Source organism: Leopardus geoffroyi, chromosome D3 (assembly GCF_018350155.1).
Source record: "Leopardus geoffroyi isolate Oge1 chromosome D3, O.geoffroyi_Oge1_pat1.0, whole genome shotgun sequence".
In the NCBI taxonomy this organism is placed as follows: Eukaryota; Metazoa; Chordata; class Mammalia; order Carnivora; family Felidae; genus Leopardus; species Leopardus geoffroyi.
Genome location: NC_059339.1, coordinates 27,059 through 97,842, shown reverse-complemented (window position 1 = coordinate 97,842; position 70,784 = coordinate 27,059).

Here is a 70,784-nt window from a genome sequence, read left to right as displayed (position 1 = left end):
ATGGCTTCCTATCTTACATTTAGGTGTTTCATCCATTTTGAGTTTATTTTTGTGTGAGAAAATGGTCCAGGCTCATTCTTCTGCATATCACTGTCTGGTGTTCCTAGCACACGTGCTGAGGAGACTGTCTTTATTCCATTGGATATTCTCTCCTTCTTTGTCAAAGGTTAGTTGGTGATACATCTGTGGATCCATTTCTGTGTTCCTATTCTGTTCCATTGATCTGAGTGTCTATTCTTGTGCCAGTACCATACTGTCTTGATGATTGCAGCTTTGTAATACAGCTTGAAGTCTGGGATTGTGATGCCTCTACTTTGGTTTTCTTTTTCAAGATATAGCTTTGGATATTCAGGGCCTTTTCTGGTTCCATATAAATGGTAGGATTGTTTGTTGTAGCTCTGTGAAGAATGCTGGTGTTATTTGGTAGGTATTGCATTCAATATGTAGACTGCTTTGGGTACAATTGACATTTTAACAATATTTGTTCTTCCTATCAGGAGCATGGAATATTTTTCTTTTTTGTGTGTTTGTCATCTTCAATTTCTTTCATAAGCTTTCTATAGTTTTCAGTGTATACACTTTTCACCTCTTTGGTTAGATTTATTCCTAGGTATTTTATGGTTTTTGGTGCAATTGTAAATGGGATCGATTCCATGATTTCTCTTTCTGTTGCTTCATTGTTGGTGTATAGGAATGCAACTTATTTCTGTGCATTGATTTTATATCCTGCCACTTTGCTGAATTCATGGATCATTTCTAGCAGTTTTTTGGTGGACTATTTTGGGTTTTCCACATAGAGTTTCATGCCATCTACAAAGAGTGAATGTTTGAGCTCCTCCTCTCTGATTTGGATGCCTTTTATGTCTTTGTGTTGTCTTATTGCTGAGGCTAAGACTTCCAAAATCATGTTGAATAACAGTGGCGAGAGTGGACGTCCTTGTCTTGTTCCTGACCTTAGGAGGAAAGCTCTCAGTTTTTCCCCATTGATGATGATATTAGCGTCAGGTCTTTCATATATGGCTTTTATGATCTCGTGGTATGATCCTTCTATCCCTACTTTCTTGAGGGTATTTATCAAGAAAGCATGCTGTATTTTGTCAAATGCTTTCTCTGCATCTGTTGAGAATATCATGTGGTTCTTGTCCTTTCTTTTATTGATGTGATGAATCACATTGATTGTTTTGCAGATATTGAACCAGCCTTGCATTCCAGGTATAAATCCCACTTGGTCATGGTGAATAAATGTATTGTTAGATCTGGTTGGCTAATATCTTGTGGAAGATTTTTGCGTCCATGTTCATCATGAAAATTGGTCTACACTTCTCCTTTTTAGTGGGATCTTTGTCTGGTTTTGGAATTAAGGTAATGCTGGCTTCATAGGAAGAGTTTGGAAGTTTTCCTTCCATTTCTATTTTTGGGACAGCTTCAAGAGAATAGGTGTTAACTCTTCCTTAAATGTTTGGTAGAATTCCCCTGGAAAGCCATCTGGCCCTGGGCTCTTGTTTTTTTGGGAGATTTTTGATTACTAATTCAATTTCTTTACTGGTTATGGGTCTGTTCAAATTTTCTATTTCTTCCTGTTTCAGTTTTGGTAGTTTATATATTTCTAGGAATTTGTCCATTTCTTCCATATTTCCCATTTTATTGGCATATATTTGCTGATAATATTCTCTTATTATTGTTTGTATTTCTGCTGTGTTGGTTGTGATCTCTCCTCTTCCATTCTTGATTTTATTTATTTGGGTCTTTTTCTTTTGATCCAACTGGCTAGTGGTTTATCAATTTTATTAATTATTTCAAAGAACCAGCTTCTGGTTTCATCGATCTGTTCTACTGTTTTTTGTTTTATGTAGGTTTTTTTGTTGTTTGTTTGTTTGTTTTTGTTTTCAGTTTCGATAGCATTGATTTTTGCTGTAATCTTTATCATTTCTTGTCTTCTGCTGGTTTTGGTTTTTATTTGTTGTTCTTTTTGTAGCTCTTCAAGGTATAAGGTTAGATTGTGTATCTGAGACCTTTCTTCCCTCTTTAGGAAAGCCTGGATTGCTATAAATTTCTTCCTATGACTATATTTGCTGCATCCCAGAGGTTTTGAGCTGTGGTTTATGATTTTCATTGGCTTCCATGTACTTTTTAATTTCCTCTTTAAATTCTTGGTTCACCCATTCATTCTTTTTTTTTAATTTAAAATTTTATTTTTTATTTTTTACAATTTACATCCAAATTAGTTAGCATAAAGTGCAACATTGATTTCAGGAGTAGATTACTTAGTGCCCCTTACCAATTTAGCCCATCCACCCTCCCACAACCCCTCGAGTAACCCTCCGTTTGTTCTCCATATTTATGAGTCTCTTCTGTTTTGTCCCCCTCCCTGTTTTTTATTATTTTTGTTTCTCTTCCCTTATGTTTATCTCTTTTGTCTCTTAAAGTCCTCATATGAGTGAAGTCATATGATTTTTGTCTTGCACTGACTGACTAATTTCACCTAGCATAATACCCTCCAGTTCCATCCACGTAGTTTCAAATGGCAAGATTTCATTCTTTTTGATTGCCAAGTAATACTCCATTGTGTGTGTGTATATGTATGTATGTGTGTATATATCGATTGTCATTTGGGCCCTTTCCATACTTTGGCTATTGTTGATAGTGCTGCTATAAACATGGGGGTGCATGTGTCCCTTCGAAACAGCACACCTGTATCCCTTGGATAAATGCCTAGTAGTGCAAGTACTGGGTCGTAGGATAGTTCTCTTTGTAGTTTTTTGAGGAACCTCCATACCGTTTTCCAGAGTGGCTGCAACAGCTTGCTTTCCACCACTCATTCTTTAGTAGGATGTTCTTTAGTCTCCAAGTATTTGTTATGTTTCCAAATTTTTTCTTGTGGTTGATTTCAAGTTTCATGGTGTTGTGGTCTGAAAATATGCACGGTATGATCTTGATCTTTTTGTACTTGGTGAAAGCTGATCTCTGTCCCAGTATGTCATCTATTCTGAAGAACGTTCCATGTGCCCTGAAGAAGAATGTATATTCTGCTGCTTTAGGATGAAATGTTCTGAATATATCTGTTAAGTCCATCTGGTCCAGTGTCTCACTCAAAGCCATTGTTTGTTGATTTTCTGTTTAGATGATCTTTCCATTGCTATAAGTGGGGTGTTGGAGTCCCATACTATTAGGGTATTATTATCAATGAGCTTCTTTATATTTGTGATTAATTCATTTATATATTTGGGTGCTTTCACATTTGGAGCATAAATGTTTACAATTGTTAAGTCTTCTTGGTGGATAGACTCCCTTAATTATGATACAACATCCTTATTCATCTCTTATTACAGTCTTTATTTTAAAGTCTAGATTGTCTGATATAAGTAAGGCTACTCTGGCTTTCTTTGGCCAGAAACCATTAGCATGATAGATGGTTCTCCATCCCCTTACTTTCAATCGGAAGGTGTCTTTAGGTCTAATGTGGGTCCCTTGTAAACAGCATATAGATGGATCTTGTTTTTTTTTTTTTCCCCACTCTGTTACCTGTGTCTTTTGATTGGAGCATTTAGTCCATTGACATTTAGAGTGAGTACTCAAAGATATGAGATTATTGCCATTATGTTTCTTGTAGAGTCGGAGTTTGTGGTGGTGTTTTCTTGTGCTTTCCAGTCTTTGGTGCTCTTGGCGTTTTTTTTTCATTTTTTCAACCCTCAGAGAATCCCCCTGAAATTTCTTGAGGGCTTGTTTAGTGGTCACGAATTCCTTTAAGTTTTGTTTGTCTGGGAAACTTTTAATCTGTTCCTTTATTTTGAATGACAGCCTTGCTGGATAAGGAATTCTTGGCTGCATATTTTTCTGATTCAGCACATTGAATATATCTTGCCACTCCTTTCTGGCCTGCCAAGTTTCTGTGGATAGGTCTGCTGCAAACCGGATCTGTCTTTTCTTGTAGGTTAAGGACTTTTTTTCCCTTGCTGCATTCATGATTCTTTCCTTGCCTGAGTATTTTGTGAATTTGAATATGATATGCATTTTGATGGTGGGTTTGTGTTGAATCTTATGGGAGTCCTCTGTGCTTCCTAGATTTTGATATATGTGCCTTTCCCCAGGTAAGGAAAATTATCCATTATGATTTGCTGACATAACTCTTCTACCCCTTTTTCTCTCTCTTCATCTTCTGGGACTCCTAAGATTCTGATGTTGTTCCTTTTTAATGAGTCACTGATTTCTCTAATTGTTAAATAGTGCTCCTTTGCCTTAGTGTCCCTCTTTTATTCTGTTTCAGTATTCTCCATGAGTTTGTCCTCTCTACCACTGACTTCCTGCTCTGCCTTATCCATCCTTGCCGTCGTGGCATTCATTCGAGATTGCAGCTCAGTTATACCATTTTTTATTTCATCCTGACTAGCTTTTACTTCTTTTATCTCCACAGAGAGGGATTCTAACCTATTTTTTACCCCAGCTAGTATTCTTATTATCGTGATGCTAAATTCTGGGTTAGACATCTTGCTTGTTCCTGTGTTGATTACGTCCCTGGCTGTCATTTGTTCCTGCTGTTTCTTTTGGGGTGAATTCCTGTTTCGTCATTTTGAAGAAGAAAAGGAATTAATAAGGTAATAAATTAAAATTAAAAAATTAAAAACCACACACACACACACACACACACAGAAATCAAATAAATGATGCTAGATCCTAGGTGTGTTTTTGTCTGGCTATTGAAAGGAGCTTGAGAGATTAGATTAAAAACAGGGGGGAAAAAGGAAAACGTTTGAAAATTTGAGAAAATGAATACAATGAAATAAAATAAAATGAAATGAGGGATGTAAAATAGAATTTGAAAAAAAAACTACAAAAAATTAAAAAATATAGCAGAAAAATACAGAAAAATATTTTTAATGAAAAGTGACAATAAAAATAAAATTTTTCTTTCTGTATTCAAGAAAAAGAAAAGAAATTAAAAAAAGAAAATTGAATAGATGGACCAGCGAACAGACTGAAATACGATTGAAATTACATTGCTTTCCCCTAGAAGCCAAATGATGAAGCACTTTGTAGTCCATAAACTAAGCAGGCGGAGAGATTTGTGGTGTTCCTGAAGAGTGAATTTGGCCCAGTTGGGTGGGGCTTAGTGTAACGGATCTGTTCTTTGCTAGATGGTGCTGCTTAGCTTACTGGGGTGGAATGTTGTAGCACTTGTTGGTGTGTATGCACATGCACAGGAATGGTGAAAATGGCATCACCCAGCTACCCAGTCTCTAGTATTGGAACTCTGTGCTTTCCCTGACCAGCAATTGCACACCCATCCTTTGTCTCTGGTTTATGTCTACTCCCCACTTTAACACTGTCCATCAACAAGCCTTCAGGTTTCCAGGTGGCACCTCCCTCCTGAGTTTTATCTCAGTGGTGGCTGTGTTTCCTGACCCCTCACTTCTGAGGCACTGAGGGTTTGACCTGCTCAGATCTTCTGGGCGAGGGTCTCACTGAGCAATGGCCGGGGTCCATCTACACCCAGGACCATGCTGCTGCCAATGCCCAGATCTGCGGCTGGGTGCCAGCCCGCCCCAGAAAATGTTCACCCGATCCTGTAGCAGTGGCGTTTCAGGGATTATGGCAAATCACAACACCATCTGGCACCAGACTTCACCCTCAATGACCTTTTTCCAGCACCAGCAAATGTGGTTGTTCTCTGGGGTCTGCTGGGACCAGGTGGCCACACAGCCTCTACCAAATGTACTTCCAGCAGTGGAACCGCTTCTCCATGGGTGGCCTGAGGACCTCCCGGACCCCACTCTGCTCTTGGGGATTCACCCTTCCCACCAGAACACTGCCAGGAATTGAGCTGTGGAGGTTCAGACTCTGTACTCCCCCTGTTTATAGAGTCTTAATGGAATTTAAGCCCCCTCCCTTTTCCCTTTATAGTTCAGTCCCTGTGATGGTTTCCACTTTTCCACTCTCTCTCTGGTTGCTTTGAAGGGGCTGCTTTTCCCATAATCTCCCCCCCCCATCTCTGTCCTCTCTCTGCAAGCAAAAACAGCTTCCAGCCCTCTGTGGCTTCTCTCTTCCCTGTTCACCTATCTGCACTGTGTACCTGCTGAGTTCTGTGGTTTAGGTTGTACAGATCATTGTGTTAATCTTCAAAGAAGTTTTCTAGGTGTGCAGGATGGCTCAGTGTTGATCTGGCTGTATTTCATGGATGTGAGACACAAAAAAACTTCCATGCTGTTTTGCCATCTTGGCTCCTCCCCTCCTTGGTTAGGCTTATAGAGAAAACTATATATTTTTTTGGTCATAAGCATGAGTTTTAGATACAACAAAGCCCATATCTCCACTAAAAACTTTTAGCCCATCATGTTCTTACCGACCAGAGTTTTCTCTCTGGCAAATACAATTAAATTATGCCATTGCCCTGCTTGACAAACAGGATTAGCTTCCCTTTATCTTGTAGGTTGGAGGATAAAATCCTTAATAGGGTTTTTATACTGTTCAACAAACCTTCCAACTCTTCACTCTCGCCTCCTTTGTCCCTGTCTTTTCCAGCTGCTTGGTCTCATTGAAATTCCTAAGTGCTAATATTAAATGGATGGTGGTGACGTCCTGTTATCCTACTGTGTTTCTCTGGTCCACTCACCTACATGACCGCTCCATAGCCTTCCTTCACTCCTCCAATCTATAATACATCAGTCTTTTTAAAATTTTTTTGATGTTTATTGATTATTTTTGAGAGAGAGAGAGGGAGAGAGAGAGAGAGAGAGCAAGCAGAAGAGGGGCAAAGAGAGAGGAAGACACAGAACTTGAAGCAGGATCCATGCTCTGGGCTATCAGCACAGAGCCTGACACAGGGCATGAACCCACAGACCGTGAGATCATGACCTGAGCCAAAGTCGGTTGCTTAACCAACTGAGCCACGCAGGTGTCCCTCTAATACATCAGTCTTGATCATTCGTCTCAGCTGATTCCTTTTTTCTCTATTCCACTGAAAAAGCAGAATTAGTTAGTGGGTATATCTTGCTGCTCCTAGAGAGGAATTGTCCATGCTCTTGTCCGAGGCCAGAGCCTCCAGCTTTACATTAGGTCCCATTAGATTCACGACCTTCAATTCCTTCCCCCTTCCTTAGGATGTTGGCAACTCTCACCTCCTTGGCATGGTAAAATTTCCCCTCTTGACTGAATCATCCCCCAAAGCATATAAACATGTTATTGCTTTTCCCCTAAGAAAAATATTCCTCTCCTGATCCCATTGGTCATTCTTAGATACCATTCCATGTTTCTGTACCCCTTTCTCTGCCGAAACCAGAGATACATTATTTTTTCCAGTTTCTCTCATCCATGACCTCTAGAAGCTACTCAAATTATGCTTCTTGTTTTCAACATCACCAAAGACCTCCATATTGCTAAGTCCCTTGGGCAATACTAGACTTCTTTCTTTATTCTTAGTCTTCATCTTACTTGACCTATCAGTAATATTTAGATCAATGCAAATGTTCACTGTTATGGACTGAATGTTTATGTCCTACCCTAAATTTATATGTTAAAACTCTACTCCCCAATATGATGGTATTAGGAGGTGGGACGTTCGGGGAGTAATTAGGATTAGATGCAGTCATGAGGATGATGTACTTAGGGATGGGATTAGTGGCCTTGAAATGAGTCATGAGAGAGCCTGACTCCTTTCTCTGCTTTTGCCACATGAGGATACAAAGAGAAATCTGCACCCCAGAAGAGAGCTCTCACCAGAACCTGACCAAGATACTCCTTGATCTTGGACTTCTAGACTCCAGAACATTGAGAAATAAGTTTGTATTGTTTATAAGCCACCCATGTGTGGTATTCTATTATATTAATCAGAACTAAGACACTCTTCTTGATACAGCGTCATCACTTAGCTTGCAATATACCACATTGATCAAGTCTCTTCAACCTCAGTGTTTTCTTTGCTGGTTCCTGTTGTCTCCCCAAACCCTAAATATTGGAGGCTCCCCATCTCAATCCTTACATCTCTTCTTTTCGCTGTTATCACTCTCTTAAATAACTTTTCCCGTGATGATCCTTAAATTTAAATCACCAGCCCAGACCTCTCCCTGAACTCCCATCTCCTATTTCTCCACTTGATGTCCTTGCTTGTATGTCTAACAAACATCTCAAACACATTATATTGAAAACAAAAATCATGATCCTCTTACAATCTTCTCATTCCACAGTCCTCTTTCCATAGTAAATATAAATTCTGGGGCACCTGGGTGGCTCAGTCAATTAGGCGTCCGACTTCAGCTCAGGTCATGATCTCGTGGTTGTGAGTTCAAGCCCCATGTTGGGCTCTGTGCTGACAGCTCAGAGCCTGGAACCTGCTTTGGAGTCTGTGTCTCCATCTCTCTCCATCTCCCACTTGCACTCTCTCTCTTTCTGTCTCTTTCTCAAAACTAAATAAGCATTAAAAAATTTTAAAAAGTGCCTTTGATTTGAGCATTTATTCTGTTTCCATTAAAAGTAATTGATAGGCATGTACTTGTCCTTTTATTACTTGATGTTGGTTGTTTCTGAATCTTTCTGGTCCTTTCTTCTCTTTCTCTTTTTTATGGTTTGCTGGGTTTCTTTAGTAGCACATTTGAAATTGCTTGTCTTTATACTCTGCATATGTATTAGTGGTGTTTGATTTGCAGTTATTATTAGGTTTGTACCTAACCACTTCTGCATGTAGAAGTCTATATTAAGTTGATAGTTAAGTTTGAACCAGTTCTTTACTCCTCTCCTCCCCGTGTTGTAGATATGTAGTGTCATATTTCAAAATCTTTCATATCATGAGTACATTGACTAATGTTTTATTTTATTGCTTTTGCGTTTCACACTTTAATACTGTCACTTTAGGTGTTTCTTTTCCACTTAAAGAGTCCCCTTTTAACATTTCTTGCAGAGGTGGTTTGTTGGTTGTGAACTCGCTTAGTATTTATTTGGTAACCTCTTGATCTCTTCTTCCATCTGAATGATAGTTTGCTGGATGGACTCTCTGTGGCTTCAGATGTTTTCCATTCAGCACCTTTACGATACCATGCTGCTCACTTACAGTTTCAAAGTTTCTTTTGGAAAACATCCATTGATAACCTTATGGGGTTTCCCTTGTAGATAACTGTCAATTTTTGCTTTCCTGCTGTTAAAATTTTTCTTTATCATGACATTTTGCGTTTTAATTACTATATGACTTGGTGTGGATCTGCTTCTGTTGAATATATTGGGGGTTCTTTGTGCCTCCTGCTTCTGGATCTGTTTCTTTCTCTGCATTAGGGAATTTTTCATCTATTGTGTCTTCAAATAAATTTTCTGGTTCTTTTTCTCAGAGTTCTGAGAATCAGAGATAGGACAGGAAAGACCTGTTGAAGGTTCTCTGATGAATCACTGGATTTGCATGCATGGAGGATAGATTTGGGACTCAAATGAACAACCTACCTTTAGCTTCAAAGAACTAGAAAACAAAAACAGTCTACGTCCAATGTTCTCAGAAGGGAGAAAGTAATACATATGAGAGTGGAAACCAATGAAACTGAGACCATGAAATCAATAGAAAATATGAAGAAGGCCAACAGTGGGTTTTCTGAAGAGTGAAACAAAAATTTCAAGATTATACATAGACTATGCTAAGACAGAGAGAGGACTCAAATCAAAAGAACTATAAATAAAAGAGAAGACATTACACCTGATACCACAGAAACATAAAGGATACAAAGAGGCGACTATGGCCAAATTAGATGCCAGCAAACCGACTACCTAGAAGAAATGGATAAGCTTTTAGAAACACACAACCTACCAAGACTGTATCAGGAAGAAATAGAAGGTTTGCACAGACCCATTAAAGGAAGACTGTATCAATACAAGAAGATAACCAATGCAACTAAATTGAATCAGTAATCGAAATTCTCTCAGGGAAAAAAAGCCCAGGACCAGGTGGATTCACTGGTGAATTTGACCAAACGTTTGTAGAAGAAACTAAGAGCAGTCCTCTCACTGATTAAAAAGGAATGAACACCACCAAACTCATTTCATGAGACTGGAATTACCCTGGTAGGAAGCCAGAAAAGGATACTACCTGAACAGAAAACTATAGGCCAGTATCCCCATGATGAATATAGATGAAAAATTCCCAATAATATACAAGCAAACCAAATTAAACATCACATTAAAAGGATCATTGACCGTGATGAAGGTTTTTTTTTCCCCGGTAAAGGAAGGATGTTTCAGAAATGCAAATCAATAAATGTGACCCCTCACATAATTGAATGAAAGAAAAATGAACCAGTAACCAGACTCTTAACTATAAATAGCAAACAGAGTGTTACTAGAAGGGAGGTGGACAGGGGGATGGGTTAAATGGGTGATGGGCTCGCCAGTCAGAGTGGCCAAAATGAACAAATCAGGAGACTATAGATGCTGGAGAGGATGTGGAGAAATGGGAACCCTCTTGCACTGTTGGTGGGAATGCAAATTGGTGCAGCCGCTCTGGAAAGCAGTGTGGAGGTTCCTCAGAAAATTAAAAATAGACCTACCCTATGACCCAGCAATAGCACTGCTAGGAATTTATCCAAGGGATCCAGGAGTACTGATGCATAGGGGCACTTGTACCCCAATGTTTATAGCAGCACTCTCAACAATAGCCAAATGATGGAAAGAGCCTAAATGTCCATCAACTGATGAATGGATAAAGAAATTGTGGTTTATATACACAATGGAATACTACGTGGCAATGAGAAAGAATGAAATATGGCCTTTTGTAGCAACGTGGATGGAACTGGAGAGTGTGATGCTAAGTGAAATAAGCCATACAGAGAAAGACAGATACCATATGGTTTCACTCTTATGTGGATCCTAAGAAACGTAACAGAAACCCATGGGGGAAGGGAAGGAAAAAAAAAAAGAGGTTAGAGTGGGAGAGAGCCAAAACATAAGAGACTGTTAAAAACTGAGAACAAACTGAGGGTTGATGGGGGGTGGGAGGGAGGGGAGGGTGGGTGATGGGTATTGAGGAGGGCACCTTTTGGGATGAGCACTGGGTGTTGTATGGAAACCAATTTGACAATAAATTTCATATATTAAAACAAAAAATAAAAAAAAATGGGTGATGGGCTAAGGAGGGCGCTAGTAGTAACACTGGGTGTTGTATGTAAGTGATGGATGACTACATCCTATACCTGAAACTAATATTAAACTGTATGTTAACCAACTGGAATTTAAATAAAAACTTGAAAAAATAAATACTAAAGAAATACATAAATAAATTTAAACTAAAATAAATAAATACATTTTAAAAATTAAAAAGAAAACTCATGGGACGATGTCAATAGACACGGAAAAATGTTCTGAGAAAAATTTGGTATCCATTTGTGCTAAAAAAACTCTTTAAAAATTCAGTGTAGAAGAAACATATCTCAACATAAGAAAGGTCATGTATGTGAAGCTTATAGCTAACATCATACTCAATAGTGAAATTGTGAAAGATTTTCCTCTAAGATCAGGCACAAGACAAGGATGCCCTAGGTATGTGAAAGGGATTGGGTGATACAGGCTTTTGGTTATGGAATGAATAAATCACAGAAAGAAGATATAGTATAGGGAGCATAGAGAATGGTACTGGAATAGCGATGCATGGTGACACATGATAGCTACACCTGGGTTAGCAGAATGTATACACTTGTACAATCACTATGTTGTTCATCTGAAACTAATGTAACATAGTGTGTCAGCTATTCCCAAATAAAATTATTTTTTTAAAAAATAAGGTAAAGGAATGAAATAAAAAGTTTAATGTAAAAGAACCTGTTAATATCTAATCAAGAAATGCAGTAAAGTTCCAAAATAGAAAGTCACCATATCAAATTCTGTAGCATTCCTATACACTAACCAAATTATCTAAAAAGAAGTAAAGAAAACAATCCCACTTACAATAACATCAAAAACAATAAAATATATAGGAATAAATTTAGCCAAGGAAGTGAAAGATCTCTCTACAGAAAACTAGAAAACCTGCGTGGAGAAATGGAAGATATTCAATTTAGGTGAAAGAAACAGGAGAACACACAAGTCAGTGAAAAGCCATCCCATGTCCATCTTTGGAGGAATTAATATAGATAAAATGTCCATACTACCCAAAGCCATCTAGAGATTCAGTGCAATCTCTATCAAAACTCCAATGCAATTTTTATGCAATTAGAAAAACATATCCTAAAGTGTATTTGGAACCACAAAAAGGCCCCAAGTAGCCAATGCAAGAAAGGACAAAACAGGAGGCATCACACCTCTTGATTTCAAACTGCATTCTAACACAAAGAAATCAGTTATGTCACTGGCATAAGCACACACATAAGACAATGGAACCGAAATTGAGAGCCCAAACTAAACCCATGCATGCACAGTGAACTAGTGTTTGACAAGGGAGTCAAGAATACACAGTGGAGAAGAGTAGTCTCTTGAATAACTGGTGCTGGGAAAATTGGATATTCACATGTGTAAGAATAAAGCTTAGCACCTTATGTTACAGCACTCCAAAAATTAACTTGAAATGGATTCAAGATGTAAATGAATGATAAGAAACAAAATTCTCATCATTTCAGCTCTTATGCCAAGACAGAGATGTTGAGGTGGTGAAGGGCTGGGTAGAGAGTAGTACTGGAGATAATAGCCTGTGTGTGTGGAACAGACTTTCTTTAGTAGTCTGGAATTATCCCTGTGATCCTTTAAGACTAGCCACTTCCATCCTTACATTTGTAGACACAGCTAGTACCATGCATGCTGCCAGCAATGCACTGCTTTGTCTCCTCAAACTCCTAGAAGGTCTAGGTGGGACCCAGTGGGAAGGGTGGAGTTTTGTGGCACTGATGCTGCCCTGTTGAAACCAGGTGGAGGGGAAAGAGACAGGTACCATTCCAGCTTCACTAGGGTTCAGGTATGTTAGTGTTGGTGTTGGTGTTGGATTTTTCAGCTTTTACCCTAACACGTCTCAAAAGTTTAATTTCTGTCCTGCAGGTCAACGTGTCTTCCAGAACATTTCCTCCTTTCCCAGAAGTGCCCTCCATGTCATACCCCGTGGGCTGTCCTTTATCACCATCTGTGGGCTTTGGGCCACCCCACCTTCTCCAAACTGGGGTCCTCTGGGACCTCACCCTCCACCTCCACCATCTGGAAAGATGATCTGAACAGTATGAGTTGACTTAGAAAACACGTTTTGTCTTTTACTTGTTATGTGTTTGGAGAAATTGCAGTGATGGCACCACAGGGCTTTCAGGTCAGCCTGAGTGAGGACGTTGTAAGGTTCTTCAAGTTTCTCAGGACATGCATGAAATGGGCAGTCATTTCCACATAGTGAGCTGGGCAACACGTGTCTCTGATAGAGAAGGAAAGAGGCCTTATACATGCTGACAGACATAGCACTCCCTAGGATGTAGGTTGTACAGAGACCATGTGCTGGGCTCTCTGGGGGATGAAACACACCCCTAACATACTTTCTAGCGAGTTGAGACCTGAGCTGTTCACAGCTGCTTGATTAGTTACAAAAACACCTGAACCAGGGCCCTGTAAACCTTCCTCAAGAGACAGGATCAGATCTCCCTCTTGTCTTCGAGGGTCACCCGAGGCATCTGAAAAACTCTCTGCCCCTGGTAAGGGACCCGAGAGTGTGAATGAGTTGAATATAATGAAACATGTGGCGGATGGTTTGTTTTTCTTCCACACAGTCTATGCAAGTCAGAATTAACCTCCATCCACCTCCAGCCTTTATGAGACCCAGAATGTGGTGCAGCTCCCATGGGCAATATCAGTTGTGTCTCTACCAAGGATGCAGAGAAAGACAAGGCAAATTCTGTTGCCCATTTCAGTTGCAATGCTTTCTGGAAACTTTTATCTGGCTTTGTCTGGTTTTCTATGTCCTCTGGTGTCTTTACTGTTTGATTTACATCCTCACAAGCCTCCAGGCTTCTCCAGTTTAAGATCATCATATTAGCTAGTGCCTCTGGAAGCCACAAGTGCATGGAGGCTGAGGACCTCGTGGCTCTCTCTTTGTGTTTGTGGAAATAACTTGAGGAGGATGACACTTCACTGCAGCCTCAAGTCTTCTGGAGCATCTGACTCCTTCCACACCTTCTTTACATGGGATTATCCTTATTATTTTCATTTTTTTCTATTTCAGTGTAGGCGATGAATTTGTTCAGAATGTCTGTGATGAGCCTCATGACTGGAAAAGACGAGAACCCTTTCCAATTTTATATTGTGTGCTTTGTGCAGTGCTGAGTGTTCTTAGATAAATTTCAGAATTCATTATTGATCTTTCTGTGTTGGTAAATGTGTGATAGGGAATTTCTTCAGTTGTCCCCTAGGTGGAAATACTCTGAATTTTCAGAAGTGGCACGTGTACTCGAAAATGTACGTGGAACTGCAGTCGTGAAGGGAGAGAATCAGTGATTACCTGCAGGGCCAGTACATCACAGAGTTCTTCAGTTGTGTTTATATGAGCAAGTTCTCTTCTGTCGTGGGAGCAGTTGTAACTGGTACTTTGTCTCATGATACCTCATGGGGGTTTTACGCCTGAAATCGAGACATGTTTCTGTTCATTCTTTTATGTAGAATTTCTACCTCCCTTTTTCAATGGGACAAAATAGCTCTGCAACTCATATTATATTTAAAAGCTGAATTACCTGTGAATTAAGATAAATGTACTTGAGACCAATGAATGGGCACAGGTAACGTGTTTCTCTCAGAAAACACATTTTCAGGTCCCCTGCAGGACTCCAGGAATCCCCATCTCCTCAGAGGTCTCTGTGGCCTTGCACAGAAGATGTCTTTGTCGGGGAGGGAAGCAGAGTGAGGACAGGCATGGGATGGCAGGTAGAGCTTTGACCCTGGGGTGGCCCTGAATCTCTGTGTAGTGCTGGGCTTTTCTCTAATTCCTTCATGTTCTGTCTGTTCTCAATGTGCAAATAAAAAGTCTGCAGATCTGGTAGGAGAGAACACCAGAGGGATCCTGGACACAGATGCCTGCCTCTCTGGAATACGTTCCTTTATTAGACTGGCATTACTGCCATCCATCTTCTAGAATAAGACTCCTTGGCTTTCTGCATTTGTAAACATGGGCAGTGACGTGTGGTGACAGTAGTTTTTCCTTGTGGCATCTGGTACCTTCCGGCTGTAGGTGGGACCTTGTGGGAGGGTAGAGTTTTCTGGCACTGATGCTCTGTTCTGCTAGAACCCATGAATGAAAAAGGCTCCAGGTGCTGACACCTGCTTCATTGTGTTTCAGCTTCTGTGGGCGTTCTGCTTCTGTCTGTCATACCAACATACCTGTCACTTCTGTTCTGTAGGTCCCTATGGATGCAAGAGGACCTCCTCTTTTACCAGGTCCATCCTGCAGGCCCTTCCCCACACATCCCCTTTATCACTGTTCATGGACTCTGTAAGCCACCACCAGCTCCTTAGTGTCCTCAGTGACCTCCACCTTGACTATTTGTAAGATGATCTGAACAGTATGAGTTTACATGTTCAGCATGTTCATCTTCTGTCTTGTTGAGTCTTTGAGAAGATGTAGAGATGGCCTCCAAGGCTTTGCAATGCAAGGGTGCTGCTGGCTGAGGATACTGTTAAGATTCCTCAAGTTTCTCAGGACATACATATGTTGGGCTGTGTCATTTTCCATTACTGAGCTGGGCTGCAGGTGTCTCTTGTGGAGAAGGAATGAGTCTTTTCATAGAAAAGCAGGCGTATCAGTTCTGTAGACGTGCCATGTACAGAGTCCATGTTCCTGGCTCTGTGAGAGATGAGGCACATCCCCCTCAGGGGCTTCAAGTGTCCTAACGTGCAGAGAGTAACATGCATTAAATGACACAGAGCTTCTGATCTACAATAGTGGAAGCTCCAGTAATGGGTCCTCAAGTACAAAAAATGGAGACAGGAATCTCATGGGAATGAATTGGAGGAAGAGCTGAGATGGTGCAGAGGGGAGGGTGTTGGACTCAGTGAGATGGAGTTGGAGGCCATTTCTGGCAGGACTCACAACCTGGGCAGGGAGAGTGAGCACAGTGTGAAGTCCACACAGAGCTGCTGCATGGGTTCAAGGATAGTTCATGCAGGTATCATCTCTGAAATGTCATTGTGGCCAAAGTGCACCTAGTTCATTATCTAAATAAAGACTGTTGTTTCCCTTGGTTTTCTGAAGGTTCTGGATCCATGTGAAAGAATGCCCTGGAGATTTGTAGTTTAACTTGGTTCTTATGGGATGCTTGTCTGCCTAAGTTTGTGTGCCTCTGTGAGACTAAATGTGATGAAAAGTTGTAGATTAGCTGTGTGGCTTTCTTGGCCTTCAGCCTGAGTCAGACTCTTAGCAGGGAATTCAGAGTCGACCAGGAAATGCCCCTGCTGGACTCTTGTCACCGCACCCCTGAACCTACTGTCACCATCCTGCATGAAGGTTTGCATCTCTGAAACTTCCCTCACAATTTCCGGAGGCTTTGCCTGTGATCCTGCTGTCTCAGCCCTAATGCCAGCTCTCAGTGGGGCCATCTCAGAGCCTCAGCTTTGTAACCTGAGAAGCAGGGACAATGTTGGTCTCTGAGGTCAGTGTGATGGAGAGGTGGTTAAGCACATAAGGAATCTGTAAAATGTATGGGAATAGTGGGCATTCACCCTTCTCAGGGTGGAAATGAATGTATCTGCACACAGATCATCAACAGATGTTCATTCAATTTCATGAAACTAAGGGTATAATGCCTGAGGCTGGGAGATTGGCAATTCCTGTTTCCAAAGATACAACAAAGACCCCTGTGTTTTTTCTATTAAAATTCAGGTCCTACTTTACAAAGAAGGAAAAGATAAGTATGAGGATGTGTACATTCAGGGCTCTACATCTAAGATCTGAGGTAGACACACAAATGCAGCCACACAAATATGTGCTCATCCAAGGCCACAGATGTACTATAGAAGACAAAATTCACAGAGGAGAACAGAAAACCCCGTTGCAATAACTCAAAATCACTTTGACATAGAGGGTAATCAGTTTGAAATTTGGAGAGGACACTGAACCATTACAAACCAGCTGTGGTTATTATATATTTAGAGATGGTGTCTAATCTGCCTCTTGTAGTCTTAATGCTTTCCCTGCCCACCCCGTCCCCTCCACTTTGTCCTTCCTAATGTCCCCTAATACACTTGTCACAGTTGTGTTTCTTTGTCAGCGTCTGCTTCCAGGAAAATTGACACTCATTCCGCATCAAGTGTACACTTTGGGTTCCTGTATACACAGTTAACCAACAGGTAGAACGTGCAGTATTGCTGGAAGAAGACAGATCATTCTTTGGGGTTGTATTGTCTGGAAGGGACCTATAGTTCCATCTGAGGAGTTGGATACATCCTTTAGGGAGCTCTGGTGGTGGTGGTTAATTCTGTACATAGATACTCATGAGCACACGGCATGCATGCTAGTTGATGGGGTTTGTGCTGATGAGCAGGGCAGGTATCTGTCTCCAGGAAAGGGTATATTCTGTTGGTGAGGAATGGATTCAGAAGACCAGTAAGGAGGCCCTGAATTAATTCAGCTATTGTGCCCTTGTGCACCTTACCAGCCCCCAATAGCACCAATCCAGGTGGCCTCCAAGCGGGCAAATGGCGCAATTTTTGTGGTGAGTCAAATGATGTCCCATAAAACTCCCCCCCTTTTGCCATATTGAGGCATGGGCAGGGCAGAGGTCCGTGGTCTGAGATAGGTTCCTTCGACACCACCCAGGAGAGTTGGGTGTAAGCATATGGCTCCTTCTACATAGGCCAATCCAATCCACTTTGCCCCAGGGACCCTGAACCCAGTGAGCCCCTTTTTCCTCCCAGCTTAGGGAAGCATCCAGCCCTCCAGAAGCTTTTGGGTCATGGCTTGGCCACCAAGGGTAAATGTCTGGCTGTCCACATGCTGCCAGCATTGCTATAGCAAATGTCAATATGGGCAGCTGCTGTACGGGGGATTCTCCTCCATTGGGATCAGGGCCTGGGACAAAACATGACAGGAGAGAGCACAGTGCCCTGTGCTCCTGGACAGGGCTGCATGCTCAGAACAGATAGCCTGAAGACTGGGGAGAGGTGGAGAAGAGACAGGTAAGGAGAGAGACACTGGATGAGTGATAGGGGAATTGGGCAAGTAGAGAGTGAAAGGAAAAACAGAGAGAGATGTGGTTAGAGAGAAAGAGAGACAAAGAGGAAGTACAAGGAGGAAAGTAGAGACCTGGTCCAGGTGGGTGGACGGGGTGAGACTGGTCAGGGGAGAGGGGATGTATGAAGTGGCTCTGAGTGCTGGGGCAGAAAGGGCTGGTATCATGGGCATCAGAGTTCCGTGACTCCAAGACTCCAACATCCCTGGGGCCAAGCTTTGCAGAGGCCATTGCATTTGAAAAGATGGGTATCCCTCATTTCTCCTGGAATTGTGGGGGCACAGCCTCATGTTCTGTCATGGAGAGGGATGTCTTGAGGGAGAGGGTGCTGCTCTTTGGCAGGTAAACACTAGAGCCGCCCTGTGGGGAGGGAACCCGGACCCATCTCCCTCACTGCCCCAGGCCCTGTTGGATTTCCCCGCCGCTCCCTACCAGCTGGTCTTCCTCATGTTCTGAACCCAGGCATCAGGCATTGTGTTGCTCCAGGTCCTGCAGTCTGGACCTGGCAGAGGTGGACTGCTGATACTGATAAAAAAAATATTTGACAATAAGGTCCATATTCTCCCTCTGAAACTAGCTGTGTGCATCAAAATAGTGGGTTGCTATCCTCCTGTCTACAATCAATCTGAGGATTCCAGAAGGCACGTGAACCCTTTAAAACACCATAGTCTTCTCTTACATCAAATTCAAAGACATTTTCTTGCCCCAGCTTTCTTTTAATTCTGAAGTGATGGCAATTAGTAATTGAAGGCATAATGGTCCTATTGGAAATTGACCTATATGACTGATGGACAGGATTTAATCCATCTGTATCGCTAAAGCACATTTCATTGGAAATATTAGCCAAGGATACATACCGTGAATTCATAACAGATGTGTAGCTCCCTGTAAGTTGCATTCTGACCTTGTAACATATGTGTCATCAAAGATATTATTAGTGACTTTTCAGATAAGCTCTCAACATCAAGATGGTGATGTTAGAGAATCTGGTATAAATGGAATTTCACAGATTCTAAATTAGGAATGATATTTCATTTTTAATGTTCTTTTTTTCTTTTTTTGACAGTGCCCAAGCTGGAGAGAGGGGAGAGAGCAGGAGATACCGAATCTGAGGCAGGCTTCAGGCTCTGAGCTGTCAGCACACAGCCTGACGTGGGTCTCAAACTGATGGACTGCAAGATCATGACCTGAGTGGAAGTCGGACGCTTAACTGACTAAGCCACCCAAGTGACCCAGGAATGATAGTTTATTGGCAAAGAAGGAGAAATTAAAGATAGCGTAAAGGATGTCGACTTTTAATTGAAATATTGTTCACACATTTGTTGTATTAGTTTTAGGAATACATTGTAGTCATTCCATATGTCTATAAATTATGTTGTACTTAAGCACAAATGTAACTATCATGTGAAAGCATGCAACAGTATTATTACAGGATTGACTCTATTCCATTGGCTGTATCTTGTATCCCTAAGACTCATTCATTCCGTAGCTGGAAGCCGATCTCTCTCCTCAAAGTTGTCAATTCTTTATCTAACCTAAATACTTTGGTGGTAAACACAATTACCTCTTGTTCAGCATGTGTAAATTGGCAGCCTATTTTTCTTTGAACATTGCTTAAAGCATGACAAATGATGTCATTACGTTAATAAATTCGGTTTAATTCTTCACTCACAAGAAAGGAGAAGGAAAAGATTTCTTTGTGTCCCAGGCCCTGTCACTAAGACCCTTCCCAATGTGGAGAACAGGCAGAGTTGCCCAGAGCACCTTTGGTCCCTCAGCTGAGCCCCCGGGGCCTTCAACATTGCAGGAATTCCCATGGTGGCCAGCAGAGAGAGCTCGAGCACCACAGACCAGGAGGGGCGGGTTCCTCTGCCTGGGCAGTGATGGCCAGCAGAGGGCGCACCATCGGCTTTGCTGACCCAGGGCATCTCAGAGCAGGAAGGGCTTCTGTTGCTTCCAGAGGACTCAGGGCCTCTGCTGCTGCCTCAGTACAGAGAGCAGAGCTGCGTTTCCAGCGGGTTCTGCCGCCTGCCCCAGGGGAGACCTTGGGACCTTTGCAGCAACTTGGCATCTCCTGAGTCGCCAGAGAGAAGCTGCCACGTTGTACTGAGTGCTGAGGAGGGGGCGCTGGGTGGCCTCCCTGGGCAAGCTGGTTGCTGAGCTGCACAGGCCCTTGCATTTTCTGGGCTGTTCCCGTGTTTTATTCCTCCCCTTCCCGGACAGTATTTGAACGAGACGTATTTTACTAAAGGACTCGTGGATTGCGGGGTCCCACGACATCACCTCATTGATGCAGTCGATGCTTTGTTCCAGATTCAGGCTTGTTTCCGGGAAGAAACCCTGACAGAAGTTCAGAAGAACGGGAGCTGCGTTCCGTTAGGACGTGAATACATGAAATGCTCCTCTCACGACCTTCTAGAAGAATGAGCTGGGACCCAGTTTCTGAGTCTGCTGGAACCAGAGACCGAGGTAAGGGCACAAACTGCCCCCACATCATACATGCTTTTTTAAAAATGTCATGGTTATTTTTCCAACCTAGTGAAGTGATTGAAAACTACAGAAAACCTGGTAGGTAGGTGTCATTAACCTTATGTTATCTTCTAATTTAAATTCCAGTGAGTGAAGACACAGTGTAATATTAGTTTCAGGTGTCCAATATAGAGCAACCCTTCCACACGTCACCCGGAGCTCATCCCAGGTGCACTTCTTAATCCCCAGCAGCTGTTTCACCCATTCCCTCACCTCACTGTGGAAGCCCTCAGTTTGTTTCCTCGTTAAGAGTCTGTTTGTTTGTCGCTGTGTCCTTCACTGCCCCTGCCTTTGTTTTGTTTTATTTCCATGTGTTAGTGAAATCATCTGGTATTTGTCTTTCTCTGACAGGCTCTTTTTCACCCAGCATAACATACTGTCACTCCTCCACCTCGTGGCAAATGACAAGATTTCATGTTTTTATGGCTGAATAATATTACATTCCATATACTACATCTCAACTTATTCATCAGTTGATGGATGCTTGGGCAGTTTCCGTAATTTGGCGGTTGTAGAAAATGCTGCTGTAAACATTAGTGTGCATGTATCCCTTTGAATAATTATTTTTGTATTCTTTGTGTAAATACCTCGTAGTGAAACTGCTGGATCGTAAGGTAGTGCCTTTTCCATTTTTTTTTGATGAATCTCCATGAAGTTTTCCAGAGTGGCTGCACCAGTTTGCATTCCTACCCACAGTGCAAGAGGGTTCCTCTATCCCCACATCCTTGGCAACACCTGCTGTTTCATCCTTCATTGATTTTCGTCATTGTGACAGATGTGATGTGTTATCTCATTGTACTTTTGAATTGTATTTCCCTGAAGATCAGTATTGTTGAGTATCTTTCCATGTGTCTCTTGGCTATGTGTATGTCTTCCTTGGGAAAATGTCTATTCGTGTCTTCTGCCCATTTTTAATCGGATTTCTCATTTTTTGGGTGCTGTATAACTTTATATATTTTGGACACTAACCCTTTATCAGATGTCGTTTGCAAATATCATTCTCTAGGTGTTTTAGGTTTGTTGATTATTTCCTTGGTGACAGAAGCTTTTTATTTTTACAAAGTCCCATTATTTTTGCTTGTGTTTCCCTTACCTCAGGAGGTATATCTACAAAGACGTTTGTACAGGCAATGTCAAATAAGATACTACCCTTGTTATCCTCTGGGATTTTTATGGTTTCAGGTTTCACATATAGGTCTTTATCCATGTTGGATTTATTTTTGTGTATGTTGTAAGAAAGTGGTCCGTTGTTTTTGTTTTGTTTTGTTTTGCAGGTTGCTGTCCAGTTTTTCCAAAACCATATATTGAGGAGACTTTTTTTAAGTTTATGTATTTATTTTTGAGAGAGAGAGAGAGAGAGTATGCAGAAGAGGGGCAGAGAGAAATGGAGAGAGAGAATCCCACGCATGCTCTGCACTGCCCTGAGATCATGACCTGAGCTGAATCCACAATCACACGCTTTGGTGAATGAGCCACCCATCTGTCCCAAGACTATCTTTTTTTTTTTTCCATTGGATATTCTTTCCTGCTTTGTTGAGAATTAACTGACCATATAGGTGTGAGTTCATTTCTGGGTTTCCATTCTATTGATCACTGCGTCTGTGTTTTGTTGTTGTTGTTGTTGTTTTGCCAGTACCATACTGTTCTGATCAGTACAGCTTTGTAATATAACCTAAAGTCTGGAATTGTGATGTCCCCAGCTTTGCTTTTCTTCTTCAATTTTGTTTTGGCTGTTGGGGACTTTTGTCATTCCATACGAATTTTGGGATTATTTGTTCTAGTTCTGTGACAAATGTTTTTGTTAGTGTGATAGGGATTTCATTACATGTGTAGATTGTTTTGAGGAGTGTAGACATTTTAACAGTATTTGTTCTCCCCATCCATGAACATGAAATGTATTTCCTTTTCTTTGTGTCCTCTTCCATTTCTTTCATCAGTGTTTCACAGCCTTTAGAGTACAGGTCTTTCACCTCTTTGGTTAGGTATATTCCTGGTACCTTGAGGTATTTGTGAAGCTGTCAATGGGATTGATCCCTTACTTTCTCTTTCTGTTAATTCATTATTCATCTATAGAAATGCAATACATTTATGTACCTTGATTTCTGTATATTGTGACTTGTCAAATTCATATATCAATTCTATCAATTTTTAAGGGAGTCTTTCTTTCATGTTTTTTATAGAGAGCATCATGTCAGTTCCAAATAGCGAAAGTACTACTTCTTCCTTGTCGATTTGGATGCCTCTTATTTCTTTTTGTTGTCTGATTGCTGTGGTTAGGGTTTTCTGTACTATGAGGAATAGCAGTGGTGAGAGGGGTCCTCCCTATCTTGTCCCTGACCTTGGAGGAAAACTTTCCATTTTCCCCATTGAGGATGAGATTAGCTGTGGGTTTTTCCTAGATGACCTTTATTATGTGCAGGTAGGTTGAGTCTCAATGTACTTTGCTGAGGGTTTTTATCAAGAATGGATGTGACATTTTGTCAGATGCTTTTCCTGCATCTGCGGAAAGCATCATATTGTTCTTATCCTTTCTTCTATTACTGTGGTGCATCATGTTGATTGATCTGTGAATGTGGAACCACCCTTGCAGCCCAGGAATATATACCACTTGATTATGGTAAATGATTCTATTAATGTATTGTTGACTTTAATTTGAAGGTATTTAATGAGAATTTCAGCATACATACTCATCAGGCTATTGGTATGCAGTTTTATTTAAAATTTTTTAACATTTTAAAAATGTTTATTTATTTCCTTAGATAGAGTACATAAAAGTGAGGGAGGGGCAGAGAGAGAGAGAGAGAGAATCCTGGCCATGCCCCACACTGTCATGGCAGGGTCAAACGTGGGACTTGAACCCATGCACCGGAAGATAATGTCCTAATCTGAAATTAAGTGTTGGACAGTAAACCGACCGAGTCACACAGGTGCCGCTGCAGTTTTAGGTTTTAGTGGAGGCTTCATCTGGTTTTGGAGCAGGGTAATGATGGCCTCATAAGATGAATTTGTAAGTTTTCCTTCTTTTTTATTTGTTGTAGTAATTCGAGGAGAATACATATTACCTCTTCCTTAAATGTATGGTAGAATTCATCAATGAAGCCATCTTGCCATGAAATCTTGTGTTGGGGGGAGTTTTTTTTTTAATTACTGATTTGATTGATTTCTGTTTTCAGATTTTAGATACCTTCCTGTTTCAGTTTTGGTAGTTTGTGTGTTTCTAGGAATGTGTCCATTTTTCTCAGAGTGTTCAATTTGTTGCATATAGTTTTTCATAATATTATCTTCTAATTGTATTTTTGTGGTGTTGACTGTATTTTCTCCTTTCTTATTTGTGATTTTATTTATTTGAGTCCTTTCTGTCTTCTTTGTGAAAAGTCTGACTAGGAGGTTTTCAGGTTGATTACTGCTTTCAGAGAACCAGCCCCTGGTTTCATTGATTTGGTCTAGTGTCTTTTTGGTTTCTATATTACTTATTTCTGCCTTAATCTCTATTATTTCCTTCCTTCTGTTGTTCTTTTTCTCATTCCTTTAGTTGTAAGTCAGGATTGTTTGAGATTTTTCTTGCTTTTTAAGGTAGGCTTGTATTGCTATATACTTCCATCGTAGACTGCTTTTGCCGCATTCCAAAGGGTTTTACCAGTGTATTTTCATTTTCATTTGTTTCAGTGTATTTTCTCATTGATTTCCTGTTTGACCCATTCATTTAGTAGCATGTTATTTAACCTCCCTTTATTTGTGGCCTTCTCGCCCCCCCTTTTTTGTGGTTGACTTCAAGTTTCCTAGTTTGTGGTCAGAAAAGATGCTTGGTCTGATCTCTGTCTTTGGGTACCTCTTGAGGCCTGATTTGTGACCTAGAATGTGATCAATTCTGGAGAATGCCCCATGTGCGCTTGAAAAGAATGTGTACTCTGCCATTTTAGTATGGAGTGTTCGGAATATATCTGTTAAACCCATCTGGTCCTGTGTGTCATTCAAATTGATTATTTCCTTGTTGATTTTCTGTTTACAGGTTCTGTCCATTGATGTGAGTGATGTGTTAAAGTCCTCTACTATTGTTATATTATTATAAATGAGTTCCTTTATGGTTGTTGTTAAATGTTTTATATACTTGGTGATAGCATGTTAGGTGCATCAAAATTTACAATCATTGGATATTCTTGTTTAGCTGTCCCCTTTAGTATGAGTTAGTGTCCGTCTTCATCCCTTGTTATAGCCTTATTTTTTTTTTTTTTAAATTTAAGTCTTAGTTGACATACAGTGCATTCTCAGATTCAGGAGTAGAATTCGGTGATTCATCCCTTACATATAACACCCAGTGCTCATCACAAGTGCTCTCCTTAATACTCGTCTCCCATCTAGCCTAGCGCTGACCCATCTCCCTCCATCAACCTTCAGTTTTTTCTCTAACATTAAGAGACTCATGTGGTTTGTTACCACGCTTCTTTTTTCCTGCCCCCTTCCCATGTTTTCATCTGTTTTGTTTCTTAAATTCCACATGAATGAAATCATATATTTGTCTTTCTCTGATTGACATATTCCACTTAGCATAATACATTCTAGCTCCTTCCACATCATTGCAAATGGCAAGATTTCATTCTTCTTGAAGCTGAGTTATATTTCATTGTATATGCGTATGTATGTATATATGGACATACACATATGTACATATGTACATGTGCGTATACATACGTACACACACACACACACACCACAACTTCTTTATACCTTCATCAGTTGATGGATACTTGGGCTTTCTCCATAGTTTGGCTACTGTTGATAATGCTGCTATAAATATTGGGTGCATGCAATGTCACTATTAGGTATTTAACAAAAGGGTACCAAAATACAGTCTCGGTTTTAAAGTTTATTTTGCCTGATATAAGTATTGCTACTGGCTTTCTTTTGACATTATTGGCATGATAAATGTTTCTTCATTCCCTCACTTTAAATCTGCAGGTGACTTAAGTCCAAATAAGGCTTTGTAGGCAGCATCTAGATAGGTCTTCTTTTTGTTTGTTTGTTTGTTTTGTTTTGTTTGTTTGTCCATTCTGACACCCTATCCAATGTCTTTTGATTGGAGCATTTTGCACCAGCATTGCAAAAGGGTTCTCTTTCCCTGAATCCTTGCCAACATCTGCCGTTTCCTGAGATGTTAACTTTAGCCATTCTGATAGGTGTTAGGGGATATCTCATTGTGGTTTCGATTTGTATTTCAGTGATGACGAGTGAGATTGAGCATCTTTTCATGTGACCAATCTGGATGTCATCTTTGTTAAAGTGTCTCTTCATGTCTTTTGCCCATTTCTTCACTGGGTTATTTGGTTTTTGGGTATTGAGTGTGATAAGTTCTTTATAGATTTTGGATACTAACCCTTTATCTGATATGTCACCTGCAAATATCTTCTCCCATTCAATTCAGTTGACTTTTAGTTTTGCTGATTGTGTCCTCTGCTGTGCAGAAGCTTTTTATCTTGAGGACCGAATAGTTCATTTTGGTTTTTATTGCCCTTGCTTCTGGAGACATGACAAGCAAGAAGTTGCTGCGGCCAGGATCAAGGAGGTAGATTGCCTGTTTTCTTCTCTAGGATTTTGATGGTTCCTGTCTTACATTTATATCTTTCATCCATTTTGAAATGTGTGTGTGTGAGCGTGTGTGTGTGTGTGTGTGTGTGTGTGTGGTTTAAGAAGAGTGTCCAGGTTCATTCTTCTCACTGTCCAGTTTTCCCAGTGCCATTTTCTGAAGAGACTCTTTTTCCATTGGATATTCTTTCCTGCGTTGTCAAAGATTACTCGGCCATATGTTTGAGGGTCCATTTATGGGTTCCCTATTTCATTCCATTGATGTCTGTGTCCTTTTATGTGCCTGTACCATACTGTCTTGATGATTGTGGCTGTCTAATACACCATAAAGTCCAGATTTTAATGTCTCCAGCTTTGTTTTCTTTTTCAACATGACTTTGTCTATTTGGGGTCTTTTCTGGCTCCTTACAAATTTTAGGGTTGTTTGTTCTAGCTCTGTGAAGAATGCTGGTGTTATTTTGATAGGGATTGCATTGAATGTGTCGATTGCTTTGGGTAGTATTGGCATTTTGGCAATATTTGTTCTTCTAATCCATGAGCATGGAATGCTTTTCCATTTCTTTGTGTTTCTTCAATTTCTTTCATAGACATTGTATGGTTTGTTCCTTTATTTTTTTAATGTGTGTTTTTTTTTTTTTTTGAGAGAGAGAGAGAAAGAGAGAGCTCATGAGCAGGGGAGGGGCAGAAAGAGAGAGAGACACAGACTCTGAAACAGGCTCCAGGGTCCAAGCTGTCGGCGCAGAGCCCATCGTGGGACTTGAACCCACAAATGCGGGATCATGACCTGAGCCGAAGTCAGCGCTTAACTGACTGAGCCACCCAGGAGCCCCTCTATTGTTTTAAGTGTACTGATCTTTTACCTCTTTGGTTAGGTTTATCTCTGGGTATTTTATGGTTTTCAGTGCAGTTGTAAAGTACATCAGAAATCCTTGATTGCTCTCTGCTGACTCATTATTGGTGTATAGAAATGCAATCAACTTCTGTATATTGATTTTATATCCTGATACTTTCCTGAATTCCTGTATCAGTCCTAGCAGTTTTTTGGTGGAGTCTTTTGGATTTTCCATGGAAAGTATCATGTCTGTGAAGAGGGAAAGTTTGACCCCTCCTTGCCAATTTGGACACCTTGTATTTCTTTTTGTTGTCTTATTGCTGAGGCTAGGACTTCCAACAGTTTGTTGAATAACAGTGGTGAGAGTGGACATCCCAGTTGTGTTCCTGACCAGAGGGGGAAAGCTCTCAGTGTTTCCTCATTGAAGATGATATTAGCTGTGGAACTTTCTATCTGCACATACTGATATTGAGGCAAAATCCTTCTATCCCTCCTTTCATGAGGGTTTTTTTTTTCATCAAGAAAGGATGCTGCATTTTGTCAAATGCTTTTTCTGCATCTATTGAGAGGATCATGTGGCTGTTATCCTTTCTTTTATCATTGTGATGTATCGCATCAGTTGATTTGCAGATATTGAATCGGTTGTGCATCTCAGGAATAAATCCAATTAATTGTGGTGAATAATTATTATTATGTATTGTTGGATCCCATTTGCTAATTTTTGTTGAGAATTTTTGCATCCAGGTTCACCAGGGAAATTGGTCTGTAGTTTTCATTTTTAGTGGGGTCTTTGTCCAGTTTGGACTCAAGGCCATGCTGGCCTCATAGAGTGAGTTTGGAAGTGTTCCTTCCATTTCTCTGGCCATGACCTTATCTTGCTCTTTCATTTGGGATGCATTCCTCTTCTCTTGGCGTTTTGGCTATTTGCCTTCTCTGTGTTACAAAAGCTCATTATGCTACCTGCCTGTGAGATGAATGGGTTTATGAAGAGGAGGTCATCTAGTGTCCAGGACCTGGCACACCAGGGAGTGTCTGTGGTGTGTGTTGCATGCACTGTTTTGTGTTCTGGCTGCACTATCCTTCAGGCCAGTTGTATGGACAATGTATGGTCCTTGGCCAGAATGTGCTGAGTTTTGTCTAGGTCAGCTCCGATCTGCTTCTTAAATAAGACTTGAAACGACTGCGACTCGAAGTGAAGCTCTGCAGAACTGTCTGGTCAAGAGAGGTGGTCATGGGCTTCCGCTGGTCTTCTGGGGAAAGGGACACCTCCATTGGGACTGAGGCAAGCCTGATTGACCTAGAAGGCCAGTCTCGCCAGAGCACAGGATGGTGGGGTTTGTGTAAGCAGCTTAGGCAGCCAGTGTGGAGATGACCTTGTTTCCAGCACATGGCTCTGTGTTTATGCTGGGGAAGAGGAGGAAAATGGTACCACCCAGCTCCTCTGTCCTAGCTCCTTTGTCCCCTCATTGTGAACACTGCCTCTCAGGGATGCTCTCCGTGATGAGTGTATAATCTCCCCACTGTGTGCACCAGGCGATGCACAGATCACTGTTTCCATGCCATCTGCCTGCAAGTAGTTTGCTGCCTTCTTTCAAGGAGAAGGCCAGTGCCCTCAGGGCTGTATCCCAGCCAAGCCTGCTAAATTTTGAAACTCCACATTCTTGGGGTACCTGGATGGCTTGGTTAAGTGTCTGACTCTTGATCCTGGCTCAGATCATGACCTCATGGTCATGGGATTCTCTCTCTCCCTCTATTCCTGTCCCTCCCTTGCATGTGCTCTCTTTCTGTCTCTCTGAAAATAAATAAACTTAAAACAAATTTAGTGGCATGGAATACCTTATTTAGGCAAGATTGCCTCCTTGAGGGGAATGGCAGGGGTCTATCAGTTAAATTTCCAGCACTGACTAGGAAATTCTTTGCTGACTGGTTAAAGGTTACATTCCTGCAGGAATGAAATTAGGTTTAGTGACATGGGGCCTTTACGTAAGTAACTCCATGATGGTCCTGTGGGTTTTCTGAACATTCGAAACCCAAATTTTTACACATTCATTTTTTTATTAAAAATATAGCCCTAAATAATATGTTAGCCATCTACTGCTGTCCCGATGATCATATCCTGTAAATCTGTGACCATCTCCTAATCATAGATGAAGATCGACTCTGTGGCTCTAAGATCTTTGTGGCTCTAAGCTACTTTGATCTATGTTACTAAGGTCTTTGTGAGTCTAGGTTACTGCTGGCCTTTTGAAATCTTTGACCCAGGGACCCCCAGCCAGGTTGCTGAGCCATCACTTAGGCACAGAAGCACCCTTTCCAAGTCACCTCTTCCTAAAGCGTTGTCTTTCCCTCTTGTACTTCTGGGTCTTACCCTTTTGCAGATCACATGCTGTGATGGACATCCCCTCATGCAAACCTATCAAAGTGGACCAGAGAAGGCTGCTTGCCTGTGACTGCCACTTCATGGTCACATCTTTTCCTTCTGAAACTCCTTGAACACTCTGTCGTTCTTCCAGCCTTTGAATATCTCTTTGATTTGGAAATATTTCATTCTCTTGATTTCCTGCTAAAAATACACGTGAAAATATTAAAGCAAGGATTCTTTACAATAAGTGAGCCAGTCACAATGATCCATCTGTCCGTGTGTACATTTTTTCTTTTTTGACAACGTTCAGGCATGATGTGAAGTACATCCTGTAAAATCTGAGTATCATTCATTATCTAGGATGACCACCTTTATGGAAAGCCATTCAATGACATGCTCGTTCAAGATCAGAAAAACACTTAATTTACATATCACATAATACAGTGGTATATACATATGTTATTATCTTAAAATATGTAAAATAGATGTTTCTATGAATTGTATATCACGCATTCAGTTTTCTGCACCATGAATTCTATTATTTAAATTAAATAATATTAAGAACAACAAGAATAGGTACATGTCCATCACTAGTAACTAATACTAGAACTAGTCATATAATATTACGTGTTGAAAACATAAAACCATGATTACTAATAATCTTTTCATTTGTGATAGGCTTCTAGTTACCAAAAAAATTGCGAAGATAGTACTGACTCTCCACATACATCAGACTGTTTTCTGACTGTTGATGTCCTATGAGTTGATACATGTTCACAATCAATATCCTGAAGAGATATGGTAGTATTAACTAAAGTTTATATTTGTATTAAGATTGCTTCAGTTTTAACCTCTTCTGTCCCAGACTCATCCCAGCTGGCACATTACAGTCATCCTGTCTCCTTAGCCTCCACTTGGCCATGACGATTTTTAAATTTTTCCATATTTTTCATAATCTGCAAAGTTTTGAGTGTACATTTGTAGAATGTATTTGTAGAATGATCCTTGGTTGGGATATGTCTAATGTTTATTCAGACGCTTAGGCCAGACTTACTGTGTTTTGGAGCAGAAGATCCAGAGGCATAAAGCCATCCATAATTATCACTTCACGTAAAGGTTGTTCACTCTGAAGATTGGGGTCTTTTGTGGTTCCGTACAAATTTTAGGACTGTTCTAGTTCTATGAAAAATGTTGTTGCTGTTTTGATGGCGATTGCATTAATTGTGCCAATTGCTTTGGGAAGTATAGACATTTTCATGAAATTTGTACTTCTGATCCATGAGTATGGAATATCCTTCCATTTCTTTGTGTCATCTTGTATTTCTTTCATCACTATTTTATAGTTTTCAGAGTATAGGTCGCTCACCACTTTGGTTAGATTTATTCATAGATATCTTATTATTTGGTGTACAACTGTAAATGCGACTGTTTTCTTAATTTCTCTTTCTACTGGTTCATTATTGTTGTCTAGAAATGCAACAGATTTCTGTACAATGATTTTGTTTCCTGTGACATTGCTGAATTCATTTATCAGTTCTAGCAGTTATTAGGTGGACTCTAGGGTTTTCTATATATAGTGTCATGTAATCTGCAAAGTGTGAAGGTTTCACTTCTTCCAGGTTTATATTTGTTTTAATTTAATTTAATTTAAATTTAATTTTACTTTACTTTACTTTGTTTTGTTTCATTTCTTTTCGTTTTGTTTATCTGCTGGCTGTGGCTTGGACTTCCAGTACTATGTTTATTAAAAGTGGCAAGAGTAAACATCCTTGTCTTCTTCCTGACCTTATAGGAAGAGTTCTCAGATTTTCTCCATTAAGGTTGATTATAGTTGCGGGGTTTTCATAGAAAACATTTATTACATTGATGTATGTTCCCTGTAAACCTACTTTAGGGGGTTATAATCATGAATGGATGTTGTACTATGTCAAATGCTTTTTCTTCATGTATTGAGATGACTTATGGTTCTTTTCTTTTAACGTTCATTAATTTTGAGAGACAGAGCATGAGCAGGGGAGGGGCAAAGAGAGAGTGGGAGACACAGAGTTCGATGGAGGCTCTTGGTTCTGAGCTTTCAGCACAGAGTCCGATGTGGGACTTGAACTTACGAATCATGGGGTCATGACCTGAGCTGATGTCGGAACGTTAAAGGATTGAGCCACCCAGGTGCCCTGATCAGATGGTTCTTATCCTTTCTCCTGTTGATATATTGTATCACATTGATTGATTTGAGAATAATGAACCACCCTTGCAGCTTGGGAATAAATCCCACTTAATTGTGGGATATATTTACAGTTGTAATAGCTTCTTTTTGGATTGTACCCTTTATTGGTATATAGTGTCCTCCTCTGTCTCTTGTTATGTACTTTTTTTAAGTCTATTTAAAAAAAAATTTTTTTTTTCAACGTTTATTTATTTTTGGGACAGAGAGAGACAGAGCATGAACGGGGGAGGGGCAGAGAGAGAGGGAGACACAGAATCGGAAACAGGCTCCAGCCTCTGAGCCATCAGCCCAGAGCCCGACGCGGGGCTCGAACCCACGGACCGCGAGATCGTGACCTGGCTGAAGTCGGACGCTTAACCGACTGCGCCACCCAGGCGCCCCTTAAGTCTATTTTTTCTGATGCAAGCATTGCTACTCCAGCTTTTGTTTTTTCATCCGTTCTTACACCCTACGTCTCTAGATTGGAGCATTCATTCCATTTACCTTCAAAGAAATGATTGATATGTATGTATGTATTGCCATTTTTTTTTACCTGTTTTCTTGTGGTTTATAATGATTTTCTCCAATCCTTTCTTGTCTGTCTTTCATGTTTTGCTTATTTTCTTTAGTGATGTATTTTAATTTCTTTATCTTTATTCTTAGCATATTTGTGACTGGTTTTTGATATATGGTTACTGCTGGGTGTTTATATAACCTCTTCTGCATTTAGCAGTTTGTATTAAGCTGATGGTCATTTACCTTTGCACCCATTATTTTCTCCTCGCTAGGTTTTTGGTAGATGTTATTATATTTCAAATCCATTTCTCTGAGTTCCTTAACTGATTTTTTTTTACAGAAATATTCATGTTTTACTTTATTTGTGTCTTTTACCTCTATACTGTCACTTTTGGTCTTTCCTTTCCACTCAGAGTTCCTCTTAATATTTTTTGCAGGACTGGTTTAGTGGTACAAACACCTTTAGTTTTTTGTTTGGGAAACTCTGTGTCTCCTTCCATTGTGAATGATAGCCTTGCTGGATAGAGTATTCTTGGCTGCTGATTTTTCCATTCAGTACTTTGAATATGTGATGTCACTCGCTTCTGGCTTGCCAAGTTTCTGTTCAGAAATCTGGTAGCTAGCCTTATGGGTCTTCCCTTCTAAGTGAGGGTCTCTTTGTCTTGCTGCTTTTAAGAGTTTTTCTTTATTGTCACTGTAATTTGCAAGTTTGCTTACAATATGTCTGGGTGTTGGCCTGATTTTGTTGATTTTGATGTGAATTCTCTAGTCTCCCACATGTGGATGTTTGCTTCCCTCCCCCAATTACAGAAGTTTTCAGCTATTGTTTCCACAAATAAATTTTCTGCCCCCTTTTCTCTTTCTTCTGGGACTCCTACAATATGAATATTATTATGTTTGCTGTAGTCACTGAGTTCACTTAGTCTCATCTCACGTTGCAGAATTCTGTTCTTTCTTTTTGGTTCAGTGTGATTAATTTCCATTACTCAGTCTCCGAGGTCACTGGTTTGTTGGTTTGCTTCTTCCATCCCTCTGTTCGTTCTAGCAAGCCTGTTTCTCCTTTATTGTGTCCTCAATGTCTACTGTGTTATTTCTTATCTCTAGTCAGGGGTCTCACTCTTCTACTCATTTCGCAACTCTAATGAGTATCCTTATGATCATTGCTTTAAATTCTGTATCAGGTATGTTACTTATATCTCTTTGGCTTAGATCTCTGGCTATGGCTCTGACTAGGACTTCATTGTGGATAAACATCTCTGTGTGTCCATTTTGTCTCTCTCTCTGGCTCTATTTCTCTGTGTTAAGAAAGTCATCTGTGCCTTCTGCTCTTGAAACTAATAACGTTATGAAGAAGAGGTCCTAGAGACCTCAGTAGTGAATGTCTCCATTTATAGGATCTGGGCCTTCAGGAGGATATCGTATGGGTATTGCTCACTTCCTGCTGTTGTGTCTGGGTTACTTTTCCTTTCAGTGCAGGTGTCTGCACTGATTGCGTGCCTGTTGTGGGCTGTGCTTGCTCTCAGTGGTGTTAGTGGGACCCAGGCAGGCCAGCAGTGGGGTGTTATGCCCCCTGGGTAACTTGGGAGCAGGGCAGGAATGTTAGCAAAATTGCACAGGGCTACTAGTCCTATGCTAGATTTCCTGATGTCCTTTGGTGGTTGGGGGCTGTGGACCAGCGGTGGAAGCTAGGGGCTTGAGGATATGCACAGAGCATGTCTGTGCTTGGGGACATGTGGCTGGGTGAGACAGATGAGGGTGCCTGGATGTGCACAGCTGGGTGAGGTGCAGATGTACACAGCATGCTGTGGCAGCTATGCATGCAGCTTGTCGGGCAGTGTGCCCTTGTGGTTTTAAGAATGTTTGCCCTGGGGCGCCTGGGTGGCGCAGTCAGTTAAGCGCCCGACTTCAGCCAGGTCACGATCTCACGGTCCATGAGTTCGAGCCCCGCGTCGGGCTCTGGGCTGATGGCTCGGAGCCTGGAGCCTGTTTCCGATTCTGTGTCTCCCTCTCTCGCTGCCCCTCCCCCGTTCATGCTCTGTCTTTCTCTGTCCCAAAAATGAATAAACGTTGAAAAAAAATTAAAAAAAAAAAAAAAAGAATGTTTGCCCTGAGACCAGCAGGCTTGGTGTCATGAGTCCCCCAGTGAACCCTTGGGACTGGCGCACTGCTAATGGGTTAGGTAGCAAGTGTCTGTGCAGCCTCACCGTCTGGTGGGTGCTTCTATGCTTATTCTGGGAGGCTGGGGGAGAAGAATTGTGGGTGTGAGCTCCCTCATTGTTGGAGAAGTCCTCCAACACACTCAGGAATCAGCATGAGTAGATCTGTCTCCTGTTGCCTCCACATTGTGTAAAATGCCATGTTTACATTGTCTCTCTACACAGGCTGGGACCTGGCTATCACTCATCCTCCTGGATCACCCAGTGCTGGGTCAGCTGACCTCCAAAGCTCCAGGATCTAAACTCAAGGGAATTCAGCCCCTCTAGGTTTTAATGCCAAATGTTATAGAGATTAGTCTTCCCTGTGTCAGCTCCCTGGCGTGAGGGCTCACTTTCTCTGCCCATTCTGAAGGCAGCCAACCTCCACCTTTCTGACCTTCCTAACCTTTCTGATGCAGCTTCTCTCTATTTAGGTGTCGAGTTTGTTCTGCCAGTCTTTGGATCGCTCTCTGGTTCACGGACTTGGATGTGGATATTATGTCATTGAAAACATGGGACAGGGTGAGCTCAGGGTCCTCTTACTCTGCTATTATTAATTTTTTAAATATCTTGTTATTTTGGATTGTTGAGACATGGGCAGACAGACTCATATCACACATGCACTTCAGGATTAGAAAGGAACTTTACCACATTTGCTTCTATTATTTTATGTTTTGAAACTCTCTTTAATGAGGTATAATTACATATAACAAATAGCCTCAAGTTAAAGAGTATAATTTGATGAGACATGAGGGTACAGGACCATGGTACAGCACCATGAAATGATATGGTTTCTCCCTAAACCTTCCATCACGATCCCTTTGTGTCTAATTCTAGTGTTACTTTTGAAGTAAGGACTACTTTTTTTTTCATGTTTTCAGATATTGCCCAGGTGTCTGAAAGCCTGCATTGGGGTATCTCCTTTTCTGATAGTCTATATTCCCATAAGTATTACATTCGGTCTACCTTTGGACTTTTGCTTCTATTGTATCTCTATGTATGTCCACATACTTTTGTTGTACTACTTTAATGATGAGGTCCTCATCATCACTTTAATTTTCACTAAATGGTATGAGCTGCAGTTCCACTTATGACAGAATGCACAGGCTTCCTGTGTTAGGTATTCAAAAGCAAGGCAGATATCCTGAGTACTTGAGCTGAGAATGTCACTCTGTGTTTTTGCCAGCCATCTTCCCTTCCCTGGGAGACAAGAATCTCCTTTTGTTCGCACAGAAATGTGGGTGAAGTCAGTAGAAAACATTCCCTTCTCTCCTCTTCCCTTTATCTCTTAAACTCCTCGTCGCTACCTTCTGCCTTTCCCTTTCTCTGACTCAATCCCCCAGGCCCACTGTTCCTCTCCAGCCATGATCAGGGCGTCCTCCAGCTTCTGGCCTCTGCCCTGTCCGTCCCTCAGTGAGAAATCTGAAGGAGGATTATGCAGTTCACAGGATTGATCAAGAAATATGTGATCCTCAGAGACCTCCTGCACAAGGTTTCTGTCTGTGGAGACATGGCACCCTGGGTGAGGATCTGACTCCATGTGTGGCCCCCTCACTCATCTCCCACAGTCACTGCTGGTCCCTGATCCTTACCCACCATTAGAAATCAGCCATATGCTAGGGTCAGGTACCTGTCTATCTTACCCCAAGTACCAGGAGTCAGTGAATATTTCTAAAATAAATGAGCACAAGCACCCCATGCATCTAGATATAGGAAGTTATCATCACCCCAGAAAACTCTCTTGGCATCCTCTGCAAAAAGGGCAATCTTGCTACTATCCTCCATCACCGCACTTTCCGCTAGTTACCTGTATGTACAGGAACCGCACTGTGTGCATTCGATGGGGGGGGGGGGCGGTGAGAGTAGGTCCTCCTAGAAACAGACACTGAAACAGAGACATAACAGTGAAAGTAGTGTTAAGGGATACCAAGAAGGACAAAGTGGAGAGCGCAGGGTGGGCAGAGAAAGCATGCAGGCAGATCTGACACATTTTTAAGATGTATAATCACCATACTCTGTCACCTCACACAGTCCTCTTCAAATTTCAAAATAGTTGTATAAGGCAGTGAGATATACGAGATTTGGGGTTATTTCCCTATGGTCTTATGTTTTCCTACATGCATTCCCTCTTCGGTACTTAATCTGTGGCCTCAGATGAACACTTTAGTGTGGATGCATCTGCGAGTCTATATGTAATGGAATATGATTGTCTTCAGATCTCAGATGTAGAACTCTGATATACACATTCTCGTAATTATCTTTTTCTTTCTTTGTCTGGTAGGGCCTGAATTTTAATAGAATAAGCGTGTCTTTGTCTTATTGTTTGAAGTGGCGATTCCCAGTCCCTGGGCTGAGGTGTTAACCGTCTTAGTTTAATGAACTTCTGTGACCATCTTTTTTTGATGATCATTTGTGTGGAGATATCTTAATTGAAACTGTGAGAAGGGTGAGTGGACATTTCCCAGACATTTTGCAGATGCATTCTGTATTCAATGTATTCTTTTCATTATGTCCTTAGAAAAAATTATTACCCCTGTTTCACAGATAACACAGCTCAGGCTCTGTGTAGGTCCCACTGAGAATTGGTATTCTGGCTGAGACCGCAGGAATACAGGCAAATCCTTGGGATATTGTGAGAGAAGTTTAAGGAGATAGATGCGAAGCTGTAGTCAGGTTATGTCAGGGGTCCAGCAGGGGTGGCATCTGGCCAGCCCTGAATTCTAGGTTGACCGAGGCTGAAGCCCAAAGCAGGCACTCAGCTGATCTAGATCCTGTCTTCACTTTTAGTCTCACTGAGGGATAAGAACTTAGGCAGACAAGCATTTCCTTAAGACCAAGTTAAATTTCCTATATATCCAGGGCATTTTTTCACCCATAAATATCCAGAACCTTCAGAAAACACAGGGAGACAACAACCCTTTTAGATGTTCACCTAGGTGCACTTTGACAAATATGACATTTCAGAGAGGAACCCTGCATTGTGCACTGGGAGTGATCCCACATAGCAGCTCCGTGTGGAACTCATGCTCCCTTCTCAGGCTTTGGTCAGGAATGGCCTGCAACTGCATCTCACTGACCCCAGCACCCTCCCCTCTGCACCTCCTCAAACCCTGCTTATTATCCTCAAATTCCCTTCTATTCCTGTGTGATTCAAGTTTCCCCCACTCCTTCACTGGTGTTTCCATTATGGTGACCACAAGGTCTGTGTCATATAATGCATGTGCCCCATTTCACATAGGACACCTGAGGCACCTACACTTAGGGGTGCATCTCATCCTTCACAGAACTCAAAACATCGTGTCTCTAAAATATGCACCAGTACTCCTGATATATCTGCCTTTGTGTAAGGCAGATGACCCACAGCTGACCTAATTACAGGAAAATGACATGGTCCATGTACATATGTCCTGAGAAACTTGAGATATGTTACACTGTCCTCAGGCAGTTTTTCAGGTGAATTGCCATGCCCTCACAGCCATCTCTACATTTTTCACAACAAGTCTTTAACGAAGAAGATTAATATGCTTTATAAATCCCTCATCCAGTTCCAGTCATCTTACCAAATGGTGGAAGTGGAGAAGGGGAGGTGGGTCATAGCTCATGATTGGTGATGAAGGATGGTCCATGAGGTTGGGTTAGGGTTAGGGTTAGGGGTTAGGGTTAGCGTTTAGGGTTAGGGTCAGGTTTAGATGGTTACAGTTAGAAGGTTAGGATTAGGGTGTGTGTTAGGGTTTAGTGGTTAAGGTTATGGTCAGGGTTAGGGTTACGGTAGGTAATAGGGATTACGTTTCGGGGTTAGCATTAGGGGTCAGGGTCAGGGATAGAGGGTTACGGTCAGGGTTAGAAGATCAAGGTCAGGTGTTAAGTGTTAGGGTTTAGGGTTTGGTGTTAGGGGTTAGGATTTAGGTGTTAGTGGTTGGGGTTAGTGTTTAGGGTTAGGATGAGGATAAGGGTATAGAGTTGGGTTAGGGTGTAGGGTTTAGGGTTCATGGTTGGTGTATAGGGTTTAACGTTAAGGTTAGGGATGTGGTTAGGGTTGGGATTGGGGTTAGGGATAGGGTAATGGTTAGGTTTTAGGGTGAGGGTTTTGGGATATAGGTTAAAGGTTAGGGTTAGGAGATTGGGGTTAATGTTCGGGTTGGGGTTAGGGGTTTATGGGTTAGGGTTAGGTTAGGGTTAGAGTTAGGTCAGGAGGCTCCAGGCCCTCAATCCACAGCAGTTGATTTGTTTCCCCAAAGGTCTGAGTGGAGTGTATAGAGAGTGTGCCGGAAAGGATTAGTCTTTGGTCCCAAGGCCAGACAAATGTATGGGCCACACTTGGGGTAGGCCTAAGGAATCCTCTGTTGCAGGTGTAGTAGCGCTTTGGAAATGATATTGTGATGGTCCAAGTTCCATGCTGAGAATTTCTGCACTGATTCAAGACCCGACGTGCAGGACGTTTTCTGACATTGCAATTCAGTTATCATGCGGAGAAGGCCTTAAGAAGTTACAGGTTTCATTCCAGGGAGGTAACCAAGGCCGAAGAGACTGCAGATTCATGATCTCCATTGAGGGCTGAAGAGAGGGTCCATGCAAAACACGGTTCAGGGGAGCGATAGGATTCGAGATAGGTTTAGGGTTATATTCAGGGTTCTCTTTAGGGTTAGGGTTAGGGGTAGGACCCAGGAGATTCCAGGTACTGGGCAGTTGTTTCCCCGAAGGGCTGACTTGAGGGCCCAAGGGAGGGTGCTGGTCAGGATCAGTCTTTGGCTGACAAGGCCTTACAACTTGAAGGGCCCCTGGATGGGGAGGCCTGAGGAATCCTCTAGGGCAGCGGCGGCCGGGCCTGGATGACATGGTGAGACTCCGGTCTCGTGATCTCCCTCGAGGCCTGAAGTGAGGGCCCATGCCAGAAGGCGGCTCAATTGCAGGGTTACGGATCGAGGCAGCCTTAGGTTTCGGTGGAGGGTCCCGGTTCGGGGTAGGGTTAGGGTTAGGGTTAGCTCCCAGGAGGCTCCAGGCGCCAAACCCACAGCAGCGCAGGGGTCTCCCCGAAGGGCTGAGTTGAGGGCACAAGGGACGGTGCCGTTCAGGATCCGTCTGTGGCTGCCAAGGCCAAAACGTCGATCCGCCCATGGACGAGGAGGCCTCTGGAATCCTCTCGGGCAGCTGCAGCCGGGCCTGCGAAACGACATGGTGAGCTTCTGGGTTCCATGCCGAGTCAGCCTGTACCGCTTCTTGAACCCAGGAGCGTGGTGTTGTCAGACGTAGAAATTGGGTCCCCATGCGGAGAGAGCCTTAGCTAGGGTTAGGGTTCGGTCCAGGGACGTCGCCAGGGCCGAAGCGATTCCGGTCTCGTGATCTCCCTCGAGGGCTGAAGTGAGGGCCCATGCCAGAAGGCGGCTCAATTGCAGGGTTAGGGTTCGAGGCAGGCTTAGGTTTCGGTGGAGGGTCCCGGTTCGGGGTAGGGTTAGGGTTAGGTTTCGGTCCCAGGAGGGTCCAGGCGCCAAAACCAACGCTGAGCAGTGGTCTCCGCGAAGGGGTCAGTTGAGGGCACAAGGGACGGTGCCGTTCAGGATCCGTCTGTGGCTGCCAAGGCCAAACACGTCGATCCGCCCCTGGACTAGGAGGCCTCTGGAATCCTCTCGGACAGCTGCAGCCGGGCCTGGGAAATGACATGGTGAGCTTCCGGGTTCCATGCCGAGTCAGCCTGTACCGCTTCTTGAACCCAGGCGTGTGGTGTTTTCAGACGTTGGAATTGGGTCCCGAAGGGGAGAGAGCCTTAGCTAGGGTTAGGGTTCGGCCCAAGGACGTCGCCAGGGCCGAAGCGACTCGGGTCCCGTGATCTCCCTCGAGGGCTGAAGTGAGGGCCCATGCCAGAGGGCGGCTCAATTGCAGGGTTAGGGTCGAGGCAGGCTTAGGTTCGGTGGAGGGTCCCGGTTCGGGGTAGGGTTAGGGTTAGGGTTCGGTCCCAGGAGGCTCCAGGCGCCGAAACCAGAGCTGGGCAGTGGTCTCCGCGAAGGGGTCAGTTGAGGGCACAAGGGACGGTGCCGGTCACGATTCGTCTTTGGCCGCCAAGGCCACCCACGTCGATCCGCCCCTGGTGGAGGAGGCCTCCGGAATCCTCTCGGACAGCTGCAGCCGGGCCTGGGAAACGACATGGTGAGTTTCCAGGTTCCATGCCGAGTCAGCCTGCACTGCATCTGGACCCCAGGCGCGTGTTGTTGTCAGACGTTGGAATTGGGTTCCCATGGGGAGAGAGCCTTAACTAGGGTAAGGGTTTGGTCCAGGGATGTCGACAGGGCCGAAGCGACTCCGGTCTCGTGATCTCCCTCGAGGGCTGAAGTGAGGGCCCATGCCAGAAGGTGGCTCATTTGCAGGGTTAGCGTTCGGGGCAGGCTTAGGTTTCGGTGGAGGGTCCCGGTTCGGGGTAGGGTTAGGGTTAGGGTTCGGTCCCAGGAGGCTCCAGGCGCCGAATCCACAGCAGCGCAGTGGTCTACGCGAAGGGGTCAGTTGAGGGCACAAGGGACGGTGCCTGTCACGATTCGTCTTTGGCTGCCAGGCCACACTCGTTGATCTTCCCCTTGTCGAGGAGGCCTCCGGAATCCTCTCGGGCCGCTGCAGCCGGGCCTGGGAAACGACATGGTGAGCTTCCCGATTGCATGCCGAGTCAGGCTGCACCACTTCCGGAACCCAGGCGCGTGGTGTTGTCAGACGTAGGAATTGGGTCCCCATGGGGAGAGAGCCTTAGCTAGGGTTAGGGTTCGGACCAGGGACGTCGCCAGGGCCGAAGCGACTCCGGTCACGTGATGTCCCTCGAGGGCAGAAGTGAGGGCCCATGCCAGAAGGCGGCTCAATTGCAGGGTTAGGGTTCGAGGCAGGCTTAGGTTTCGGTGGAGGGTCCCGGTTCGGGGTAGGGTTAGGGTTAGGTTTCGGTCCCAGGAGGGTCCAGGCGCCAAAACCAACGCTGAGCAGTGGTCTCCGCGAAGGGGTCAGTTGAGGGCACAAGGGACGGTGCCGTTCAGGATCCGTCTGTGGCTGCCAAGGCCAAACACGTCGATCCGCCCCTGGACGAGGAGGCCTCTGGAATCCTCTCGGACAGCTGCAGCCGGGCCTGGGAAATGACATGGTGAGCTTCCGGGATCCATGCTGAGTCAGCCTGTACCGCTTTTTGAACCCAGGCGTGTGGTGTTTTCAGACGTAGGCATTGGGTCCCCATGGGGAGAGAGACTTAGCTAGGGTTAGGGTTCGGCCCAAGGACGTCGCCAGGGCCGAAGCGACTCCGGTCTCGTGATCTCCCTCGAGGGCTGAAGTGAGGGCCCATGCCAGAAGGAGGCTCAATTGCAGGGTTAGGGTTCGAGGCAGCCTTAGGTTCGGTGGAGGGTTCCGGTTCGGGGTAGTGTTAAGGTTAGGGTTCGGTCCCAGGAGGCTCCAGGCGCCGAAACCAACGCTGAGCAGTGGTCTCCGCGAAGGGGTCAGTTGAGGGTACAAAAGACGGTGCCGGTCACGATTCGTCTTTGGCTGACAGGCAAAACTCGTCGATCTTCCCCTTGTCGAGGAGGCCTCTGGAATCCTCTCGGGCAGCTGTAGCCGGGCCTGGGAAACGACATGGTGAGCTTCCAGGTTCAATGCCGAGTCAGCCTGCACCGCTTCTGGACCCCAGGCGCGTGTTGTTGTCAGACGTTGGAATTGGGTCCCCAAGGGGAGAGAGCCTTAGCTAGGGTTAGGGTTCGGTCCAGGGACGTCACCAGGGCCGAAGCGACTCCGGTCTCGTGATCTCCCTCGAGGGCTGAAGTGAGGGCCCATGCCAGAAGGCGGCTCAATTGCAGGGTTACGGAACGAAGCAGCCTTGGGTTTCGGTGGAGGGTCCCGGTTCGGGGTAGGGTTAGGGTTAGGGTTCGGCCCCAGGAGGCTCCAGGCGCCGAAACGAGAGCTGGGCAGTGGTCTCCGCGAACGGGTCAGTTGAGGGCACAAGGGACGGTGCCGGTCACGATTCGTCTTTGGCCGCCATGGCCACACACGTCGATCCGCCCCTGGTGGAGGAGGCCTCCGGAATCCTCTCGGGCAGCTGCAGCCGGGCCTGGGAAACGACATGGTGAGCTTCCAGGTTCCATGCCGAGTCAGCCTGCACTGCTTCTGGACCCCAGGCGCGTGTCGTTGTCAGATGTTGGAATTGGGTCCCCATGGGGAGAGACCCTTAGCTAGGGTTAGGGTTCGGCCAAAGGACGTCGCCAGGGCCGAAGCGACTCGGGTCCCGTGATCTCCCTCGAGGGCTGAAGTGAGGGCCCATGCCAGAGGGCGGCTCAATTGCAGGGTTAGGGTCGAGGCAGGCTTAGGTTCGGTGGAGGGTCCCGGTTCGGGGTAGGGTTAGGGTTAGGGTTCGGTCCCAGGAGGCTCCAGGCGCCGAAACCAGAGCTGGGCAGTGGTCTCCGCGAAGGGGTCAGTTGAGGGCACAAGGGACGGTGCCGGTCACGATTCGTCTTTGGCCGCCAAGGCCAACCACGTCGATCCGCCCCTGGTGGAGGAGGCCTCCGGAATCCTCTCGGACAGCTGCAGCCGGGCCTGGGAAACGACATGGTGAGCTTCCAGGTTCCATGCCGAGTCAGCCTGCACTGCATCTGGAACCCAGGCGCGTGTCGTTGTCAGACGTTGGAATTGGGTCCCCAAGGGGAGAGAGCCTTAGCTAGGGTTAGGGTTCGGTCCAGGGACGTCACCAGGGCCGAAGCGACTCCGGTCTCGTGATCTCCCTCGAGGGCTGAAGTGAGGGCCCATGCCAGAAGGCGGCTCATTTGCAGGGTTAGCGTTCGGGGCAGGCTTAGGTTTCGGTGGAGGGTCCCGGTTCGGGGTAGGGTTAGGGTTAGGGTTCGGTCCCAGGAGGCTCCAGGCGCCGAATCCACAGCAGCGCAGTGGTCTCCGCGAAGGGGTCAGTTGAGGGCACAAGGGACGGTGCCTGTCACGATTCGTCTTTGGCTGCCAGGCCACACTCGTTGATCTTCCCCTTGTCGAGGAGGCCTCCGGAATCCTCTCGGGCCGCTGCAGCCGGGCCTGGGAAACGACATGGTGAGCTTCCCGATTGCATGCCGAGTCAGGCTGCACCACTTCCGGAACCCAGGCGCGTGGTGTTGTCAGACGTAGGAATTGGGTCCCCATGGGGAGAGAGCCTTAGCTAGGGTTAGGGTTCGGACCAGGGACGTCGCCAGGGCCGAAGCGACTCCGGTCTCGTGATCTCCCTCGAGGGCAGAAGTGAGGGCCCATGCCAGAAGGCGGCTCAATTGCAGGGTTAGGGTTCGAGGCAGGCTTAGGTTTCGGTGGAGGGTCCCGGTTCGGGGTAGGGTTAGGGTTAGGGTTAGCTCCCAGGAGGCTCCAGGCGCCAAACCCACAGCAGCGCAGGGGTCTCCCCGAAGGGCTGAGTTGAGGGCACAAGGGACGGTGCCGTTCAGGATCCGTCTGTGGCTGCCAAGGCCAAACACGTCGATCCGCCCATGGACGAGGAGGCCTCTGGAATCCTCTCGGGCAGCTGCAGCCGGGCCTGCGAAACGACATGGTGAGCTTCTGGGTTCCATGCCGAGTCAGCCTGTACCGCTTCTTGAACCCAGGCGCGTGGTGTTGTCAGACGTAGGAATTGGGTCCCCATGGGGAGAGAGCCTTAGCTAGGGTTAGGGTTCGGACCAGGGACGTCGCCAGGGCCGAAGCGACTCCGGTCTCGTGATCTCCCTCGAGGGCTGAAGTGAGGGCCCATGCCAGAAGGCGGCTCAATTGCAGGGTTAGGGTTCGAGGCAGGCTTAGGTTTCGGTGGAGGGTCCCGGTTCGGGGTAGGGTTAGGGTTAGGGTTAGCTCCCAGGAGGCTCCAGGCGCCAAACCCACAGCAGCGCAGGGGTCTCCCCGAAGGGCTGAGTTGAGGGCACAAGGGACGGTGCCGTTCAGGATCCGTCTGTGGCTGCCAAGGCCAAACACGTCGATCCGCCCATGGACGAGGAGGCCTCTGGAATCCTCTCGGGCAGCTGCAGCCGGGCCTGGGAAACGACATGGTGAGCTTCTGGGTTCCATGCCGAGTCAGCCTGTACCGCTTCTTGAACCCAGGCGCGTGGTGTTGTCAGACGTTGGAATTGGGTCCCCATGGGGAGAGAGCCTTAGCTAGGGTTAGGGTTCGGCCCAAGGACGTCGCCAGGGCCGAAGCGACTCCGGTCTCGTGATCTCCCTCGAGGGCTGAAGTGAGGGCCCATGCCAGAAGGCGGCTCAATTGCAGGGTTAGGGTTCGAGGCAAGCTTAGGTTTCGGTGGAGGGTCCCAGGGCGGGGTAGGGTTAGGGTTAGGGTTAGATCCCAGGAGGCTCCAGGCGCCGAAACCAGCGCAGGGCAGTGGTCTCCGCGAAGGGGTCAGTGGAGGGCACAAGGGACGGTGCCGGTCACGATTCGTCTTTGGCTGCCAAGGCCACACACTTGGATCCGCCCCTTGTCGAGGAGGCCTCCGGAATCCTCTCGGGCCACTGCAGCCGGGCCTGGGAAACGACATGGTGAGCTTCCCGGTTGCATGCCGAGTCAGGGTGTACTCCTTCTGGAACCCAGGCGCGTGGTGTTGTCAGACGTAGGAATTGGGTCCCCATGGGGAGAGAGCCTTAGCTAGGGTTAGGGTTCGGCCCAGGGACGTCGCCAGGGCCGAAGCGACTCCGGTCTCGTGATCTCCCTCGAGGGCTGAAGTGAGGGCCCATGCCAGAAGGCGGCTCAATTGCAGGGTTAGGGTTCGAGGCAGGCTTAGGTTTCGGTGGAGGGTCCCGGTTCGGGTAGGGTTAGGGTTAGGTTTCGGTCCCAGGAGGCTCCAGGCGCCAAAACCAACGCTGAGCAGTGGTCTCCGCGAAGGGGTCAGTTGAGGGCACAAGGGACGGTGCCGTTCAGGATCCGTCTGTGGCTGCCAAGGCCAAACACGTCGATCCGCCCCTGGACGAGGAGGCCTCTGGAATCCTCTCGGAGAGCTGCAGCCGGGCCTGGGAAATGACATGGTGAGCTTCCGGGTTCCATGCCGAGTCAGCCTGTACCGCTTCTTGAACCCAGGCGTGTGGTGTTTTCAGACGTTGGAATTGGGTCCCCATGGGGAGAGAGCCTTAGCTAGGGTTAGGGTTCGGCCCAAGGACGTCGCCAGGGCCGAAGCGACTCCGGTCTCGTGATCTCCCTCGAGGGCTGAAGTGAGGGCCCATGCCAGAGGGCGGCTCAATTGCAGGGTTAGGGTCGAGGCAGGCTTAGGTTTCGGTGGAGGGTCCCGGTTCGGGGTAGGGTTAGGGTTAGGGTTCGGTCCCAGGAGGCTCCAGGCGCCGAAACCAGAGCTGGGCAGTGGTCTCCGCGAAGGGGTCAGTTGAGGGCACAAGGGACGGTGCCGGTCACGATTCGTCTTTGGCTGCCAAGGCCACCCACGTCGATCCGCCCCTGGTGGAGGAGGCCTCCGGAATCCTCTCGGACAGCTGCAGCCGGGCCTGGGAAACGACATGGTGAGCTTCCAGGTTCCATGCCGAGTCAGCCTGCACTGCATCTGGACCCCAGGCGCGTGTTGTTGTCAGACGTTGGAATTGGGTTCCCATGGGGAGAGAGCCTTAGCTAGGGTTAGGGTTTGGTCCAGGGACGTCGACAGGGCCGAAGCGACTCCGGTCTCGTGATCTCCCTCGAGGGCTGAAGTGAGGGCCCATGCCAGAAGGCGGCTCATTTGCAGGGTTAGCGTTCGAGGCAGGCTTAGGTTTCGGTGGAGGGTCCCGGTTCGGGGTAGGGTTAGGGTTAGGGTTCGGTCCCAGGAGGCTCCAGGCGCCGAATCCACAGCAGCGCAGTGGTCTCCGCGAAGGGGTCAGTTGAGGGCACAAGGGACGGTGCCTGTCACGATTCGTCTTTGGCTGCCAGGCCACACTCGTTGATCTTCCCCTTGTCGAGGAGGCCTCCGGAATCCTCTCGGGCCGCTGCAGCCGGGCCTGGGAAACGACATGGTGAGCTTCCCGATTGCATGCCGAGTCAGGCTGCACCACTTCCGGAACCCAGGCGCGTGGTGTTGTCAGACGTAGGAATTGGGTCCCCATGGGGAGAGAGCCTTAGCTAGGGTTAGGGTTCGGACCAGGGACGTCGCCAGGGCCGAAGCGACTCCGGTCTCGTGATCTCCCTCGAGGGCTGAAGTGAGGGCCCATGCCAGAAGGCGGCTCAATTGCAGGGTTAGGGTTCGAGGCAGGCTTAGGTTTCGGTGGAGGGTCCCGGTTCGGGGTAGGGTTAGGGTTAGGGTTAGCTCCCAGGAGGCTCCAGGCGCCAAACCCACAGCAGCGCAGTGGTCTCCCCGAAGGGCTGAGTTGAGGGCACAAGGGACGGTGCCGTTCAGGATCCTTCTGTGGCTGCCAAGGCCAAACACGTCGATCCGCCCCTGGACGAGGAGGCCTCTGGAATCCTCTCGGGCAGCTGCAGCCGGGCCTGGGAAACGACATGGTGAGCTTCTGGGTTCCATGCCGAGTCAGCCTGTACCGCTTCTTGAACCCAGGCGCGTGGTGTTGTCAGACGTTGGAATTGGGTCCCCATGGGGAGAGAGCCTTAGCTAGGGTTAGGGTTCGGCCCAAGGACGTCGCCAGGGCCGAAGCGACTCCGGTCTCGTGATCTCCCTCGAGGGCTGAAGTGAGGGCCCATGCCAGAAGGCGGCTCAATTGCAGGGTTAGGGTCGAGGCAGGCTTAGGTTCGGTGGAGGGTCCCGGTTCGGGGTAGGGTTAGGGTTAGGGTTCGGTCCCAGGAGGCTCCAGGCGCCGAAACCAGAGCTGGGCAGTGGTCTCCGCGAAGGGGTCAGTTGAGGGCACAAGGGACGGTGCCGGTCACGATTCGTCTTTGGCTGCCAAGGCCATCCACGTCGATCCGCCCCTGGTGGAGGAGGCCTCCGGAATCCTCTCGGGCAGCTGCAGCCGGGCCTGGGAAACGACATGGTGAGCTTCCAGGTTCCATGCCGAGTCAGCCTGCACTGCTTCTGGACCCCAGGCGCGTGTTGTTGTCAGACGTTGGAATTGGGTCCCCATGGGGAGAGAGCCTTAGCTAGGGTTAGGGTTTGGTCCAGGGACGTCGCCAGGGCCGAAGCGACTCCGGTCTCGTGATCTCCCTCGAGGGCTGAAGTGAGGGCCCATGCCAGAAGGCGGCTCAATTGCAGGGTTAGCGTTCGAGGCAGGCTTAGGTTTCGGTGGAGGGTCCCGGTTCGGGGTAGGGTTAGGGTTAGGGTTATATCCCAGGAGGCTCCAGGCGCCGAAACCAGCGCAGGGCAGTGGTCTCCGCGAAGGGGTCAGTTGAGGGCACAAGGGACGGTGCCGGTCACGATTCGTCTTTGGCTGCCAAGGCCACACACTTGGATCCGCCCCTTGTCGAGGAGGCCTCCGGAATCCTCTCGGGCAGCTGCAGCCGGGCCTGGGAAACGACATGGTGAGCTTCCCGGTTGCATGCCGAGTCAGGGTGTACTCCTTCTGGAACCCAGGCGCGTGGTGTTGTCAGACGTAGGAATTGGGTCCCCATGCGGAGAGAGCCTTAGCTAGGGTTAGGGTTCGGCCCAAGGACGTCGCCAGGGCCGAAGCGACTCCGGTCTCGTGATCTCCCTCGAGGGCTGAAGTGAGGGCCCATGCCAGAAGGCGGCTCAATTGCAGGGTTAGGGTTCGAGGCAGGCTTAGGTTTCGGTGGAGGGTCCCGGTTCGGGGTAGGGTTAGGGTTAGGTTTCGGTCCCAGGAGGCTCCAGGCGCCAAAACCAACGCTGAGCAGTGGTCTCCGCGAAGGGGTCAGTTGAGGGCACAAGGGACGGTGCCGTTCAGGATCCGTCTGTGGCTGCCAAGGCCAAACACGTCGATCCGCCCCTGGATGAGGAGGCCTCTGGAATCCTCTCGGACAGCTGCAGCCGGGCCTGGGAAACGACATGGTGAGCTTCCGGGTTCCATGCCGAGTCAGCCTGTACCGCTTCTTGAACCCAGGCGCGTGGTGTTTTCAGACGTTGGAATTGGGTCCCCATGGGGAGAGAGCCTTAGCTAGGGTTAGGGTTCGGCCCAAGGACGTCGCCAGGGCCGAAGCGACTCCGGTCTCGTGATCTCCCTCGAGGGCTGAAGTGAGGGCCCATGCCAGAAGGCGGCTCAATTGCAGGGTTAGGGTTCGAGGCAGCCTTAGGTTCGGTGGAGGGTCCCGGTTCGGGGTAGGGTTAGGGTTAGGGTTCGGTCCCAGGAGGCTCCAGGCGCCGAAACCAGCGCTGAGCAGTGGTCTCCGCGAAGGGGTCAGTTGAGGGCACAAGGGACGGTGCCGGTCACGATTCGTCTTTGGCTGCCAGGCCAAACTCGTCGATCTTCCCCTTGTCGAGGAGGCCTCTGGAATCCTCTCGGGCAGCTGCAGCCGGGCCTGGGAAACGACATGGTGAGCTTCCAGGTTCCATGCCGAGTCAGCCTGCACCGCTTCTGGAACCCAGGCGCGTGTCGTTGTCAGACGTTGGAATTGGGTCCCCATGGGGAGAGAGCCTTAGCTAGGGTTAGGGTTCGGTCCAGGGACGTCGCCAGGGCCGAAGCGACTCCGGTCTCGTGATCTCCCTCGAGGGCTGAAGTGAGGGCCCATGCCAGAAGGCGGCTCAATTGCAGGGTTAGGGTTCGAGGCAGGCTTAGGTTTCGGTGGAGGGTCCCGGTTCGGGGTAGGGTTAGGGTTAGGGTTAGCTCCCAGGAGGCTCCAGGCGCCGAAACCACAGCAGCGCAGTGGTCTCCGCGAAGGGGTCAGTTGAGGGCACAAGGGACGGTGCCGTTCAGGATCCGTCTGTGGCTGCCAAGGCCAAACACGTCGATCCGCCCCTGGACGAGGAGGCCTCTGGAATCCTCTCGGACAGCTGCAGCCGGGCCTGGGAAACGACATGGTGAGCTTCCGGGTTCCATGCCGAGTCAGCCTGTACCGCTTCTTGAACCCAGGCGCGTGGTGTTTTCAGACGTTGGAATTGGGTCCCCATGGGGAGAGAGCCTTAGCTAGGGTTAGGGTTCGGCCCAAGGACGTCGCCAGGGCCGAAGCGACTCCGGTCTCGTGATCTCCCTCGAGGGCTGAAGTGAGGGCCCATGCCAGAAGGCGGCTCAATTGCAGGGTTAGGGTTCGAGGCAGCCTTAGGTTTCGGTGGAGGGTCCCGGTTCGGGGTAGGGTTAGGGTTAGGGTTCGGTCCCAGGAGGCTCCAGGCGCCGAAACCAGCGCTGAGCAGTGGTCTCCGCGAAGGGGTCAGTTGAGGGCACAAGGGACGGTGCCGGTCACGATTCGTCTTTGGCTGCCAGGCCAAACTCGTCGATCTTCCCCTTGTCGAGGAGGCCTCTGGAATCCTCTCGGGCAGCTGCAGCCGGGCCTGGGAAACGACATGGTGAGCTTCCAGGTTCAATGCCGAGTCAGCCTGCACCGCTTCTGGACCCCAGGCGCGTGTCGTTGTCAGACGTTGGAATTGGGTCCCCATGGGGAGAGAGCCTTAGCTAGGGTTAGGGTTCGGTCCAGGGACGTCGCCAGGGCCGAAGCGACTCCGGTCTCGTGATCTCCCTCGAGGGCTGAAGTGAGGGCCCATGCCAGAAGGCGGCTCAATTGCAGGGTTAGGGTTCGAGGCAGGCTTAGGTTTCGGTGGAGGGTCCCGGTTCGGGGTAGGGTTAGGGTTAGGGTTAGCTCCCAGGAGGCTCCAGGCGCCGAACCCACAGCAGCGCAGTGGTCTCCGCGAAGGGCTGTGTTGAGGGCACAAGGGACGGTGCCGTTCAGGATCCGTCTGTGGCTGCCAAGGCCAAACACGTCGATCCGCCCCTGGACGAGGAGGCCTCTGGAATCCTCTCGGGCAGCTGCAGCCGGGCCTGGGAAACGACATGGTGAGCTTCTGGGTTCCATGCCGAGTCAGCCTGTACCGCTTCTTGAACCCAGGCGCGTGGTGTTGTCAGACGTTGGAATTGGGTCCCCATGGGGAGAGAGCCTTAGCTAGGGTTAGGGTTCGGCCCAAGGACGTCGCCAGGGCCGAAGCGACTCCGGTCTCGTGATCTCCCTCGAGGGCTGAAGTGAGGGCCCATGCCAGAAGGCGGCTCAATTGCAGGGTTAGGGTTCGAGGCAGGCTTAGGTTCGGTGGAGGGTCCCGGTTCGGGGTAGGGTTAGGGTTAGGGTTCGGTCCCAGGAGGCTCCAGGCGCCGAAACCAGAGCTGGGCAGTGGTCTCCGCGAAGGGGTCAGTTGAGGGCACAAGGGACGGTGCCGGTCACGATTCGTCTTTGGCTGCCAAGGCCATCCACGTCGATCCGCCCCTGGTGGAGGAGGCCTCCGGAATCCTCTCGGGCAGCTGCAGCCGGGCCTGGGAAACGACATGGTGAGCTTCCAGGTTCCATGCCGAGTCAGCCTGCACTGCATCTGGACCCCAGGCGCGTGTTGTTGTCAGACGTTGGAATTGGGTCCCCATGGGGAGAGAGCCTTAGCTAGGGTTAGGGTTCGGTCCAGGGACGTCGCCAGGGCCGAAGCGACTCCGGTCTCGTGATCTCCCTCGAGGGCTGAAGTGAGGGCCCATGCCAGAAGGCGGCTCAATTGCAGGGTTAGCGTTCGAGGCAGGCTTAGGTTTCGGTGGAGGGTCCCGGTTCGGGGTAGGGTTAGGGTTAGGGTTAGGTCCCAGGAGGCTCCAGGCGCCGAAACCAGCGCAGGGCAGTGGTCTCCGCGAAGGGGTCAGTTGAGGGCACAAGGGACGGTGCCGGTCACGATTCGTCTTTGGCTGCCAAGGCCACACACGTCGATCCGCCCCTTGTCGAGGAGGCCTCCGGAATCCTCTCGGGCAGCTGCAGCCGGGCCTGGGAAACGACATGGTGAGCTTCCCGGTTGCATGCCGAGTCAGCCTGTACTCCTTCTGGAACCCAGGCGCGTGGTGTTGTCAGACGTTGGAATTGGGTCCCCATGGGGAGAGAGCCTTAGCTAGGGTTAGGGTTCGGCCCAAGGACGTCGCCAGGGCCGAAGCGACTCCGGTCTCGTGATCTCCCTCGAGGGCTGAAGTGAGGGCCCATGCCAGAAGGCGGCTCAATTGCAGGGTTAGGGTTCGAGGCAGGCTTAGGTTTCGGTGGAGGGTCCCGGTTCGGGGTAGGGTTAGGGTTAGGGTTCGGTCCCAGGAGGCTCCAGGCGCCGAAACCAACGCTGAGCAGTGGTCTCCGCGAAGGGGTCAGTTGAGGGCACAAGGGACGGTGCCGTTCAGGATCCGTCTGTGGCTGCCAAGGCCAAACACGTCGATCCGCCCCTGGATGAGGAGGCCTCTGGAATCCTCTCGGACAGCTGCAGCCGGGCCTGGGAAACGACATGGTGAGCTTCCGGGTTCCATGCCGAGTCAGCCTGTACCGCTTCTTGAACCCAGGCGCGTGGTGTTGTCAGACGTTGGAATTGGGTCCCCATGGGGAGAGAGCCTTAGCTAGGGTTAGGGTTCGGCCCAAGGACGTCGCCAGGGCCGAAGCGACTCCGGTCTCGTGATCTCCCTCGAGGGCTGAAGTGAGGGCCCATGCCAGAAGGCGGCTCAATTGCAGGGTTAGGGTTCGAGGCAGGCTTAGGTTTCGGTGGAGGGTCCCGGTTCGGGGTAGGGTTAGGGTTAGGGTTCGGTCCCAGGAGGCTCCAGGCGCCGAAACCAGCGCTGAGCAGTGGTCTCCGCGAAGGGGTCAGTTGAGGGCACAAGGGACGGTGCCGGTCACGATTCGTCTTTGGCTGCCAAGGCCAAACACGTCGATCTTCCCCTTGTCGAGGAGGCCTCTGGAATCCTCTCGGGCAGCTGCAGCCGGGCCTGGGAAACGACATGGTGAGCTTCCAGGTTCCATGCCGAGTCAGCCTGCACCGCTTCTGGAACCCAGGCGCGTGTCGTTGTCAGACGTTGGAATTGGGTCCCCATGGGGAGAGAGCCTTAGCTAGGGTTAGGGTTCGGTCCAGGGACGTCGCCAGGGCCGAAGCGACTCCGGTCTCGTGATCTCCCTCGAGGGCTGAAGTGAGGGCCCATGCCAGAAGGCGGCTCAATTGCAGGGTTAGGGTTCGAGGCAGGCTTAGGTTTCGGTGGAGGGTCCCGGTTCGGGGTAGGGTTAGGGTTAGGGTTAGCTCCCAGGAGGCTCCAGGCGCCAAACCCACAGCAGCGCAGTGGTCTCCGCGAAGGGCTCAGTTGAGGGCACAAGGGACGGTGCCGTTCAGGATCCGTCTGTGGCTGCCAAGGCCAAACACGTCGATCCGCCCCTGGACGAGGAGGCCTCTGGAATCCTCTCGGACAGCTGCAGCCGGGCCTGGGAAACGACATGGTGAGCTTCCGGGTTCCATGCCGAGTCAGCCTGTACCGCTTCTTGAACCCAGGCGCGTGGTGTTTTCAGACGTTGGAATTGGGTCCCCATGGGGAGAGAGCCTTAGCTAGGGTTAGGGTTCGGCCCAAGGACGTCGCCAGGGCCGAAGCGACTCCGGTCTCGTGATCTCCCTCGAGGGCTGAAGTGAGGGCCCATGCCAGAAGGCGGCTCAATTGCAGGGTTAGGGTTCGAGGCAGGCTTAGGTTTCGGTGGAGGGTCCCGGTTCGGGGTAGGGTTAGGGTTAGGGTTCGGTCCCAGGAGGCTCCAGGCGCCGAAACCAGCGCTGAGCAGTGGTCTCCGCGAAGGGGTCAGTTGAGGGCACAAGGGACGGTGCCGGTCACGATTCGTCTTTGGCTGCCAGGCCAAACTCGTCGATCTTCCCCTTGTCGAGGAGGCCTCTGGAATCCTCTCGGGCAGCTGCAGCCGGGCCTGGGAAACGACATGGTGAGCTTCCAGGTTCCATGCCGAGTCAGCCTGCACCGCTTCTGGAACCCAGGCGCGTGTCGTTGTCAGACGTTGGAATTGGGTCCCCATGGGGAGAGAGCCTTAGCTAGGGTTAGGGTTCGGTCCAGGGACGTCGCCAGGGCCGAAGCGACTCCGGTCTCGTGATCTCCCTCGAGGGCTGAAGTGAGGGCCCATGCCAGAAGGCGGCTCAATTGCAGGGTTAGGGTTCGAGGCAGGCTTAGGTTTCGGTGGAGGGTCCCGGTTCGGGGTAGGGTTAGGGTTAGGGTTAGCTCCCAGGAGGCTCCAGGCGCCAAACCCACAGCAGCGCAGTGGTCTCCGCGAAGGGCTGTGTTGAGGGCACAAGGGACGGTGCCGTTCAGGATCCGTCTGTGGCTGCCAAGGCCAAACACGTCGATCCGCCCCTGGACGAGGAGGCCTCTGGAATCCTCTCGGGCAGCTGCAGCCGGGCCTGGGAAACGACATGGTGAGCTTCTGGGTTCCATGCCGAGTCAGCCTGTACCGCTTCTTGAACCCAGGCGCGTGGTGTTGTCAGACGTTGGAATTGGGTCCCCATGGGGAGAGAGCCTTAGCTAGGGTTAGGGTTCGGCCCAAGGACGTCGCCAGGGCCGAAGCGACTCCGGTCTCGTGATCTCCCTCGAGGGCTGAAGTGAGGGCCCATGCCAGAAGGCGGCTCAATTGCAGGGTTAGGGTTCGAGGCAGGCTTAGGTTTCGGTGGAGGGTCCCGGTTCGGGGTAGGGTTAGGGTTAGGGTTCGGTCCCAGGAGGCTCCAGGCGCCGAAACCAGAGCTGGGCAGTGGTCTCCGCGAAGGGGTCAGTTGAGGGCACAAGGGACGGTGCCGGTCACGATTCGTCTTTGGCTGCCAAGGCCACCCACGTCGATCCGCCCCTGGTCGAGGAGGCCTCCGGAATCCTCTCGGGCAGCTGCAGCCGGGCCTGGGAAACGACATGGTGAGCTTCCAGGTTCCATGCCGAGTCAGCCTGCACTGCTTCTGGACCCCAGGCGCGTGTTGTTGTCAGACGTTGGAATTGGGTCCCCATGGGGAGAGAGCCTTAGCTAGGGTTAGGGTTCGGTCCAGGGACGTCGCCAGGGCCGAAGCGACTCCGGTCTCGTGATCTCCCTCGAGGGCTGAAGTGAGGGCCCATGCCAGAAGGCGGCTCAATTGCAGGGTTAGGGTTCGAGGCAGGCTTAGGTTTCGGTGGAGGGTCCCGGTTCGGGGTAGGGTTAGGGTTAGGGTTCGGTCCCAGGAGGCTCCAGGCGCCGAAACCACAGCAGCGCAGTGGTCTCCGCGAAGGGGTCAGTTGAGGGCACAAGGGACGGTGCCGGTCACGATTCGTCTTTGGCTGCCAAGGCCACACACGTCGATCCTCCCCTTGTCGAGGAGGCCTCCGGAATCCTCTCGGGCAGCTGCAGCCGGGCCTGGGAAACGACATGGTGAGCTTCCCGGTTGCATGCCGAGTCAGCCTGCACCACTTCTGGAACCCAGGCGCGTGGTGTTGTCAGACGTTGGAATTGGGTCCCCATGGGGAGAGAGCCTTAGCTAGGGTTAGGGTTCGGTCCAGGGACGTCGCCAGGGCCGAAGCGACTCCGGTCTCGTGATCTCCCTCGAGGGCTGAAGTGAGGGCCCATGCCAGAAGGCGGCTCAATTGCAGGGTTAGGGTTCGAGGCAGGCTTAGGTTTCGGTGGAGGGTCCCGGTTCGGGGTAGGGTTAGGGTTAGGGTTAGCTCCCAGGAGGCTCCAGGCGCCAAACCCACAGCAGCGCAGTGGTCTCCCCGAAGGGGTCAGTTGAGGGCACAAGGGACGGTGCCGTTCAGGATCCGTCTGTGGCTGCCAAGGCCAAACACGTCGATCCGCCCCTGGACGAGGAGGCCTCTGGAATCCTCTCGGGCAGCTGCAGCCGGGCCTGGGAAACGACATGGTGAGCTTCTGGGTTCCATGCCGAGTCAGCCTGTACCGCTTCTTGAACCCAGGCGCGTGGTGTTGTCAGACGTTGGAATTGGGTCCCCATGGGGAGAGAGCCTTAGCTAGGGTTAGGGTTCGGCCCAAGGACGTCGCCAGGGCCGAAGCGACTCCGGTCTCGTGATCTCCCTCGAGGGCTGAAGTGAGGGCCCATGCCAGAAGGCGGCTCAATTGCAGGGTTAGGGTTCGAGGCAGGCTTAGGTTTCGGTGGAGGGTCCCGGTTCGGGGTAGGGTTAGGGTTAGGGTTCGGTCCCAGGAGGCTCCAGGCGCCGAAACCAGAGCTGGGCAGTGGTCTCCGCGAAGGGGTCAGTTGAGGGCACAAGGGACGGTGCCGGTCACGATTCGTCTTTGGCTGCCAAGGCCAAACACGTCGATCCGCCCCTGGTGGAGGAGGCCTCCGGAATCCTCTCGGGCAGCTGCAGCCGGGCCTGGGAAACGACATGGTGAGCTTCCAGGTTCCATGCCGAGTCAGCCTGCACTGCTTCTGGAACCCAGGCGCGTGTTGTTGTCAGACGTTGGAATTGGGTCCCCATGGGGAGAGAGCCTTAGCTAGGGTTAGGGTTCGGTCCAGGGACGTCGCCAGGGCCGAAGCGACTCCGGTCTCGTGATCTCCCTCGAGGGCTGAAGTGAGGGCCCATGCCAGAAGGCGGCTCAATTGCAGGGTTAGGGTTCGAGGCAGGCTTAGGTTTCGGTGGAGGGTCCCGGTTCGGGGTAGGGTTAGGGTTAGGGTTCGGTCCCAGGAGGCTCCAGGCGCCGAAACCAGCGCAGGGCAGTGGTCTCCGCGAAGGGGTCAGTTGAGGGCACAAGGGACGGTGCCGGTCACGATTCGTCTTTGGCTGCCAAGGCCACACACGTCGATCCGCCCCTTGTCGAGGAGGCCTCCGGAATCCTCTCGGGCAGCTGCAGCCGGGCCTGGGAAACGACATGGTGAGCTTCCCGGTTGCATGCCGAGTCAGCCTGCACCGCTTCTGGAACCCAGGCGCGTGGTGTTGTCAGACGTTGGAATTGGGTCCCCATGGGGAGAGAGCCTTAGCTAGGGTTAGGGTTCGGCCCAGGGACGTCGCCAGGGCCGAAGCGACTCCGGTCTCGTGATCTCCCTCGAGGGCTGAAGTGAGGGCCCATGCCAGAAGGCGGCTCAATTGCAGGGTTAGGGTTCGAGGCAGGCTTAGGTTTCGGTGGAGGGTCCCGGTTCGGGGTAGGGTTAGGGTTAGGGTTCGGTCCCAGGAGGCTCCAGGCGCCGAAACCAACGCTGAGCAGTGGTCTCCGCGAAGGGGTCAGTTGAGGGCACAAGGGACGGTGCCGTTCAGGATCCGTCTGTGGCTGCCAAGGCCAAACACGTCGATCCGCCCCTGGACGAGGAGGCCTCTGGAATCCTCTCGGGCAGCTGCAGCCGGGCCTGGGAAACGACATGGTGAGCTTCCGGGTTCCATGCCGAGTCAGCCTGTACCGCTTCTTGAACCCAGGCGCGTGGTGTTTTCAGACGTTGGAATTGGGTCCCCATGGGGAGAGAGCCTTAGCTAGGGTTAGGGTTCGGCCCAAGGACGTCGCCAGGGCCGAAGCGACTCCGGTCTCGTGATCTCCCTCGAGGGCTGAAGTGAGGGCCCATGCCAGAAGGCGGCTCAATTGCAGGGTTAGGGTTCGAGGCAGGCTTAGGTTTCGGTGGAGGGTCCCGGTTCGGGGTAGGGTTAGGGTTAGGGTTCGGTCCCAGGAGGCTCCAGGCGCCGAAACCAGCGCTGAGCAGTGGTCTCCGCGAAGGGGTCAGTTGAGGGCACAAGGGACGGTGCCGGTCACGATTCGTCTTTGGCTGCCAAGGCCAAACACGTCGATCCGCCCCTTGTCGAGGAGGCCTCTGGAATCCTCTCGGGCAGCTGCAGCCGGGCCTGGGAAACGACATGGTGAGCTTCCAGGTTCCATGCCGAGTCAGCCTGCACCGCTTCTGGAACCCAGGCGCGTGTTGTTGTCAGACGTTGGAATTGGGTCCCCATGGGGAGAGAGCCTTAGCTAGGGTTAGGGTTCGGTCCAGGGACGTCGCCAGGGCCGAAGCGACTCCGGTCTCGTGATCTCCCTCGAGGGCTGAAGTGAGGGCCCATGCCAGAAGGCGGCTCAATTGCAGGGTTAGGGTTCGAGGCAGGCTTAGGTTTCGGTGGAGGGTCCCGGTTCGGGGTAGGGTTAGGGTTAGGGTTCGGTCCCAGGAGGCTCCAGGCGCCGAAACCACAGCAGCGCAGTGGTCTCCGCGAAGGGGTCAGTTGAGGGCACAAGGGACGGTGCCGTTCACGATTCGTCTTTGGCTGCCAAGGCCAAACACGTCGATCCGCCCCTGGACGAGGAGGCCTCTGGAATCCTCTCGGGCAGCTGCAGCCGGGCCTGGGAAACGACATGGTGAGCTTCCGGGTTCCATGCCGAGTCAGCCTGTACCGCTTCTTGAACCCAGGCGCGTGGTGTTGTCAGACGTTGGAATTGGGTCCCCATGGGGAGAGAGCCTTAGCTAGGGTTAGGGTTCGGCCCAAGGACGTCGCCAGGGCCGAAGCGACTCCGGTCTCGTGATCTCCCTCGAGGGCTGAAGTGAGGGCCCATGCCAGAAGGCGGCTCAATTGCAGGGTTAGGGTTCGAGGCAGGCTTAGGTTTCGGTGGAGGGTCCCGGTTCGGGGTAGGGTTAGGGTTAGGGTTCGGTCCCAGGAGGCTCCAGGCGCCGAAACCAGAGCTGGGCAGTGGTCTCCGCGAAGGGGTCAGTTGAGGGCACAAGGGACGGTGCCGGTCACGATTCGTCTTTGGCTGCCAAGGCCAAACACGTCGATCCGCCCCTGGTCGAGGAGGCCTCCGGAATCCTCTCGGGCAGCTGCAGCCGGGCCTGGGAAACGACATGGTGAGCTTCCAGGTTCCATGCCGAGTCAGCCTGCACCGCTTCTGGAACCCAGGCGCGTGGTGTTGTCAGACGTTGGAATTGGGTCCCCATGGGGAGAGAGCCTTAGCTAGGGTTAGGGTTCGGTCCAGGGACGTCGCCAGGGCCGAAGCGACTCCGGTCTCGTGATCTCCCTCGAGGGCTGAAGTGAGGGCCCATGCCAGAAGGCGGCTCAATTGCAGGGTTAGGGTTCGAGGCAGGCTTAGGTTTCGGTGGAGGGTCCCGGTTCGGGGTAGGGTTAGGGTTAGGGTTAGGTCCCAGGAGGCTCCAGGCGCCGAAACCAGCGCAGGGCAGTGGTCTCCGCGAAGGGGTCAGTTGAGGGCACAAGGGACGGTGCCGGTCACGATTCGTCTTTGGCTGCCAAGGCCACACACGTCGATCCGCCCCTTGTCGAGGAGGCCTCCGGAATCCTCTCGGGCAGCTGCAGCCGGGCCTGGGAAACGACATGGTGAGCTTCCCGGTTCCATGCCGAGTCAGCCTGTACTGCTTCTGGAACCCAGGCGCGTGGTGTTGTCAGACGTTGGAATTGGGTCCCCATGGGGAGAGAGCCTTAGCTAGGGTTAGGGTTCGGCCAGGGACGTCGCCAGGGCCGAAGCGACTCCGGTCTCGTGATCTCCCTCGAGGGCTGAAGTGAGGGCCCATGCCAGAAGGCGGCTCAATTGCAGGGTTAGGGTTCGAGGCAGGCTTAGGTTTCGGTGGAGGGTCCCGGTTCGGGGTAGGGTTAGGGTTAGGGTTCGGTCCCAGGAGGCTCCAGGCGCCAAAACCAACGCTGAGCAGTGGTCTCCGCGAAGGGGTCAGTTGAGGGCACAAGGGACGGTGCCGTTCAGGATCCGTCTGTGGCTGCCAAGGCCAAACACGTCGATCCGCCCCTGGACGAGGAGGCCTCTGGAATCCTCTCGGGCAGCTGCAGCCGGGCCTGGGAAACGACATGGTGAGCTTCCGGGTTCCATGCCGAGTCAGCCTGTACCGCTTCTTGAACCCAGGCGCGTGGTGTTGTCAGACGTTGGAATTGGGTCCCCATGGGGAGAGAGCCTTAGCTAGGGTTAGGGTTCGGCCCAAGGACGTCGCCAGGGCCGAAGCGACTCCGGTCTCGTGATCTCCCTCGAGGGCTGAAGTGAGGGCCCATGCCAGAAGGCGGCTCAATTGCAGGGTTAGGGTTCGAGGCAGGCTTAGGTTTCGGTGGAGGGTCCCGGTTCGGGGTAGGGTTAGGGTTAGGGTTCGGTCCCAGGAGGCTCCAGGCGCCGAAACCAGCGCTGAGCAGTGGTCTCCGCGAAGGGGTCAGTTGAGGGCACAAGGGACGGTGCCGGTCACGATTCGTCTTTGGCTGCCAGGCCAAACACGTCGATCCGCCCCTTGTCGAGGAGGCCTCTGGAATCCTCTCGGGCAGCTGCAGCCGGGCCTGGGAAACGACATGGTGAGCTTCCAGGTTCCATGCCGAGTCAGCCTGCACCGCTTCTGGAACCCAGGCGCGTGTCGTTGTCAGACGTTGGAATTGGGTCCCCATGGGGAGAGAGCCTTAGCTAGGGTTAGGGTTCGGTCCAGGGACGTCGCCAGGGCCGAAGCGACTCCGGTCTCGTGATCTCCCTCGAGGGCTGAAGTGAGGGCCCATGCCAGAAGGCGGCTCAATTGCAGGGTTAGGGTTCGAGGCAGGCTTAGGTTTCGGTGGAGGGTCCCGGTTCGGGGTAGGGTTAGGGTTAGGGTTCGGTCCCAGGAGGCTCCAGGCGCCGAAACCACAGCTGCGCAGTGGTCTCCGCGAAGGGGTCAGTTGAGGGCACAAGGGACGGTGCCGTTCACGATTCGTCTTTGGCTGCCAAGGCCAAACACGTCGATCCGCCCCTGGACGAGGAGGCCTCTGGAATCCTCTCGGGCAGCTGCAGCCGGGCCTGGGAAACGACATGGTGAGCTTCCAGGTTCCATGCCGAGTCAGCCTGCACCGCTTCTGGAACCCAGGCGCGTGGTGTTGTCAGACGTTGGAATTGGGTCCCCATGGGGAGAGAGCCTTAGCTAGGGTTAGGGTTCGGCCCAAGGACGTCGCCAGGGCCGAAGCGACTCCGGTCTCGTGATCTCCCTCGAGGGCTGAAGTGAGGGCCCATGCCAGAAGGCGGCTCAATTGCAGGGTTAGGGTTCGAGGCAGGCTTAGGTTTCGGTGGAGGGTCCCGGTTCGGGGTAGGGTTAGGGTTAGGGTTCGGTCCCAGGAGGCTCCAGGCGCCGAAACCAGAGCTGGGCAGTGGTCTCCGCGAAGGGGTCAGTTGAGGGCACAAGGGACGGTGCCGGTCACGATTCGTCTTTGGCTGCCAAGGCCACACACGTCGATCCGCCCCTGGTGGAGGAGGCCTCCGGAATCCTCTCGGGCAGCTGCAGCCGGGCCTGGGAAACGACATGGTGAGCTTCCAGGTTCCATGCCGAGTCAGCCTGCACTGCTTCTGGAACCCAGGCGCGTGTTGTTGTCAGACGTTGGAATTGGGTCCCCATGGGGAGAGAGCCTTAGCTAGGGTTAGGGTTCGGTCCAGGGACGTCGCCAGGGCCGAAGCGACTCCGGTCTCGTGATCTCCCTCGAGGGCTGAAGTGAGGGCCCATGCCAGAAGGCGGCTCAATTGCAGGGTTAGGGTTCGAGGCAGGCTTAGGTTTCGGTGGAGGGTCCCGGTTCGGGGTAGGGTTAGGGTTAGGGTTCGGTCCCAGGAGGCTCCAGGCGCCGAAACCACAGCAGCGCAGTGGTCTCCGCGAAGGGGTCAGTTGAGGGCACAAGGGACGGTGCCGGTCACGATTCGTCTTTGGCTGCCAAGGCCACACACGTCGATCCGCCCCTTGTCGAGGAGGCCTCCGGAATCCTCTCGGGCAGCTGCAGCCGGGCCTGGGAAACGACATGGTGAGCTTCCCGGTTGCATGCCGAGTCAGCCTGCACCGCTTCTGGAACCCAGGCGCGTGGTGTTGTCAGACGTTGGAATTGGGTCCCCATGGGGAGAGAGCCTTAGCTAGGGTTAGGGTTCGGACCAGGGACGTCGCCAGGGCCGAAGCGACTCCGGTCTCGTGATCTCCCTCGAGGGCTGAAGTGAGGGCCCATGCCAGAAGGCGGCTCAATTGCAGGGTTAGGGTTCGAGGCAGGCTTAGGTTTCGGTGGAGGGTCCCGGTTCGGGGTAGGGTTAGGGTTAGGGTTAGCTCCCAGGAGGCTCCAGGCGCCAAACCCACAGCAGCGCAGTGGTCTCCGCGAAGGGGTCAGTTGAGGGCACAAGGGACGGTGCCGTTCAGGATCCGTCTGTGGCTGCCAAGGCCAAACACGTCGATCCGCCCCTGGACGAGGAGGCCTCTGGAATCCTCTCGGGCAGCTGCAGCCGGGCCTGGGAAACGACATGGTGAGCTTCCGGGTTCCATGCCGAGTCAGCCTGTACCGCTTCTTGAACCCAGGCGCGTGGTGTTGTCAGACGTTGGAATTGGGTCCCCATGGGGAGAGAGCCTTAGCTAGGGTTAGGGTTCGGCCCAAGGACGTCGCCAGGGCCGAAGCGACTCCGGTCTCGTGATCTCCCTCGAGGGCTGAAGTGAGGGCCCATGCCAGAAGGCGGCTCAATTGCAGGGTTAGGGTTCGAGGCAGGCTTAGGTTTCGGTGGAGGGTCCCGGTTCGGGGTAGGGTTAGGGTTAGGGTTCGGTCCCAGGAGGCTCCAGGCGCCGAAACCAGCGCTGAGCAGTGGTCTCCGCGAAGGGGTCAGTTGAGGGCACAAGGGACGGTGCCGGTCACGATTCGTCTTTGGCTGCCAAGGCCACACACGTCGATCCGCCCCTTGTCGAGGAGGCCTCTGGAATCCTCTCGGGCAGCTGCAGCCGGGCCTGGGAAACGACATGGTGAGCTTCCAGGTTCCATGCCGAGTCAGCCTGCACCGCTTCTGGAACCCAGGCGCGTGGTGTTGTCAGACGTTGGAATTGGGTCCCCATGGGGAGAGAGCCTTAGCTAGGGTTAGGGTTCGGCCCAGGGACGTCGCCAGGGCCGAAGCGACTCCGGTCTCGTGATCTCCCTCGAGGGCTGAAGTGAGGGCCCATGCCAGAAGGCGGCTCAATTGCAGGGTTAGGGTTCGAGGCAGGCTTAGGTTTCGGTGGAGGGTCCCGGTTCGGGGTAGGGTTAGGGTTAGGGTTCGGTCCCAGGAGGCTCCAGGCGCCGAAACCAGCGCTGAGCAGTGGTCTCCGCGAAGGGGTCAGTTGAGGGCACAAGGGACGGTGCCGGTCACGATTCGTCTTTGGCTGCCAAGGCCAAACACGTCGATCCGCCCCTGGACGAGGAGGCCTCTGGAATCCTCTCGGGCAGCTGCAGCCGGGCCTGGGAAACGACATGGTGAGCTTCCAGGTTCCATGCCGAGTCAGCCTGCACCGCTTCTTGAACCCAGGCGCGTGGTGTTGTCAGACGTTGGAATTGGGTCCCCATGGGGAGAGAGCCTTAGCTAGGGTTAGGGTTCGGCCCAAGGACGTCGCCAGGGCCGAAGCGACTCCGGTCTCGTGATCTCCCTCGAGGGCTGAAGTGAGGGCCCATGCCAGAAGGCGGCTCAATTGCAGGGTTAGGGTTCGAGGCAGGCTTAGGTTTCGGTGGAGGGTCCCGGTTCGGGGTAGGGTTAGGGTTAGGGTTCGGTCCCAGGAGGCTCCAGGCGCCGAAACCAGAGCTGGGCAGTGGTCTCCGCGAAGGGGTCAGTTGAGGGCACAAGGGACGGTGCCGGTCACGATTCGTCTTTGGCTGCCAAGGCCACACACGTCGATCCGCCCCTGGTCGAGGAGGCCTCCGGAATCCTCTCGGGCAGCTGCAGCCGGGCCTGGGAAACGACATGGTGAGCTTCCAGGTTCCATGCCGAGTCAGCCTGCACCGCTTCTGGAACCCAGGCGCGTGGTGTTGTCAGACGTTGGAATTGGGTCCCCATGGGGAGAGAGCCTTAGCTAGGGTTAGGGTTCGGTCCAGGGACGTCGCCAGGGCCGAAGCGACTCCGGTCTCGTGATCTCCCTCGAGGGCTGAAGTGAGGGCCCATGCCAGAAGGCGGCTCAATTGCAGGGTTAGGGTTCGAGGCAGGCTTAGGTTTCGGTGGAGGGTCCCGGTTCGGGGTAGGGTTAGGGTTAGGGTTCGGTCCCAGGAGGCTCCAGGCGCCGAAACCAGCGCAGCGCAGTGGTCTCCGCGAAGGGGTCAGTTGAGGGCACAAGGGACGGTGCCGGTCACGATTCGTCTTTGGCTGCCAAGGCCACACACGTCGATCCGCCCCTTGTCGAGGAGGCCTCCGGAATCCTCTCGGGCAGCTGCAGCCGGGCCTGGGAAACGACATGGTGAGCTTCCCGGTTCCATGCCGAGTCAGCCTGTACCGCTTCTGGAACCCAGGCGCGTGGTGTTGTCAGACGTTGGAATTGGGTCCCCATGGGGAGAGAGCCTTAGCTAGGGTTAGGGTTCGGCCCAGGGACGTCGCCAGGGCCGAAGCGACTCCGGTCTCGTGATCTCCCTCGAGGGCTGAAGTGAGGGCCCATGCCAGAAGGCGGCTCAATTGCAGGGTTAGGGTTCGAGGCAGGCTTAGGTTTCGGTGGAGGGTCCCGGTTCGGGGTAGGGTTAGGGTTAGGGTTCGGTCCCAGGAGGCTCCAGGCGCCGAAACCAGCGCTGAGCAGTGGTCTCCGCGAAGGGGTCAGTTGAGGGCACAAGGGACGGTGCCGTTCACGATTCGTCTTTGGCTGCCAAGGCCAAACACGTCGATCCGCCCCTGGACGAGGAGGCCTCTGGAATCCTCTCGGGCAGCTGCAGCCGGGCCTGGGAAACGACATGGTGAGCTTCCAGGTTCCATGCCGAGTCAGCCTGTACCGCTTCTTGAACCCAGGCGCGTGGTGTTGTCAGACGTTGGAATTGGGTCCCCATGGGGAGAGAGCCTTAGCTAGGGTTAGGGTTCGGCCCAAGGACGTCGCCAGGGCCGAAGCGACTCCGGTCTCGTGATCTCCCTCGAGGGCTGAAGTGAGGGCCCATGCCAGAAGGCGGCTCAATTGCAGGGTTAGGGTTCGAGGCAGGCTTAGGTTTCGGTGGAGGGTCCCGGTTCGGGGTAGGGTTAGGGTTAGGGTTCGGTCCCAGGAGGCTCCAGGCGCCGAAACCAGCGCTGAGCAGTGGTCTCCGCGAAGGGGTCAGTTGAGGGCACAAGGGACGGTGCCGGTCACGATTCGTCTTTGGCTGCCAAGGCCAAACACGTCGATCCGCCCCTTGTCGAGGAGGCCTCTGGAATCCTCTCGGGCAGCTGCAGCCGGGCCTGGGAAACGACATGGTGAGCTTCCAGGTTCCATGCCGAGTCAGCCTGCACCGCTTCTGGAACCCAGGCGCGTGTCGTTGTCAGACGTTGGAATTGGGTCCCCATGGGGAGAGAGCCTTAGCTAGGGTTAGGGTTCGGTCCAGGGACGTCGCCAGGGCCGAAGCGACTCCGGTCTCGTGATCTCCCTCGAGGGCTGAAGTGAGGGCCCATGCCAGAAGGCGGCTCAATTGCAGGGTTAGGGTTCGAGGCAGGCTTAGGTTTCGGTGGAGGGTCCCGGTTCGGGGTAGGGTTAGGGTTAGGGTTCGGTCCCAGGAGGCTCCAGGCGCCGAAACCACAGCTGCGCAGTGGTCTCCGCGAAGGGGTCAGTTGAGGGCACAAGGGACGGTGCCGGTCACGATTCGTCTTTGGCTGCCAAGGCCAAACACGTCGATCCGCCCCTGGACGAGGAGGCCTCCGGAATCCTCTCGGGCAGCTGCAGCCGGGCCTGGGAAACGACATGGTGAGCTTCCAGGTTCCATGCCGAGTCAGCCTGCACCGCTTCTGGAACCCAGGCGCGTGTTGTTGTCAGACGTTGGAATTGGGTCCCCATGGGGAGAGAGCCTTAGCTAGGGTTAGGGTTCGGTCCAGGGACGTCGCCAGGGCCGAAGCGACTCCGGTCTCGTGATCTCCCTCGAGGGCTGAAGTGAGGGCCCATGCCAGAAGGCGGCTCAATTGCAGGGTTAGGGTTCGAGGCAGGCTTAGGTTTCGGTGGAGGGTCCCGGTTCGGGGTAGGGTTAGGGTTAGGGTTCGGTCCCAGGAGGCTCCAGGCGCCGAAACCACAGCAGCGCAGTGGTCTCCGCGAAGGGGTCAGTTGAGGGCACAAGGGACGGTGCCGGTCACGATTCGTCTTTGGCTGCCAAGGCCACACACGTCGATCCGCCCCTTGTCGAGGAGGCCTCCGGAATCCTCTCGGGCAGCTGCAGCCGGGCCTGGGAAACGACATGGTGAGCTTCCCGGTTCCATGCCGAGTCAGCCTGCACCGCTTCTGGAACCCAGGCGCGTGGTGTTGTCAGACGTTGGAATTGGGTCCCCATGGGGAGAGAGCCTTAGCTAGGGTTAGGGTTCGGCCCAGGGACGTCGCCAGGGCCGAAGCGACTCCGGTCTCGTGATCTCCCTCGAGGGCTGAAGTGAGGGCCCATGCCAGAAGGCGGCTCAATTGCAGGGTTAGGGTTCGAGGCAGGCTTAGGTTTCGGTGGAGGGTCCCGGTTCGGGGTAGGGTTAGGGTTAGGGTTCGGTCCCAGGAGGCTCCAGGCGCCGAAACCAGCGCAGGGCAGTGGTCTCCGCGAAGGGGTCAGTTGAGGGCACAAGGGACGGTGCCGGTCACGATTCGTCTTTGGCTGCCAAGGCCACACACGTCGATCCGCCCCTTGTCGAGGAGGCCTCCGGAATCCTCTCGGGCAGCTGCAGCCGGGCCTGGGAAACGACATGGTGAGCTTCCCGGTTCCATGCCGAGTCAGCCTGTACCGCTTCTGGAACCCAGGCGCGTGGTGTTGTCAGACGTTGGAATTGGGTCCCCATGGGGAGAGAGCCTTAGCTAGGGTTAGGGTTCGGCCCAGGGACGTCGCCAGGGCCGAAGCGACTCCGGTCTCGTGATCTCCCTCGAGGGCTGAAGTGAGGGCCCATGCCAGAAGGCGGCTCAATTGCAGGGTTAGGGTTCGAGGCAGGCTTAGGTTTCGGTGGAGGGTCCCGGTTCGGGGTAGGGTTAGGGTTAGGGTTCGGTCCCAGGAGGCTCCAGGCGCCGAAACCAGCGCTGAGCAGTGGTCTCCGCGAAGGGGTCAGTTGAGGGCACAAGGGACGGTGCCGTTCACGATTCGTCTGTGGCTGCCAAGGCCAAACACGTCGATCCGCCCCTGGACGAGGAGGCCTCTGGAATCCTCTCGGGCAGCTGCAGCCGGGCCTGGGAAACGACATGGTGAGCTTCCAGGTTCCATGCCGAGTCAGCCTGTACCGCTTCTTGAACCCAGGCGCGTGGTGTTGTCAGACGTTGGAATTGGGTCCCCATGGGGAGAGAGCCTTAGCTAGGGTTAGGGTTCGGCCCAAGGACGTCGCCAGGGCCGAAGCGACTCCGGTCTCGTGATCTCCCTCGAGGGCTGAAGTGAGGGCCCATGCCAGAAGGCGGCTCAATTGCAGGGTTAGGGTTCGAGGCAGGCTTAGGTTTCGGTGGAGGGTCCCGGTTCGGGGTAGGGTTAGGGTTAGGGTTCGGTCCCAGGAGGCTCCAGGCGCCGAAACCAGAGCTGGGCAGTGGTCTCCGCGAAGGGGTCAGTTGAGGGCACAAGGGACGGTGCCGGTCACGATTCGTCTTTGGCTGCCAAGGCCAAACACGTCGATCCGCCCCTGGTCGAGGAGGCCTCCGGAATCCTCTCGGGCAGCTGCAGCCGGGCCTGGGAAACGACATGGTGAGCTTCCAGGTTCCATGCCGAGTCAGCCTGCACTGCTTCTGGAACCCAGGCGCGTGGTGTTGTCAGACGTTGGAATTGGGTCCCCATGGGGAGAGAGCCTTAGCTAGGGTTAGGGTTCGGTCCAGGGACGTCGCCAGGGCCGAAGCGACTCCGGTCTCGTGATCTCCCTCGAGGGCTGAAGTGAGGGCCCATGCCAGAAGGCGGCTCAATTGCAGGGTTAGGGTTCGAGGCAGGCTTAGGTTTCGGTGGAGGGTCCCGGTTCGGGGTAGGGTTAGGGTTAGGGTTCGGTCCCAGGAGGCTCCAGGCGCCGAAACCAGCGCAGCGCAGTGGTCTCCGCGAAGGGGTCAGTTGAGGGCACAAGGGACGGTGCCGGTCACGATTCGTCTTTGGCTGCCAAGGCCACACACGTCGATCCGCCCCTTGTCGAGGAGGCCTCCGGAATCCTCTCGGGCAGCTGCAGCCGGGCCTGGGAAACGACATGGTGAGCTTCCCGGTTCCATGCCGAGTCAGCCTGCACCGCTTCTGGAACCCAGGCGCGTGGTGTTGTCAGACGTTGGAATTGGGTCCCCATGGGGAGAGAGCCTTAGCTAGGGTTAGGGTTCGGCCCAGGGACGTCGCCAGGGCCGAAGCGACTCCGGTCTCGTGATCTCCCTCGAGGGCTGAAGTGAGGGCCCATGCCAGAAGGCGGCTCAATTGCAGGGTTAGGGTTCGAGGCAGGCTTAGGTTTCGGTGGAGGGTCCCGGTTCGGGGTAGGGTTAGGGTTAGGGTTCGGTCCCAGGAGGCTCCAGGCGCCGAAACCAGCGCTGAGCAGTGGTCTCCGCGAAGGGGTCAGTTGAGGGCACAAGGGACGGTGCCGTTCACGATTCGTCTTTGGCTGCCAAGGCCAAACACGTCGATCCGCCCCTGGACGAGGAGGCCTCTGGAATCCTCTCGGGCAGCTGCAGCCGGGCCTGGGAAACGACATGGTGAGCTTCCAGGTTCCATGCCGAGTCAGCCTGTACCGCTTCTTGAACCCAGGCGCGTGGTGTTGTCAGACGTTGGAATTGGGTCCCCATGGGGAGAGAGCCTTAGCTAGGGTTAGGGTTCGGCCCAGGGACGTCGCCAGGGCCGAAGCGACTCCGGTCTCGTGATCTCCCTCGAGGGCTGAAGTGAGGGCCCATGCCAGAAGGCGGCTCAATTGCAGGGTTAGGGTTCGAGGCAGGCTTAGGTTTCGGTGGAGGGTCCCGGTTCGGGGTAGGGTTAGGGTTAGGGTTCGGTCCCAGGAGGCTCCAGGCGCCGAAACCAGAGCTGGGCAGTGGTCTCCGCGAAGGGGTCAGTTGAGGGCACAAGGGACGGTGCCGGTCACGATTCGTCTTTGGCTGCCAAGGCCAAACACGTCGATCCGCCCCTGGTCGAGGAGGCCTCCGGAATCCTCTCGGGCAGCTGCAGCCGGGCCTGGGAAACGACATGGTGAGCTTCCAGGTTCCATGCCGAGTCAGCCTGCACTGCTTCTGGAACCCAGGCGCGTGTCGTTGTCAGACGTTGGAATTGGGTCCCCATGGGGAGAGAGCCTTAGCTAGGGTTAGGGTTCGGCCCAGGGACGTCGCCAGGGCCGAAGCGACTCCGGTCTCGTGATCTCCCTCGAGGGCTGAAGTGAGGGCCCATGCCAGAAGGCGGCTCAATTGCAGGGTTAGGGTTCGAGGCAGGCTTAGGTTTCGGTGGAGGGTCCCGGTTCGGGGTAGGGTTAGGGTTAGGGTTCGGTCCCAGGAGGCTCCAGGCGCCGAAACCAGAGCTGGGCAGTGGTCTCCGCGAAGGGGTCAGTTGAGGGCACAAGGGACGGTGCCGGTCACGATTCGTCTTTGGCTGCCAAGGCCACACACGTCGATCCGCCCCTGGTCGAGGAGGCCTCCGGAATCCTCTCGGGCAGCTGCAGCCGGGCCTGGGAAACGACATGGTGAGCTTCCAGGTTCCATGCCGAGTCAGCCTGCACTGCTTCTGGAACCCAGGCGCGTGTTGTTGTCAGACGTTGGAATTGGGTCCCCATGGGGAGAGAGCCTTAGCTAGGGTTAGGGTTCGGTCCAGGGACGTCGCCAGGGCCGAAGCGACTCCGGTCTCGTGATCTCCCTCGAGGGCTGAAGTGAGGGCCCATGCCAGAAGGCGGCTCAATTGCAGGGTTAGGGTTCGAGGCAGGCTTAGGTTTCGGTGGAGGGTCCCGGTTCGGGGTAGGGTTAGGGTTAGGGTTCGGTCCCAGGAGGCTCCAGGCGCCGAAACCACAGCAGCGCAGTGGTCTCCGCGAAGGGGTCAGTTGAGGGCACAAGGGACGGTGCCGGTCACGATTCGTCTTTGGCTGCCAAGGCCAAACACGTCGATCCGCCCCTGGACGAGGAGGCCTCCGGAATCCTCTCGGGCAGCTGCAGCCGGGCCTGGGAAACGACATGGTGAGCTTCCAGGTTCCATGCCGAGTCAGCCTGCACCGCTTCTGGAACCCAGGCGCGTGGTGTTGTCAGACGTTGGAATTGGGTCCCCATGGGGAGAGAGCCTTAGCTAGGGTTAGGGTTCGGCCCAGGGACGTCGCCAGGGCCGAAGCGACTCCGGTCTCGTGATCTCCCTCGAGGGCTGAAGTGAGGGCCCATGCCAGAAGGCGGCTCAATTGCAGGGTTAGGGTTCGAGGCAGGCTTAGGTTTCGGTGGAGGGTCCCGGTTCGGGGTAGGGTTAGGGTTAGGGTTCGGTCCCAGGAGGCTCCAGGCGCCGAAACCAGCGCAGCGCAGTGGTCTCCGCGAAGGGGTCAGTTGAGGGCACAAGGGACGGTGCCGGTCACGATTCGTCTTTGGCTGCCAAGGCCACACACGTCGATCCGCCCCTTGTCGAGGAGGCCTCCGGAATCCTCTCGGGCAGCTGCAGCCGGGCCTGGGAAACGACATGGTGAGCTTCCCGGTTCCATGCCGAGTCAGCCTGTACCGCTTCTGGAACCCAGGCGCGTGGTGTTGTCAGACGTTGGAATTGGGTCCCCATGGGGAGAGAGCCTTAGCTAGGGTTAGGGTTCGGCCCAGGGACGTCGCCAGGGCCGAAGCGACTCCGGTCTCGTGATCTCCCTCGAGGGCTGAAGTGAGGGCCCATGCCAGAAGGCGGCTCAATTGCAGGGTTAGGGTTCGAGGCAGGCTTAGGTTTCGGTGGAGGGTCCCGGTTCGGGGTAGGGTTAGGGTTAGGGTTCGGTCCCAGGAGGCTCCAGGCGCCGAAACCAACGCTGAGCAGTGGTCTCCGCGAAGGGGTCAGTTGAGGGCACAAGGGACGGTGCCGTTCAGGATCCGTCTGTGGCTGCCAAGGCCAAACACGTCGATCCGCCCCTGGACGAGGAGGCCTCTGGAATCCTCTCGGGCAGCTGCAGCCGGGCCTGGGAAACGACATGGTGAGCTTCCGGGTTCCATGCCGAGTCAGCCTGTACCGCTTCTTGAACCCAGGCGCGTGGTGTTGTCAGACGTTGGAATTGGGTCCCCATGGGGAGAGAGCCTTAGCTAGGGTTAGGGTTCGGCCCAAGGACGTCGCCAGGGCCGAAGCGACTCCGGTCTCGTGATCTCCCTCGAGGGCTGAAGTGAGGGCCCATGCCAGAAGGCGGCTCAATTGCAGGGTTAGGGTTCGAGGCAGGCTTAGGTTTCGGTGGAGGGTCCCGGTTCGGGGTAGGGTTAGGGTTAGGGTTCGGTCCCAGGAGGCTCCAGGCGCCGAAACCAGCGCTGAGCAGTGGTCTCCGCGAAGGGGTCAGTTGAGGGCACAAGGGACGGTGCCGGTCACGATTCGTCTTTGGCTGCCAAGGCCAAACACGTCGATCCGCCCCTTGTCGAGGAGGCCTCTGGAATCCTCTCGGGCAGCTGCAGCCGGGCCTGGGAAACGACATGGTGAGCTTCCAGGTTCCATGCCGAGTCAGCCTGCACCGCTTCTGGAACCCAGGCGCGTGTCGTTGTCAGACGTTGGAATTGGGTCCCCATGGGGAGAGAGCCTTAGCTAGGGTTAGGGTTCGGTCCAGGGACGTCGCCAGGGCCGAAGCGACTCCGGTCTCGTGATCTCCCTCGAGGGCTGAAGTGAGGGCCCATGCCAGAAGGCGGCTCAATTGCAGGGTTAGGGTTCGAGGCAGGCTTAGGTTTCGGTGGAGGGTCCCGGTTCGGGGTAGGGTTAGGGTTAGGGTTCGGTCCCAGGA